This window comes from Hydractinia symbiolongicarpus, chromosome 4 (genome assembly GCF_029227915.1).
Source record: "Hydractinia symbiolongicarpus strain clone_291-10 chromosome 4, HSymV2.1, whole genome shotgun sequence".
In the NCBI taxonomy this organism is placed as follows: domain Eukaryota; kingdom Metazoa; phylum Cnidaria; class Hydrozoa; order Anthoathecata; family Hydractiniidae; genus Hydractinia; species Hydractinia symbiolongicarpus.
This window is the reverse complement of record NC_079878.1, coordinates 2,602,324-2,674,412: the sequence shown is the minus strand read 5'-3', so window position 1 is coordinate 2,674,412 and position 72,089 is coordinate 2,602,324.

The window sequence follows — 72,089 nt, the reverse complement described above, 5'->3', positions numbered from 1 at the left end:
AATGAAAACATTTCTGAAAACTACAGGTCTCATGCGTTTTAGTGGTGAAAAAATAATTTAAAAAATCGTTCGGGAAATGAGTTTACTCCCTGGGTACCTTCTTTGTATACTTTTGACTATACGGGCCGAGTCCGGGATTTACGGGAAATTGCGGGTTTTCGTTTGCCGGCGATTAAACTTCTTTTATTCAGCGTCTCATCAAAAATGAAAACACTTTTGAAAACTACAAGTCTCATGCGTTTTAGTGGTGAAAAAATAATTTAAAAAATTGTTCGGGAAATGAGTTTACTCCCTGGGTACTTTCTTTGTATACTTTTGACTATACGGGCCCAGTCCGGGATTTACGGGAAATCGCGGGTTTTCGTGTGCCGGCGATTAAATTTCTTTTATTCAGCGTCCCATCAAAAATGAAAACATTTTTAAAAACTACAAGTCTCATGCGTTTTAGTGGTGAAAAGATACTTTAAAAAATCGTTTTGGAAATGAGTTTACTCACAGGGTACTTTCTTTGCATACTTTTGACTATACGGGCCGAGTCCGGGGTTTACGGGAAATGGCGGGTTTTCGTTTGCCGGCGATTAAACTTCTTTTAATAAGCGTCTCATCAAAAATGAAAACATTTTTGAAAACTACAAGTCTCATGCGTTTTAGTGGTGGAAAGATAATTTAAAAAATCGTTTTGGAAATGAGTTTACTCACAGGGTACTTTCTTTGTATACATTTGACTATACGGGCCAAGCCCGGGATTTACGGGAAATCGCGGGTTTTAGTTTGCCGGCGATTAAACCACTTTCATTAAGCGTCTCATCAAAAATGAAAACATTTCTAAAAACTACAGGTCTCATGCGTTTTAGTGGTGAAAAAATAATTTAAAAAATCGTTCGGGAAATGAGTTTACTCCCTGGGTACTTTCTTTGTATACTTTTGACTATACGGCCCGAATCCGGGATTTACGGGAAGTCGCAGGTTTTCGTTTGCCGGCGATTAAACTTCTTTTATTCAGCGTCTCATCAAAAATGAAAACATTTTAAAAACTACAAGTCTCATGGGCTTTAGTGGTGAAATAATAATTTAAAAAATCGTTTGCGAAATGAATTTACTCCCTGGGTACTTTATTTGTATACTTTTGACTATACGGGCCGAGTCCGGGATTTACAGGAAATCGCAAGTTTTCGTTTGCCGGCGATTAAACTTCTTTTATTCAGAGTCTCATCAAAAATGAAAATATTTTTGTAAACTACAAGTCCCACGCGTTTTAGTGGTGAAAAAATAATTTAAAAAATCGTTCGGGAAATGAGTTTACTCCCTGGGTACTTTCTTTGTATACTTTTGACTATACGGGCCGAGTCCGGGGTTTACGGGAAATGGCGGGTTTTCGTTTGCCGGCGATTAAACTTCTTTTATTCAGCGTCTCATCAAAAATGAAAACATTTTTGAAAACTAAAAGTCTCATGCGTTTTAGTGGTGAAAAGATAATTTAAAAAATCGTTTTGGAAATGAGTTTACTCACAGGGTACTTTCTTTGTATACATTTGACTATACGGGCCAAGCGCGGGATTTACGGGAAATCGCGGGTTTTCGTTTGCCGGCGATTAAACCACTTTCATTAAGCGTCTCATCAAAAATGAAAACATTTCTAAAAAATACAAGTCTCATGCGTTTTAGTGGTGTAAAAAAAATTTAAAAAATCGTTCGGGAAATGAGTTTACTCCCTGGGTACCTTCTTTGTATACTTTTGACTGTACGGCCGAGTCCGGGATTTACGGGAAATGGCGGGTTTTCGTTTGCCGGCGATTTAACTACTTTCATTAAGCGTCTCATCAAAAATGAAAACATTTCTGCAAACTACAAGTCTCATGCGTTTTAGTGGTGAAAAAATAATTTAAAAAATCGTTCGGGAAATGAGTTTACTCCCTGGGTACTTTCTTTGTATACTTTTGACTATACGGCCCGAATCCGGGATTTACGGGAAGTCGCGGGTTTTCGTTTGCCGGCGATTAAACTTCTTTTATTCAGCGTCTCATCAAAAATGAAAACATTTTAAAAACTACAAGTCTCATGGGCTTTAGTGGTGAAATAATAATTTAAAAAATCGTTTGCGAAATGAGTTTACTACCTGGGTACTTTCTTTGTATACTTTTGACTATACGGGCCGAGTCCGGGATTTACAGGAAATCGCAAGTTTTCGTTTGCCGGCGATTAAACTTCTTTTATTCAGAGTCTCATCAAAAATGAAAATATTTTTGTAAACTACAAGTCCCACGCGTTTTAGTGGTGAAAAAATAATTTAAAAAATCGTTCGGGAAATGAGTTTACTCCCTGGGTACCTTCTTTGTATGCTTTTGACTATACGGCCGAGTCCGGGATTTACGGGAAATCGCGGGTTTTCGTTTGCCGGCGATTTAACTACTTTCATTAAGCGTCTCATCAAAAATGAAAACATTTCTGCAAACTACAAGTCTCATGCGTTTTAGTGGTGAAAAAATAATTTAAAAAATCGTTCGGGAAATGAGTTTACTCCCTGGGTACCTTCTTTGTATACTTTGGACTATACGGGCCGAGTCCGGGATTTACGGGAATTCGCGGGTTTTCGTTTGCCGGCGATTAAACTTCTTTTATTCAGCGCCTCATCAAAAATGAAAACACTTTTGAAAACTACAAGTCTCATGCGTTTTAGTGGTGAAAAAATAATTTAAAAAATCGTTCGGGAAATGAGTTTACTCCCTGGGTACTTTCTTTGTATACTTTTGACTATACGGGCCCAGTCCGGGATTTACGGGAAATCGCGGGTTTTCGTGTGCCGGCGATTAAATTTCTTTTATTCAGCGTCCCATCAAAAATGAAAACATTTTTAAAAACTACAAGTCTCATGCGTTTTAGTGGTGAAAAGATACTTTAAAAAATCGTTTTGGAAATGAGTTTACTCACAGGGTACTTTCTTTGCATACTTTTGACTATACGGGCCGAGTCCGGGGTTTACGGGAAATGGCGGGTTTTCATTTGCCGGCGATTAAACTTCTTTTAATAAGCGTCTCATCAAAAATGAAAACATTTTTGAAAACTACAAGTCTCATGCGTTTTAGTGGTGAAAAGATAATTTAAAAAATCGTTTTGGAAATGAGTTTACTCACAGGGTACTTTCTTTGTATACATTTGACTATACGGGCCAAGCCCGGGATTTACGGGAAATTGCGGGTTTTCGGTTGCCGGCGATTAAACCACTTTCATTAAGCGTCTCATCAAAAATGAAAACATTTCTAAAAAATACAAGTCTCATGCGTTTTAGTTGTGTAAAAAAAATTTAAAAAATCGTTCGAAAAATGAGTTTACTCCCTGGGTACCTTCTTTGTATACTTTTGACTATACGGCCGAGTCCGGGATTTACGGGGAATCGCGGGTTTTCGTTTGCCGGCGATTAAACCACTTTCATTAAGCGTCTCATCAAAAATGAAAACATTTCTGCAAACTACAAGTCTCATGCGTTTTAGTGGTGAAAAAATAATTTAAAAAATCGTTCGGAAAATGAGTTTACTCCCTGGGTACCTTCTTTGTATACTTTTGACTATACGGGCCGAGTCCAGGATTTACGGGAAATCGCGGGTTTTCGTTTGCCGGCGATTAAACTTCTTTTATTCAGCGTCTCATCAAAAATGAAAACACTTTTGAAAACTACAAGTCTCATGCGTTTTAGTGGTGAAAAAATAATTTAAAAAATCGTTCGGGAAATGAGTTTACTCCCTGGGTACTTTCTTTGTATACTTTTGACTATACGGGCCCAGTCCGGGATTTACGGAAAATCGCGGGTTTTCGTGTGCCGGCGATTAAACTTCTTTTAATCAGCGTCCCATCAAAAATGAAAACATTTTTAAAAAATACAAGTCTCATGCGTTTTAGTGGTGAAAAGATACTTTAAAAAATCGTTTTGGAAATGAGTTTACTCACAGGGTACTTTCTTTGTATACATTCGACTATACGGGCCAAGCCCGTGATTTACGGGAAATCGTGGGTTTTCGTTTGCCGCCGATTAAACCACTTTCATTAAGCGTCTCATCAAAAATGAAAACATTTCTGAAAACCACAGGTCTCATGCGTTTTAGTGGTGAAAAAATAATTTAAAAAATCGTTCGGGATATGCGTTTACTCCCTGGGTACTTTCTTTGTATACTTTTGACTATACGGGCCGAGTCGGGGATTTACGGGAAGTCGCGGGTTTTCGTTTGCCGGCGATTAAACCACTTTCATTAAGCGTCTCATCAAAAATGAAAACATTTCTGCAAACTACAAGTCTCATGCGTTTTAGTGGTGAAAAAATAATTTAAAAAATCGTTCGGGAAATGAGTTTACTCCCTGATTACCTTCTTTGTATACTTTTGACTACACGGGCTGAGTCCAGGATTTACGGGAAATCGCGGGTTTTCTTTTGCCGGCGATTAAACTTCTTTTATTCAGCGTCTCATCAAAAATAAAAACACTTTAGAAAACTACAAGTCTCATGCGTTTTAGTGGTGAAAAAATAATTTAAAAAATCGTTCAGGAAATGAGTTTACTCCCTGGGTACTTTCTTTGTATACTTTTGACTATATAGGCCCAGTCCGGGATTTACGGGAAATCGCGGGTTTTCGTGTGCCGGCGATTAAACTTCTTTTATTCAGCGTCCCATCAAAAATGAAAACATTTTTAAAAACTACAAGTCTCATGCGTTTTAGTGGTGAAAAGATACTTTAAAAAATCGTTTTGGAAATGAGTTTACTCACAGGGTACTTTCTTTGTATACATTCGACTATACGGGCCAAGCCCGGGATTTACGGGAAATCGTGGGTTTTCGTTTGCCGGCGATTATACCACTTTCATTAAGCGTCTCATCAAAAATGAAAACATTTCTGAAAACTACAGGTCTCATGCGTTTTAGTGGTGAAAAAATAATTTAAAAAATCGTTCGGGAAATGAGTTTACTCCCTGGGTACTTTCTTTGTATACTTTTGACTATACGGGCCGAGTCGGGGATTTACGGGAAGTCGCGGGTTTTCGTTCGTCGGCGATTAAACTTCTTTTATTCAGCGTCTCATCAAAAATGAAAACATATTTAAAAACTACAAGTCTCATGGGCTTTAGTGGTTAAATAATAATTTAAAAAATCGTTCGGGAAGTAAGTTTACTCCCTGGGTACTTTCTTTGTATGCATTCGACTATACGGGCCAAGCCCAGGATTTACGGGAAATCGCGGGTTTTCGTTTGCCGGCGATTAAACCACTTTCATTAAGCGTCTCATCAAAAATGAAAACATTTCTAAAAACTACAAGTCTCATGCGTTTTAGTGGTGAAAAGATAATTTAAAAAATCGTTCGGGAAATGAGTTTACTCTCTGGGTACTTTCTTTGTATACTTTTGACTATACGGCCCGAATCCGGGATTTACGGGAAGTCCCGGGTTTCGTTTGCCGGCGATTAAACTTCTTTTATTCTGCGTCTCATCAAAAATGAAAACATTTTTAAAAACTACAAGTCTCATGGGCTTTAGTGGTGAAATAATAATTTAAAAAATCGTTCGTGAAATGAGTTTACTCTCTGGGTACTTTCTTTGTATACTTTTGACTATACGGGCCGAGTCGGGGATTGACGGGAAATCGCGGGTTTTCGTTTGCCGGCGATTAAACCACTTTCATTAAGCGTCTCATCAAAAATGAAAACATTTCTGCAAACTACAAGTTTCATGCGTTTTAGTGGTGAAAAGATAATTGAAAAAATCGTTCGGGAAATGAGTTTACTCTCTGGGTACCTTCTTTGTATACTTTTGACTATACGGGCCAAGTCCGGGATTTACGGGAAATCGCGGGTTTTCGTTTGCCGGCAATTAAACTTCTTTTATTCAGCGTCTCATCAAAAATGAAAACACTTTTGAAAACTACATGTCTCATGCGTTTTAGTGGTGAAAAAATAATATAAAAAATCGTTCGGGAAATGAGTTTACTCCCTGGGTACTTTCTTTGTATACTTTTGACTATACGGGCCGAGTCCGGGGTTTACGAAAATGGCGGGTTTTCGTTTGCCGGCGATTAAACTTCTTTTAATAAGCGTCTCATCAAAAATAAAAACATTTTTGAAAACTACAAGTCTCATGCGTTTTAGTGGTGAAAAAATAATTTAAAAAATCGTTTTGGTAATGAGTTTAATCACAAGGTACTTTCTTTGTATACATGGGAAATGAGTTTACTCCCCGGGTACTTTCTTTGTATACTTTTGACTATATGGGCCGAGTCCGGGGTTTACGGGAAATGGCGGGTTTTCGTTTGCCGGCAATTAAACTTCTTTTTTTCAGCGTCTTATCAAAAATGAAAACATTTTTGAAAACTACAAGTCTCATGCGTTTTAGTGGCGAAAAGATACTTTAAAAAATCGTTTTGGAAATGAGTTTACTCACAGGGTACTGTCTTTGTATACATTCGACTATACGGGCCAAGCCCGGGATTTACGGGAAATCGCGGGTTTTCGTTTGCCGGCGATTAAACCACTTTCATCAAGCGTCTCATCAAAAATGAAAACATTTCTGAAAACTACAGGTCTCATGCGTTTTAGTGGTGAAAAAATAATTTAAAAAATCGTTCGGGAAATGAGTTTACTCCCTGGGTACTTTCTTTGTATACTTTTGACTTTACGGGCCGTGTCGGGGATTTACGGAAAGTCGCGGGTTTTCGTTTGCCGGCGATTAAACTTCTTTTATTCAGCGTCTCATCAAAAATGAAAACATTTTTAAAAACTACAAGTCTCATGGGCTTTAGTGGTTAAATAATAATTTAAAAAATCATTCGGGAAATGAGTTTACTCCCTGGGTACTTTCTTTGTATACTTTTGACTATACGGGCCAAGCCCGGGATTTACGGGAAATCGCGGGTTTTCGTTTGCCGGCGATTAAACCACTGTCATTAAGCGTTTCATCAAAAATGAAAACATTTCTGAAAACTACAAGTCTCATGCGTTTTAGTGGTGAAAAAATAATTTAAAAAATCGTTCGAGAAATGAGTTTACTCCCTGGGTACTTTCTTTGTATACTTTTGACTATACGGCCCGAGTCTGGGATTTACGGGAAATCGCGGGTTTTCGTTTGCCGGCGATTAAACTTCTTTTATTCAGAGTCTCATCAAAAATGAAAACATTTTTGTAAACTACAAGTCCCATGCGTTTTAGTGGTGAAAATATAATTTAAAAATCGTTCGGGAAATGAGTTTACTCCCTGGGTACTTTCTTTGTATACTTTTGACTATACGGGCCGAGTCCGGGGTTTACGGGAAATGGCGGGTTTTCGTTTGCCGGCGATTAAACCACTTTCATTAAGCGTCTCATCAAAAATGAAAACATTTTTGAAAACTACAAGTCTCATGCGTTTTAGTGGTGAAAAAATAATATAAAAAATCGTTCGGGAAATGAGTTTACTCCCTGGGTACTTTCTTTGTATACTTTTGACTATACGGGCCGAGTCCGGGGTTTACAGGAAATGGCGGGTTTTCGTTTGCCGGCGATTAAACTTCTTTTAATAAGCGTCTCATCAAAAATGAAAACATTTTTGAAAACTACAAGTCTCATGCGTTTTAGTGGTGAAAAAATAATTTAAAAAATCGTTTTGGAAATGAGTTTAATCACAAGGTACTTTCTTTGTATACATGGGAAATGAGTTTACTCCCCGGGTACTTTCTTTGTATACTTTTGACTATATGGGCCGAGTCCGGGGTTTACGGGAAATGGCGGGTTTTCGTTTGCCGGCAATTAAACTTCTTTTTTTCAGCGTCTTATCAAAAATGAAAACATTTTTGAAAACTACAAGTCTCATGCGTTTTAGTGGCGAAAAGATACTTTAAAAAATCGTTTTGGAAATGAGTTTACTCACAGGGTACTTTCTTTGTATACATTCGACTATACGGGCCAAGCTCGGGATTTACGGGAAATCGCGGGTTTTCGTTTGCCGGCGATTAAACCACTTTCATTAAGCGTCTCATCAAAAATGAAAACATTTCTGAAAACTACAGGTCTCATGCGTTTTAGTGGTGAAAAAATAATTTAAAAAATCGTTCGGGAAATGAGTTTACTCCCTGGGTACTTTCTTTGTATACTTTTGACTATACGGGCCAAGTCCGGGATTTACGGGAAATCGCGGGTTTTCGTTTGCCGGCAATTAAACTTCTTTTATTCAGCGTCTCATCAAAAATGAAAACACTTTTGAAAACTACATGTCTCATGCGTTTTAGTGGTGAAAAAATAATATAAAAAATCGTTCGGGAAATGTGTTTACTTCCTGGGTACTTTCTTTGTATTATTTTGACTATACGGGCCGAGTCCGGGGCTTACGGGAAATGGCGTGTTTTCGTTTGCCGGCGATTAAACTTCTTTTAATAAGCGTCTCATCAAAAATAAAAACATTTTTGAAAACTACAAGTCTCATGCGTTTTAGTGGTGAAAAAATAATTTAAAAAATCGTTTTGGAAATGAGTTTAATCACAAGGTACTTTCTTTGTATACATGGGAAATGAGTTTACTCCCCGGGTACTTTCTTTGTATACTTTTGACTATATGGGCCGAGTCATGGGTTTACGGGAAATGGCGGGTTTTCGTTTGCCGGCAATTAAACTTCTTTTTTTCAGCGTCTTATCAAAAATGTAAACATTTTTGAAAACTACAAGTCTCATGCGTTTTAGTGGCGAAAAGATACTTTAAAAAATCGTTTTGGAAATGAGTTTACTCACAGGGTACTTTCTTTGTATACATTCGACTATACGGGCCAAGCCCGGGATTTACGGGAAATCGCGGGTTTTCGTTTGCCGGCGATTAAACCACTTTCATTAAGCGTCTCATCAAAAATGAAAACATTTCTGAAAACTACAGGTCTTATGCGTTTTAGTGGTGAAAAAATAATTTAAAAAATCGTTCGGCAAATGAGTTTACTCCCTGGGTACTTTCTTTGTATACTTTTGACTTTACGGGCCGTGTCGGGGATTTACGGAAAGTCGCGGGTTTTCGTTTGCCGGCGATTAAACTTCTTTTATTCAGCGTCTCATCAAAAACGAAAACATTTTTAAAAACTACAAGTGTCATGGGCTTTAGTGGTTAAATAATAATTTAAAAAATCGTTCGGGAAATGAGTTTACTCCCTGGGTACTTTCTTTGTATACTTTTGACTATACGGGCCAAGCCTGGGATTTACGGGAAATCGCGGGTTTTCGTTTGCCGGCGATTAAACCACTTTAATTAAGCGTCTCATCAAAAATGAAAACATTTCTGCAAACTACAAGTCTCATGCGTTTTAGTGGTGAAAAAATAATTGAAAAAATCGTTCTGGAAATGAGTTTACTCTCTGGGTACCTTCTTTGTATACTTTTGACTATACGGGCCAAGTCCGGGATTTACGGGAAATCGCGGGTTTTCGTTTGTCGGCAATTAAACTTCTTTTATTCAGCGTCTCATCAAGAATGAAAACACTTTTGAAAACTACAAGTCTCATGCGTTTTAGTGGTGAAAAAATAATATAAAAAATCGTTCGAGAAATGAGTTTACTCCCTGGGTACTTTCTTTGTATACTTTTGACTATACGGGCCGAGTCCGGGGTTTACGGGAAATGGCGGGTTTTCGTTTGCCGGCGATTAAACTTCTTTTAATAAGCGTCTCATCAAAAATGAAAACATTATTGTAAACTACAAGTCCCATGCGTTTTAGTGGTGAAAATATAATTTAAAAAATCGTTCGGGAAATGAGTTTACTCCCTGGGTACTTTCTTTGTATACTTTTAACTATACGGGCCGAGTCCGGGGTTTACGGGAAATAGCGGGTTTTCGTTTGCCGGCGATTAAACTTCTTTTATTCAGCGTCTCATCAAAAATGAAAACATTTTTGAAAACTACAAGTCTCATGCGTTTTAGTGGTGAAAAGATAATTTAAAAAATCGTTCGGGAAATGAGTTTACTCCCTGGGTACCTTCTTTGTATACTTTTGACTATGCGGGCCGAGTCGGGGATTGACGGGAAATCGCGGGTTTTCGTTTGCCGGCGATTAAACCACTTTCATTAAGCGTCTCATCAAAAATGAAAACATTTCTGCAAACTACAAGTCTCATGCGTTTTAGTGGTGAAAAAATAATTGAAAAAATCGTTCTGGAAATGAGTTTACTCTCTGGGTACCTTCTTTGTATACTTTTGACTATACGGGCCGAGTCCGGGGTTTACGGGAAATGGCGGGTTTTCGTTTGCCGGCGATTAAACTTCTTTTATTAAGCGTCTCATCAAAAATGAAAACATTTTTGAAAACTACAAGTCTCATGCGTTTTAGTGGTGAAAAAATAATTTAAAAAATCGTTTTGGAAATGAGTTTAATCACAAGGTACTTTCTTTGTATACATGGGAAATGAGTTTACTCCCCGGGTACTTTCTTTGTATACTTTTGACTATATGGGCCGAGTCCGGGGTTTACGGGAAATGGCGGGTTTTCGTTTGCCGGCAATTAAACTTCTTTTTTTCAGCGTCTTATCAAAAATGAAAACATTTTTGAAAACTACAAGTCTCATGCGTTTTAGTGGCGAAAAGATACTTTAAAAAATCGTTTTGGAAATGAGTTTACTCACAGGGTACTTTCTTTGTATACATTCGACTATACGGGCCAAGCCCGGGATTTACGGGAAATCGCGGGTTTTCGTTTGCCGGCGATTAAACCACTTTCATTAAGCGTCTCATCAAAAATGAAAACATTTCTGAAAACTACAGGTCTCATGCGTTTTAGTGGTGAAAAAATAATTTAAAAAATCGTTCGGGAAATGAGTTTACTCCCTGGGTACTTTCTTTGTATACTTTTGACTTTACGGGCCGTGTCGGGGATTTACGGAAAGTCGCGGGTTTTAGTTTGCCGGCGATTAAACTTCTTTTATGCAGCGTCTCATCAAAAATGAAAACATTTTTAAAAACTACAAGTCTCATGGGCTTTAGTGGTTAAATAATAATTTAAAAAATCGTTCGGGAAATGAGTTTACTCCCTGGGTACTTTCTTTGTATACTTTTGACTATACGGGCCAAGCCCGGGATTTACGATAATTGGCGGATTTTCGTTTCCCGGCGATTAAACCACTTTCATTAAGAGTCTCATCAAAAATGAAAACATTTCTGAAAACTACAAGTCCCATGCGTTTTAGTGGTGAAAAAATAATTTAAAAAATCGTTCGGGAAATGAGTTTACTCCCTGGGTACTTTCTTTGTATACTTTTGACTATACGGCCCGAGTCTGGGATTTACGGGAAATGGCGGGTTTTCGTTTGCCGGCGAATAAACTTCTTTTATTCAGAGTCTCATCAAAAATGAAAACATTTTTGTAAACTACAAGTCCCATGCGTTTTAGTGGTGAAAATATAATTTAAAAAATCGTTCGGGAAATGAGTTTACTCCCTGGGTACTTTCTTTGTATACTTTTGACTATACGGGCCGAGTCCGGGGTTTACGGGAAATGGCGGATTTTCGTTTGCCGGCGATTAAACTTCTTTTATTCAGCGTCTCATCAAAAATGAAAACATTTTTGAAAACTACAAGTCTCATGCGTTTTAGTGGTGAAAAGATAATTTAAAAAATCGTTCAGGAAATGAGTTTACTCCCTGGGTACTTTCTTTGTATACTTTTGACTATACGGGCCGAGTCGGGGATTGACGGGAAATCGCGGGTTTTCGTTTGCCGGCGATTAAACCACTTTCATTAAGCGTCTCATCAAAAATGAAAACATTTCTAAAAATTACAAGTCTCATGCGTTTTAGTGGTGAAAAAAATTTTTAAAAAATCGTTCGGGAAATGAGTTTACTCCCTGGGTACCTTCTTTGTATACTTTTGACTATACGGCCGAGTCCGGGATTTACGGGAAATCGCGGGTTTTCGTTTGCCGGCGATTAAACAACTTTCATTAAGCGTCTCATCAAAAATGAAAACATTTCTGCAAACTACAAGTCTCATGCGTTTTAGTGGTGAAACAATAATTGAAAAAATCGTTCGGGAAATGAGTTTACTCTCTGGGTACCTTCTTTGTATACTTTTGACTATACGGGCCAAGTCCGGGATTTACGGGAAATCGCGGGTTTTCGTTTGCCGGCAATTAAACTTCTTTTATTCAGCGTCTCATCAAAAATGAAAACACTTTTGAAAACTACAAGTCTCATGCGTTTTAGTGGTGAAAAAATAATATAAAAAATCGTTCGGGAAATGAGTTTAATACCTGGGTACTTTCTTTGTATACTTTTGACTATACGGGCCGAGTCCGGGGTTTACGGGAAATGGCGGGTTTTCGTTTGCCGGCAATTAAACTTCTTTTTTTCAGCGTCTCATCAAAAATGAAAACATTTTTGAAAACTACAAGTCTCATGCGTTTTAGTGGTGAAAAAATAATTTAAAAAATCGTTTTAGAAATGAGTTTAATCACAAGGTACTTTCTTTGTATACATGGGAAATGAGTTTACTCCCCGGGTACTTTCTTTGTATACTTTTGACTATATGGGCCGAGTCCGGGGTTTACGGGAAATGGCGGGTTTTCGTTTGCCGGCAATTAAACTTCTTTTTTTCAGCGTCTCATCAAAAATGAAAACATTTTTGAAAACTACAAGTCTCATGCGTTTTAGTGGCGAAAAGATACTTTAAAAAATCGTTTTGGAAATGAGTTTACTCACAGGGTACTTTCTTTGTATACATTCGACTATACGGGCCAAGCCCGGGATTTACGGGAAATCGCGGGTTTTCGTTTGCCGGCGATTAAACCACTTTCATTAAGCGTCTCATCAAAAATGAAAACATTTCTGAAAACTACAGGTCTCATGCGTTTTAGTGGTGAAAAAATAATTTAAAAAATCGTTCGGGAAATGAGTTTACTCCCTGGGTACTTTCTTTGTATACTTTTGACTTTACGGGCCGAGTCGGGGATTTACGGAAAGTGGCGGGTTTTCGTTTGCCGGCGATTAAACTTATTTTATTCAGCGTCTCATCAAAAATGAAAACATTTTTAAAAACTACAAGTCTCATGGGCTTTAGTGGTTAAATAATAATTTAAAAAATCGTTCGGAAAATGAGTTTACTCCCTGGGTACTTTCTTTGTATACATGGGAAATGAGTTTACTCCCCGGGTACTTTCTTTGTATACTTTTGACTATATGGGCCGAGTCCGGGGTTTACGGGAAATGGCGGGTTTTCGTTTGCCGGCAATTAAACTTCTTTTTTTCAGCGTCTCATCAAAAATGAAAACATTTTTGAAAACTACAAGTCTCATGCGTTTTAGTGGCGAAAAGATACTTTAAAAAATCGTTTTGGAAATGAGTTTACTCACAGGGTACTTTCTTTGTATACATTCGACTATACGGGCCAAGCCCGGGATTTACGGGAAATCGCGGGTTTTCGTTTGCCGGCGATTAAACCACTTTCATTAAGCGTCTCATCAAAGATGAAAACATTTCTGAAAACTACAGGTCTCATGCGTTTTAGTGGTGAAAAAATAATTTAAAAAATCGTTCGGGAAATGAGTTTACTCCCTGGGTACTTTCTTTGTATACTTTTGACTTTACGGGCCGAGTCGGGGATTTACGGAAAGTGGCGGGTTTTCGTTTGCCGGCGATTAAACTTATTTTATTCAGCGTCTCATCAAAAATGAAAACATTTTTAAAAACTACAAGTCTCATGGGCTTTAGAGGTTAAATAATAATTTAAAAAATCGTTCGGAAAATGAGTTTACTCCCTGGGTACTTTCTTTGTATGCATTCGACTATACGGGCCAAGCCCGGGATTTACGGGAAATCGCTGGTTTTCGTTTGCCGGCGATTAAACCACTTTCATTAAGCGTCTCATCAAAAATGAAAACATTTCTGAAAACTACAGGTCTCATGCGTTTTAGTGGTGAAAAAAGAATTTTAATAATCGTTCGGGAAATGAGTTTACTCCCTGGGTACTTTCTTGGTATACTTTTGACTATACGGCCCGAGTCTGGGATTTACGGGAAGTCGCGGGTTTTCGTTTGCCGGCGATTAAACTTCTTTTATTCAGCGTCTCATCAAAAATGAAAACAATTTTAAAAACTACAAGTCTCATGCGTTTTAGTGGCGAAAAGATACTTTAAAAAATCGTTTTGGAAATGAGTTTACTCACAGGGTACTTTCTTTGTATACATTCGACTATACGGGCCAAGCCCGGGATTTACGGGAAATCGCGGGTTTTCGTTTGCCGGCGATTAAACCACTTTCATTAAGCGTCTCATCAAAAATGAAAACATTTCTGAAAACTACAGGTCTCATGCGTTTTAGTGGTGAAAAAATAATTTAAAAAATCGTTCGGGAAATGAGTTTACTCCCTGGGTACTTTCTTTGTATACTTTTGACTTTACGGGCCGAGTCGGGGATTTACGGAAAGTGGCGGGTTTTCGTTTGGCGGCGATTAAACTTATTTTATTCAGCGTCTCATCAAAAATGAAAACATTTTTAAAAACTACAAGTCTCATGGGCTTTAGTGGTTAAATAATAATTTAAAAAATCGTTCGGAAAATGAGTTTACTCCCTGGGTACTTTCTTTGTATACATGGGAAATGAGTTTACTCCCCGGGTACTTTCTTTGTATACTTTTGACTATATGGGCCGAGTCCGGGGTTTACGGGAAATGGCGGGTTTTCGTTTGCCGGCAATTAAACTTCTTTTTTTCAGCGTCTCATCAAAAATGAAAACATTTTTGAAAACTACAAGTCTCATGCGTTTTAGTGGCGAAAAGATACTTTAAAAAATCGTTTTGGAAATGAGTTTACTCACAGGGTACTTTCTTTGTATACATTCGACTATACGGGCCAAGCCCGGGATTTACGGGAAATCGCGGGTTTTCGTTTGCCGGCGATTAAACCACTTTCATTAAGCGTCTCATCAAAGATGAAAACATTTCTGAAAACTACAGGTCTCATGCGTTTTAGTGGTGAAAAAATAATTTAAAAAATCGTTCGGGAAATGAGTTTACTCCCTGGGTACTTTCTTTGTATACTTTTGACTTTACGGGCCGAGTCGGGGATTTACGGAAAGTGGCGGGTTTTCGTTTGCCGGCGATTAAACTTATTTTATTCAGCGTCTCATCAAAAATGAAAACATTTTTAAAAACTACAAGTCTCATGGGCTTTAGAGGTTAAATAATAATTTAAAAAATCGTTCGAAAAATGAGTTTACTCCCTGGGTACTTTCTTTGTATGCATTCGACTATACGGGCCAAGCCCGGGATTTACGGGAAATCGCGGGTTTTCGTTTGCCGGCGATTAAACCACTTTCATTAAGCGTCTCATCAAAAATGAAAACATTTCTGAAAACTACAAGTCTCATGCGTTTTAGTGGTGAAAAAAGAATTTTAATAATCGTTCGGGAAATGAGTTTACTCCCTGGGTACTTTCTTGGTATACTTTTGACTATACGGCCCGAGTCTGGGATTTACGGGAAGTCGCGGGTTTTCGTTTGCCAGCGATTAAACTTCTTTTATTCAGCGTCTCATCAAAAATGAAAACAATTTTAAAAACTACAAGTCTCATGGGCTTTAGTGGTGAAATAATAATTTAAAAAATCGTTCGGGAAATGAGTTTACTCCCTGGGTACTTTCTTTGTATACTTTTGACTATACCGGCCGAGTCCGGGATTTACGGGAAATCGCAGGTTTTCGTTTGCCGGCGATTAAACTTCTTTTATTCAGCGTCTCATCAAAAATGAAAACATTTTTAAAAACTACAAGTCTCATGCGTTTTAGTGGTGAAAAGATAATTTAAAAAATCGTTTTGGAAATGAGTTTACTCACAGGGTACTTTCTTTGTATGCATTCGACTATACGGGCCAAGCCCGGGATTTACGGGAAATCGCGGGTTTTCGTGTGCCGGCGATTAAACTTCTTTTATTCAGCGTCCCATCAAAAATGAAAACATTTTTAAAAACTACAAGTCTCATGCGTTTTAGTGGTGAAAAGATACTTTAAAAAATCGTTTTGGAAATGAGTTTACTCACAGGGTACTTTCTTTGTATACATTCGACTATACGGGCCAAGCCCGGGATTTACGGGAAATCGTGGGTTTTCGTTTGCCGGCGATTAAACCACTTTCATTAAGCGTCTCATCAAAAATGAAAACATTTCTAAAAACTACAGGTCTCATGCGTTTTAGTGGTGAAAAAATAATTTAAAAAATCGTTCGGGAAATGCGTTTACTCCCTGGGTACTTTCTTTGTATACTTTTGACTATACGGGCCGAGTCGGGGATTTACGGGAAGTCGCGGGTTTTCGTTTGCCGGCGATTAAACCACTCTCATTAAGCGTCTCATCAAAAATGAAAACATTTCTGAAAACTACAAGTCTCATGGGCTTTAGTGGTTAAATAATAATTTAAAAAATCGTTCGGGAAATGAGTTTACTCCCTGGGTACTTTCTTTGTATACTTTTGACTATACGGCCCGAGTCCGGGATTTACGGGAAGTCGCGGGTTTTCGTTTGCCGGCGATTAAATTTCTTTTATTCAGCGTCTCATCAAAAATGAAAACATTTTTAAAAACTACAAGTCTCATGCGTTTTAGTGGTGAAAAGATAATTTAAAAAATCGTTTTGGAAATGAGTTTACTCACAGGGTACTTTCTTTGTATGCATTCGACTATACGGGCCAAGCCCGGGATTTACGGGAAATCGCGGGTTTTCGTGTGCCGGCGATTAAACTTCTTTTATTCAGCGTCTCATCAAAAATGAAAACATTTTTGAAAACTACAAGTCTCATGCGTTTTAGTGGCGAAAAGATACTTTAAAAAATCGTTTTGGAAATGAGTTTACTCACAGGGTACTTTCTTTGTATACATTCGACTATACGGGCCAAGCCCGGGATTTACGGGAAATCGCGGGTTTTCGTTTGCCGGCGATTAAACCACTTTCATTAAGCGTCTCATCAAAAATGAAAACATTTCTGAAAACTACAGGTCTCATGCGTTTTAGTGGTGAAAAAATAATTTAAAAAATCGTTCGGGAAATGAGTTTACTCCCTGGGTACTTTCTTTGTATACTTTTGACTTTACGGGCCGAGTCGGGGATTTACGGAAAGTGGCGGGTTTTCGTTTGCCGGCGATTAAACTTATTTTATTCAGCGTCTCATCAAAAATGAAAACATTTTTAAAAACTACAAGTCTCATGGGCTTTAGTGGTTAAATAATAATTTAAAAAATCGTTCGGAAAATGAGTTTACTCCCTGGGTACTTTCTTTGTATGCATTCGACTATACGGGCCAAGCCCGGGATTTACGGGAAATCGCGGGTTTTCGTTTGCCGGCGATTAAACCACTTTCATTAAGCGTCTCATCAAAAATGAAAACATTTCTGAAAACTACAAGTCTCATGCGTTTTAGTGGTGAAAAAATAATTTTAAAAATCGTTCGGGAAATGAGTTTACTCCCTGGGTACTTTCTTTGTATACTTTTGACTATACGGCCCGAGTCTGGGATTTACGGGAAGTCGCGGGTTTTCGTTTGCCGGCGATTAAACTTCTTTTATTCAGCGTCTCATCAAAAATGAAAACATTTTTAAAAACTACAAGTCTCATGGGCTTTAGTGGTGAAATAATAATTTAAAAAATCGTTCGGGAAATGAGTTTACTCCCTGGGTACTTTCTTTGTATACTTTTGACTATACCGGCCGAGTCCGGGATTTACGGGAAATCGCAGGTTTTCATTTGCCGGCGATTAAACTTCTTTTATTCAGCGTCTCATCAAAAATGAAAACATTTTTGTAAACTACAAGTCCCATGCGTTTTAGTGGTGAAAAAATAATTTAAAAAATCGTTCAGGAAATGAGTTTACTCCCTGGGTACTTTCTTTGTATACTTTTGACTATACGGGCCGAGTCCGGGATTTACGGCAAGTCGCGGGTTTTCGTTTGCCGGCGATTAAACTTCTTTTATTCAGCGTCTCATCAAAAATGAAAACATTTTTAAAAACTACAAGTCTCATGCGTTTTAGTGGTGAAAAGATAATTTAAAAAATCGTTTTGGAAATGAGTTTACTCCCTGGGTACTTTCTTTGTATGCATTCGACTATACAGGCCAAGCCCGGGATTTACGGGAAATCGCGGGTTTTCGTTTGCCGGCGATTAAACCACTTTCATTAAGCGTCTCATCAAAAATGAAAACATTTCTGAAAACTACAAGTCTCATGCGTTTTAGTGGTGAAAAAATAATTTTAAAAATCGTTCGGGAAATGAGTTTACTCCCTGGGTACTTTCTTTGTATACTTTTGACTATACGGCCCGAGTCTGGGATTTACGGGAAGTCGCGGGTTTTCGTTTGCCGGCGATTAAACTTCTTTTATTCAGCGTCTCATCAAAAATGAAAACATTTTTAAAAACTACAAGTCTCATGGGCTTTAGTGGTGAAATAATAATTTAAAAAATCGTTCGGGAAATGAGTTTACTCCCTGGGTACTTTCTTTGTATACTTTTGACTATACCGGCCGAGTCCGGGATTTACGGGAAATCGCAGGTTTTCGTTTGCCGGCGATTAAACTTCTTTTATTCAGCGTCTCATCAAAAATGAAAACATTTTTGTAAACTACAAGTCCCATGCGTTTTAGTGGTGAAAAAATAATTTAAAAAATCGTTCGGGAAATGAGTTTACTCCCTGGGTACTTTCTTTGTATACTTTTGACTATACGGGCCGAGTCCGGGATTTACGGGAAGTCGCGGGTTTTCTTTTGCCGGCGATTAAACTTCTTTTATTCAGCGTCTCATCAAAAATGAAAACATTTTTAAAAACTACAAGTCTCATGCGTTTTAGTGGTGAAAAGATAATTTAAAAAATCGTTTTGGAAATGAGTTTACTCACAGGGTACTTTCTTTGTATGCATTCGACTATACTGGGCCAAGCCCGGGATTTACGGGAAATCGCGGGTTTTCGTGTGCCGGCGATTAAACTTCTTTTAGTCAGCGTCCCATCAAAAATAAAAACATTTTTAAAAACTACAAGTCTCATGCGTTTTAGTGGTGAAAAGGTACTTTAAAAAATCGTTTTGGAAATGAGTTTACTCACAGGGTACTTTCTTTGTATACATTCGACTATACGGGCCAAGCCCGGGATTTACGGGAAATCGTGGGTTTTCGTTTGCCGGCGATTAAACCACTTTCATTAAGCGTCTCATCAAAAATGAAAACATTTCTAGAAACTACAGGTCTCATGCGTTTTAGTGGTGAAAAAATAATTTAAAAAATCGTTCGGGAAATGCGTTTACTCCCTGGGTACTTTCTTTGTATACTTTTGACTATACGGGCCGAGTCGGGGATTTACGGGAAGTCGCGGGTTTTCGTTTGCCGGCGATTAAACCACACTCATTAAGCGTCTCATCAAAAATGAAAACATTTCTGAAACCTACAAGTCTCATGGGCTTTAGTGGTTAAATAATAATTTAAAAAATCGTTCGGGAAATGAGTTTACTCCCTGGGTACTTTCTTTGTATACATTCGACTATACGGGCCAAGCCCGGGATTTACGGGAAATCGTGGGTTTTCGTTTGCCGGCGATTAAACCACTTTCATTAAGCGTCTCATCAAAAATGAAAACATTTCTAAAAACTACAGGTCTCATGCGTTTTAGTGGTGAAAAAATAATTTAAAAAATCGTTCGGGAAATGAGTTTACTCCCTGGGTACTTTCTTTGTATACTTTTGACTATACGGCCCGAGTCCGGGATTTACGGGAAGTCGCGGGTTTTCGTTTGCCGGCGATTAAATTTCTTTTATTCAGCGTCTCATCAAAAATGAAAACATTTTTAAAAACTACAAGTCTCATGCGTTTTAGTGGTGAAAAGATAATTTAAAAAATCGTTTTGGAAATGAGTTTACTCACAGGGTACTTTCTTTGTATGCATTCGACTATACGGGCCAAGCCCGGGATTTACGGGAAATCGCGGGTTTTCGTGTGCCGGCGATTAAACTTCTTTTATTCAGCGTCTCATCAAAAATGAAAACATTTTTGAAAACTACAAGTCTCATGCGTTTTAATGGCGAAAAGATACTTTAAAATATCGTTTTGGAAATGAGTTTACTCACAGGGTACTTTCTTTGTATACATTCGACTATACGGACCAAGCCCGGGATTTACGGGAAATCGTGGGTTTTCGTTTGCCGGCGATTAAACCACTTTCATTAAGCGTCTCATCAAAAATGAAAACATTTCTAAAAACTACAGGTCTCATGCGTTTTAGTGGTGAAAAAATAATTTAAAAAATCGTTCAAGAAATGCGTTTACTCCCTGGGTACTTTCTTTGTATACTTTTGACTATACGGGCCGAGTCGGGGATTTACGGGAAGTCGCGGGTTTTCGTTTGCCGGCGATTAAACCACTCTCATTAACCGTCTCATCAAAAATGAAAACATTTCTGAAAACTACAAGTCTCATGGGCTTTAGTGGTTAAATAATAATTTAAAAAATCGTTCGGGAAATGAGTTTACTCCCTGGGTACTTTCTTTGTATACATTCGACTAATCGGGCCAAGCCCGGGATTTACGGGAAATCGTGGGTTTTCGTTTGCCGGCGATTAAACCACTTTCATTAAGCGTCTCATCAAAAATGAAAACATTTCTAAAAACTACAGGTCTCACGCGTTTTAGTGGTGAAAAAATAATTTAAAAAATCGTTCGGGAAATGCGTTTACTCCCTGGGTACTTTCTTTGTATACTTTTGACTATACGGGCCGAGTCGGGGATTTACGGGAAGTCGCGGGTTTTCGTTTGCCGGCGATTAAACCACTCTCATTAAGCGTCTCATCAAAAATGAAAACATTTCTGAAAACTACAAGTCTCATGGGCTTTAGTGGTTAAATAATAATTTAAAAAATCGTTCGGGAAATGAGTTTACTCCCTGGGTACTTTCTTTGTATACTTTTGACTATACGGCCCGAGTCCGGGATTTACGGGAAGTCGCGGGTTTTCGTTTGCCGGCGATTAAATTTCTTTTATTCAGCGTCTCATCAAAAATGAAAACATTTTTAAAAACTACAAGTCTCATGCGTTTTAGTGGTGAAAAGATAATTGAAAAAATCGTTTTGGAAATGAGTTTACTCGCAGGGTACTTTCTTTGTATGCATTCGACTATACGGGCCAAGCCCGGGATTTACGGGAAATCGCGGGTTTTCGTGTGCCGGCGATTAAACTTCTTTTATTCAGCGTCTCATCAAAAATGAAAACATTTTTGAAAACTACAAGTCTCATGCGTTTTAGTGGCGAAAAGATACTTTAAAAAATCGTTTTGGAAATGAGTTTACTCACAGGGTACTTTCTTTGTATACATTCGACTATACGGGCCAAGCCCGTGATTTACGGGAAATCGCGGGTTTTCGTTTGCCGGCGATTAAACCACTTTCATTAAGCGTCTCATCAAAAATGAAAACATTTCTGAAAACTACAGGTCTCATGCGTTTTAGTGGTGAAAAAATAATTTAAAAAATCGTTCGGGAAATGAGTTTACTCCCTGGGTACTTTCTTTGTATACTTTTGACTTTACGGGCCGAGTCGGGGATTTACGGAAAGTGGCGGGTTTTCGTTTGCCGGCGATTAAACTTATTTTATTCAGCGTCTCATCAAAAATGAAAACATTTTTAAAAACTACAAGTCTCATGGGCTTTAGTGGTTAAATAATAATTTAAAAAATCGTTGGGAAAATGAGTTTACTCCCTGGGTACTTTCTTTGTATGCATTCGACTATACGGGCCAAGCCCGTGATTTACGAGAAATCGCGGGTTTTCGTTTGCCGGCGATTAAACCACTTTCATTAAGAGTCTCATCAAAAATGAAAACATTTCTGAAAACTACAAGTCTCATGCGTTTTAGTGGTGAAAAAATAATTTTAAAAATCGTTCGGGAAATGAGTTTACTCCCTGGGTACTTTCTTTGTATACTTTTGACTATACGGCCCGAGTCTGGGATTTACGGGAAGTCGCGGGTTTTCGTTTGCCGGCGATTAAACTTCTTTTATTCAGCGTCTCATCAAAAATGAAAACATTTTTAAAAACTACAAGTCTCATGGGCTTTAGTGGTGAAATAATAATTTAAAAAATCGTTCGGGAAATGAGTTTACTCCCTGGGTACTTTCTTTGTATACTTTTGACTATACCGGCCGAGTCCGGGATTTACGGGAAATCGCAGGTTTTTGTTTGCCGGCGATTAAACTTCTTTTATTCAGCGTCTCATCAAAAATGAAAACATTTTTGTAAACTACAAGTCCCATGCGTTTTAGTGGTGAAAAAATAATTTAAAAAATCGTTCGGGAAATGAGTTTACTCCCTGGGTACTTTCTTTGTATACTTTTGACTATACGGGCCGAGTCCGGGATTTACGGGAAGTCGCGGGTTTTTGTTTGCCGGCGATTAAACTTCTTTTATTCAGCGTCTCATCAAAAATGAAAACATTTTTAAAAACTACAAGTTTCATGCGTTTTAGTGGTGAAAAGATAATTTAAAAAATCGTTTTGGAAATGAGTTTACTCACAGGGTACTTTCTTTGTATGCATTCGACTATACTGGGCCAAGCCCGGGATTTACGGGAAATCGCGGGTTTTCGTGTGCCGGCGATTAAACTTCTTTTATTCAGCGTCCCATCAAAAATGAAAACATTTTTAAAAACTACAAGTCTCATGCGTTTTAGTGGTGAAAAGATACTTTAAAAAATCGTTTTGGAAATGAGTTTACTCACAGGGTACTTTCTTTGTATACATTCGACTATACGGGCCAAGCCCGGGATTTACGGGAAATCGTGGGTTTTCGTTTGCCGGCGATTAAACCACTTTCATTAAGCGTCACATCAAAAATGAAAACATTTCTAAAAACTACAGGTCTCATGCGTTTTAGTGGTGAAAAAATAATTTAAAAAATCGTTCGGGAAATGCGTTTACTCCCTGGGTACTTTCTTTGTATACTTTTGACTATACGGGCCGAGTCGGGGATTTACGGGAAGTCGCGGGTTTTCGTTTGCCGGCGATTAAACCACTCTCATTAAGCGTCTCATCAAAAATGAAAACATTTCTGAAAACTACAAGTCTCATGGGCTTTAGTGGTTAAATAATAATTTAAAAAATCGTTCGGGAAATGAGTTTACTCCCTGGGTACTTTCTTTGTATACTTTTGACTATACGGCCCGAGTCCGGGATTTACGGGAAGTCGCGGGTTTTCGTTTGCCGGCGATTAAATTTCTTTTATTCAGCGTCTCATCAAAATTGAAAACATTTTTAAAAACTACAAGTCTCATGCGTTTTAGTGGTGAAAAGATAATTTAAAAAATCGTTTTGGAAATGAGTTTACTCACAGGGTACTTTCTTTGTATGCATTCGACTATGCGGGCCAAGCCCGGGATTTACGGGAAATCGCGGGTTTTCGTGTGCCGGCGATTAAACTTCTTTTATTCAGCGTCCCATCAAAAATGAAAACATTTTTAAAAACTACAAGTCTCATGCGTTTTAGTGGTGAAAAGATACTTTAAAAAATCGTTTTGGAAATGAGTTTACTCACAGGGTACTTTCTTTGTATACATTCGACTATACGGGCCAAGCCCGGGATTTACGGGAAATCGTGGGTTTTCGTTTGCCGGCGATTAAACCAATTTCATTAAGCGTCTCATCAAAAATGAAAACATTTCTAAAAACTACAGGTCTCATGCGTTTTAGTGGTGAAAAAATAATTTAAAAAATCGTTCGGGAAATGCATTTACTCCCTGGGTACTTTCTTTGTATACTTTTGACTATACGGGCCGAGTCGGGAAGTCGCGGGAAGTCGCGGGTTTTCGTTTGTCGGCGATTAAACTTCTTTTATTAAGCGTCTCATCAAAAATGAAAACATTTCTGCAAACTACAAGTCTCATGCGTTTTAGTGGTGAAAAAATAATTTAAAAAATCGTTCGGGAAATGAGTTTACTCTCTGGGTACCTTCTTTGTATACTTTTGACTATACGGGCCAAGTCCGGGATTTACGGAAAATCGCGGGTTTTCGTTTGCCGGCAATTAAACTTCTTTTATTCAGCGTCTCATCAAGGGTACTTTCTTTGTATACTTTTGACTATACGGGCCCAGTCCGGGATTTACGGGAAATCGCGGGTTTTCGTTTGCCGGCCATTAAACCACTTTCATTAAGCGTCTCATCAAAAAATGAAAACATTTTTAAAAACTACAAGTCTCATGCGTTTTAGTGGTGAAAAGATACTTTAAAAAATCGTTTTGGAAATGAGTTTACTCACAGGGTATTTTCTTTGTATACATTCGACTATACGGGCCAAAACCGGGATTTACGGGAAGTCGTGGGTTTTCGTTTGCCGGCGATTAAACCACTTTCATTAAGCGTCTCATCAAAAATGAAAACATTTTTGAAAACTACAAGTCTCATGCGTTTTAGTGGTGAAAAAATAATTTAAAAAATCGTTTTGGAAATGAGTTTAATCACAGGGTACTTTCTTTGTATACATGGAAAACGAGTTTTCTCCCCGGGTACTTTCTTTGTATACTTTTGACTATATGGGCCGAGTCCGGGGTTTACGGGAAATCGCAGGTTTTTGTTTGCCGGCGATTAAACTTCTTTTATTCAGCGTCTCATCAAAAATGAAAACATTTTTGTAAACTACAAGTCCCATGCGTTTTAGTGGTGAAAAAATAATTTAAAAAATCGTTCGGGAAATGAGTTTACTCCCTGGGTACTTTCTTTGTATACTTTTGACTATACGGGCCGAGTCCGGGATTTACGGGAAGTCGCGGGTTTTTGTTTGCCGGCGATTAAACTTCTTTTATTCAGCGTCTCATCAAAAATGAAAACATTTTTAAAAACTACAAGTTTCATGCGTTTTAGTGGTGAAAAGATAATTTAAAAAATCGTTTTGGAAATGAGTTTACTCACAGGGTACTTTCTTTGTATGCATTCGACTATACTGGGCCAAGCCCGGGATTTACGGGAAATCGCGGGTTTTCGTGTGCCGGCGATTAAACTTCTTTTATTCAGCGTCCCATCAAAAATGAAAACATTTTTAAAAACTACAAGTCTCATGCGTTTTAGTGGTGAAAAGATACTTTAAAAAATCGTTTTGGAAATGAGTTTACTCACAGGGTACTTTCTTTGTATGCATTCGACTATACGGGCCAAGCCCGGGATTTACGGGAAATCGTGGGTTTTCGTTTACCGGCGATTAAACCACTTTCATTAAGCGTCACATCAAAAATGAAAACATTTCTAAAAACTACAGGTCTCATGCGTTTTAGTGGTGAAAAAATAATTTAAAAAATCGTTCGGGAAATGCGTTTACTCCCTGGGTACTTTCTTTGTATACTTTTGACTATACGGGCCGAGTCGGGGATTTACGGGAAGTCGCGGGTTTTCGTTTGCCGGCGATTAAACCACTCTCATTAAGCGTCTCATCAAAAATGAAAACATTTCTGAAAACTACAAGTCTCATGGGCTTTAGTGGTGAAAAAATAATTTAAAAAATCGTTCGGGAAATGCATTTACTCCCTGGGTACTTTCTTTGTATACTTTTGACTATACGGGCCGAGTCGGGAAGTCGCGGGAAGTCGCGGGTTTTCGTTTGTCGGCGATTAAACTTCTTTTATTAAGCGTCTCATCAAAAATGAAAACATTTCTGCAAACTACAAGTCTCATGCGTTTTAGTGGTGAAAAAATAATTTAAAAAATCGTTCGGGAAATGAGTTTACTCTCTGGGTACCTTCTTTGTATACTTTTGACTATACGGGCCAAGTCCGGGATTTACGGAAAATCGCGGGTTTTCGTTTGCCGGCAATTAAACTTCTTTTATTCAGCGTCTCATCAAGGGTACTTTCTTTGTATACTTTTGACTATACGGGCCCAGTCCGGGATTTACGGGAAATCGCGGGTTTTCGTTTGCCGGCCATTAAACCACTTTCATTAAGCGTCTCATCAAAAAATGAAAACATTTTTAAAAACTACAAGTCTCATGCGTTTTAGTGGTGAAAAGATACTTTAAAAAATCGTTTTGGAAATGAGTTTACTCACAGGGTATTTTCTTTGTATACATTCGACTATACGGGCCAAACCCGGGATTTACGGGAAGTCGTGGGTTTTCGTTTGCCGGCGATTAAACCACTTTCATTAAGCGTCTCATCAAAAATGAAAACATTTTTGAAAACTACAAGTCTCATGCGTTTTAGTGGTGAAAAAATAATTTAAAAAATCGTTTTGGAAATGAGTTTAATCACAGGGTACTTTCTTTGTATACATGGAAAACGAGTTTTCTCCCCGGGTACTTTCTTTGTATACTTTTGACTATATGGGCCGAGTCCGGGGTTTACGGGAAATCGCAGGTTTTTGTTTGCCGGCGATTAAACTTCTTTTATTCAGCGTCTCATCAAAAATGAAAACATTTTTGTAAACTACAAGTCCCATGCGTTTTAGTGGTGAAAAAATAATTTAAAAAATCGTTCGGGAAATGAGTTTACTCCCTGGGTACTTTCTTTGTATACTTTTGACTATACGGGCCGAGTCCGGGATTTACGGGAAGTCGCGGGTTTTTGTTTGCCGGCGATTAAACTTCTTTTATTCAGCGTCTCATCAAAAATGAAAACATTTTTAAAAACTACAAGTTTCATGCGTTTTAGTGGTGAAAAGATAATTTAAAAAATCGTTTTGGAAATGAGTTTACTCACAGGGTACTTTCTTTGTATGCATTCGACTATACTGGGCCAAGCCCGGGATTTACGGGAAATCGCGGGTTTTCGTGTGCCGGCGATTAAACTTCTTTTATTCAGCGTCCCATCAAAAATGAAAACATTTTTAAAAACTACAAGTCTCATGCGTTTTAGTGGTGAAAAGATACTTTAAAAAATCGTTTTGGAAATGAGTTTACTCACAGGGTACTTTCTTTGTATGCATTCGACTATACGGGCCAAGCCCGGGATTTACGGGAAATCGTGGGTTTTCGTTTACCGGCGATTAAACCACTTTCATTAAGCGTCACATCAAAAATGAAAACATTTCTAAAAACTACAGGTCTCATGCGTTTTAGTGGTGAAAAAATAATTTAAAAAATCGTTCGGGAAATGCGTTTACTCCCTGGGTACTTTCTTTGTATACTTTTGACTATACGGGCCGAGTCGGGGATTTACGGGAAGTCGCGGGTTTTCGTTTGCCGGCGATTAAACCACTCTCATTAAGCGTCTCATCAAAAATGAAAACATTTCTGAAAACTACAAGTCTCATGGGCTTTAGTGGTTAAATAATAATTTAAAAAATCGTTCGGGAAATGAGTTTACTCCTTGGGTACTTTCTTTGTATACTTTTGACTATACGGCCCGAGTCCGGGATTTACGGGAAGTCGCGGGTTTTCGTTTGCCGGCGATTAAATTTCTTTTATTCAGCGTCTCATCAAAATTGAAAACATTTTTAAAAACTACAAGTCTCATGCGTTTTAGTGGTGAAAAGATAATTTAAAAAATCGTTTTGGAAATGAGTTTACTCACAGGGTACTTTCTTTGTATGCATTCGACTATGCGGGCCAAGCCCGGGATTTACGGGAAATCGCGGGTTTTCGTGTGCCGGCGATTAAACTTCTTTTATTCAGCGTCCCATCAAAAATGAAAACATTTTTAAAAACTACAAGTCTCATGCGTTTTAGTGGTGAAAAGATACTTTAAAAAATCGTTTTGGAAATGAGTTTACTCACAGGGTACTTTCTTTGTATACATTCGACTATACGGGCCAAGCCCGGGATTTACGGGAAATCGTGGGTTTTCGTTTGCCGGCGATTAAACCACTTTCATTAAGCGTCTCATCAAAAATGAAAACATTTCTAAAAACTACAGGTCTCATGCGTTTTAGTGGTGAAAAAATAATTTAAAAAATCGTTCGGGAAATGCATTTACTCCCTGGGTACTTTCTTTGTATACTTTTGACTATACGGGCCGAGTCGGGAAGTCGCGGGAAGTCGCGGGTTTTCGTTTGTCGGCGATTAAACTTCTTTTATTAAGCGTCTCATCAAAAATGAAAACATTTCTGCAAACTACAAGTCTCATGCGTTTTAGTGGTGAAAAAATAATTTAAAAAATCGTTCGGGAAATGAGTTTACTCTCTGGGTACCTTCTTTGTATACTTTTGACTATACGGGCCAAGTCCGGGATTTACGGAAAATCGCGGGTTTTCGTTTGCCGGCAATTAAACTTCTTTTATTCAGCGTCTCATCAAGGGTACTTTCTTTGTATACTTTTGACTATACGGGCCCAGTCCGGGATTTACGGGAAATCACGGGTTTTCGTTTGCCGGCCATTAAACCACTTTCATTAAGCGTCTCATCAAAAAATGAAAACATTTTTAAAAACTACAAGTCTCATGCGTTTTAGTGGTGAAAAGATACTTTAAAAAATCGTTTTGGAAATGAGTTTACTCACAGGGTATTTTCTTTGTATACATTCGACTATACGGGCCAAACCCGGGATTTACGGGAAATCGTGGGTTTTCGTTTGCCGGCGATTAAACCACTTTCATTAAGCGTCTCATCAAAAATGAAAACATTTTTGAAAACTACAAGTCTCATGCGTTTTAGTGGTGAAAAAATAATTTAAAAAATCGTTTTGGAAATGAGTTTAATCACAGGGTACTTTCTTTGTATACATGGAAAACGAGTTTTCTCCCCGGGTACTTTCTTTGTATACTTTTGACTATATGGGCCGAGTCCGGGGTTTACGGGAAATGGCGGGTTTTCGTTTGCCGGCAATTACACTTCTTTTTTTCAGCTTCTCATCAAAAATGAAAACATTTTTGAAAACTACAAGTCTCATGCGTTTTAGTGGCGAAAAGATACTTTAAAAAATCGTTTTGGAAATGAGTTTACTCACAGAGTACTTTCTTTGTATACATTCGACTATACGGGCCAAGCCCGGGATTTACGGGAAATCGCGGGTTTTCGTTTGCCGGTGATTAAACCACTTTCATTAAGCGTCTCATCAAAAATGAAAACATTTCTAAAAACTACAGGTCTCATGCGTTTTAGTGCTGAAAAAATAATTTAAAAAATCGTTCGGGAAATGAGTTTACTCCCTGGGTACTTTCTTTGTATACTTTTGACTTTACGGGCCGAGTCGGGGAATTACGGGAAGTCGCGGGTTTTCGTTTGCCGGCGATTAAACTTATTTTATTCAGCGTCTCATCAAAAATGAAAACATTTTTAAAAACTACAAGTCTCATGGGCTTTAGTGGTTAAATGATAATTTAAAAAATCGTTCGAGAAATGAGTTTACTCCCTGGGTACTTTCTTTGTATGCATTCGACTATACGGGCCAAGCCCGGGATTTACGGGAAATCGCGGGTTTTCGTTTGCCGGCGATTAAACCACTTTAATTAAGCGTCTCATCAAAAATGAAAACATTTCTGAAAACTACAAGTCTCATGCGTTTTAGTGGAGAAAAAATAATTTAAAAAATCGTTCGGGAAATGAGTTTACTCCCTGGGTACTTTCTTTGTATACTTTTGACTATACGGCCCGAGTCTGGGATTTACGGGAAGTCGCGGGTTTGCGTTTGCCGGCGATTAAACTTCTTTTATTCAGCGTCTCATCAAAAATGAAAACATTTTTAAAAACTACAAGTCTCATGGGCTTTAGTGGTGAAATAACAATTTAAAAAATCGTTCGTGAAATGAGTTTACTCCCTGGGTACTTTCTTTGTATACTTTTGACTATACGGGCCGAGTCCGGGATTTACGGGAAATCGCAGGTTTTCGTTTGCCGGCGATTAAACTTCTTTTATTCAGCGTCTCATCAAAAACGAAAACATTTTTGTAAACTACAAGTCTCATGAGTTTTAGTGGTGAAAAGATAATTTAAAAAATCGTTTTGGAAATGAGTTTACTCACAGGGTACTTTCTTTGTATGCATTCGACTTTACGGGCCAAGCCAGGGATTTACGGGAAATCGCGGGTTTTCGTTTGCCGGCGATTAAACCACTTTCATTAAGCGTCTCATCAAAAATAAAAACATTTCTGGAAACTACAAGTCTCATGCGTTTTAGTGGTGAAAAAATAATTTAAAAAATCGTTCGGGAAATGAGTTTACTCCCTGGGTACTTTCTTTGTATACTTTTGACTATACGGCCCGAGTCCGGGATTTACGGGAAGTCACGGGTTTTCGTTTGCCGGCGATTAAACTTCTTTTATTCAGCGTCTCATCAAAAATGAAAACATTTTTAAAAACTACAAGTCTCATGGGCTTTAGTGGTGAAATAATAATTTAAAAAATCGTTCTAGAAATGAGTTTACTCCCTGGGTACTTTCTTTGTATACTTTTGACTATACGGGCCGAGTCCGGGATTTACGGGAAATCGCAGGTTTTCGTTTGCCGGCGATTAAACTTCTTTTATTCAGCGTCTCATCAAAAATGAAAACATTTTTGTAAACTACAAGTCCCATGCGTTTTAGTGGTGAAAAAATAATTTAAAAAATCGTTTGGGAAATGAGTTTACTCCCTGGGTACTTTCTTTGTATACTTTTGACTATACGGGCCGAGTCCGGGGTTTACGGGAAATGGCGGGTTTTCGTTTGCCGGCGATTAAACTTCTTTTATTCAGCGTCTCATCAAAAATGAAAACATTTTTGAAAACTACAAGTCTCATACGTTTTAGTGGTGAAAAGATAATTTAAAAAATCGTTTGGGAAATGAGTTTACTCACAGGGTACTTTCTTTGTATACATTTGACTATACGGGCCAAGCCCGGGATTTCCGGAAATCGCGGGTTTTCGTTTGCCGGCGATTAAACCACTTTCATTAAACGTCTCATCAAAAATGAAAACATTTCTAAAAATTACAAGTCTCATGCGTTTTAGTGGTGAAAAAATAATTTAAAAAATCGTTCGGGAAATGAGTTTACTCCCTGGGTACCTTCTTTGTATACTTTTGACTATACGGCCGAGTCAAGATTTACGGGAAATCGCGGGTTTTCGTTTGCCGGCGATTAAACCACTTTCATTAAGCGTCTCATCAAAAATGAAAACATTTCTGCAAACTACAAGTCTCATGCGTTTTAGTGGTGAAAAAATAATTTAAAAAATCGTTCGGGAAATGAGTTTACTCCCTGGGTACCTTCTTTGTATACTTTTGACTATACGGGCCGAGTCCGGGATTTACGGGAAATCGCGGGTTTTCGTTTGCCGGCGATTAAACTTCTTTTATTCAGCGTCTCATCAAAAATGAAAACATTTCTGAAAACTACAAGTCTCATGCGTTTTAGTGGTGAAAAAATAATTTAAAAAATCGTTCGGGAAATGAGTTTACTCCCTGGGTATCTCCTTTGTATACTTTTGACTATACGGGCCGAGTCCGGGATTTACGGGAAATCGCGGGTTTTCGTTTGTCGGCGATTAAACTTCTTTTATTCAGCGTCTCATCAAAAATGAAAACATTTTTATAAACTACAAGTCTCATGGGCTTTAGTGGTGAAATAATAATTTAAAAAATCGTTCGGGAAATGAGTTTACTCCCTAGGTACTTCTTTTGTATACATTTGACTATACGGGCCGAGTCCGGGATTTACGGGAAATCGCGGGTTTTCGTTTGCCGGCGATTAAACTTCTTTTATTCAGCGTCTCATCAAAAATGAAAACACTTTTGAAAACTACAAGTCTCATGCGTTTTAGTGGTGAAAAAATAATTTAAAAAATTGTTCGGGAAATGAGTTTACTCCCTGGGTACTTTCTTTGTATACTTTTGACTATACGGGCCCAGTCCGGGATTTACGGGAAATAGCGGGTTTTCGTGTGCCGGCGATTAAACTTCTTTTATTCAGCGTCCCATCAAAAATGAAAACGTTTTTAAAAACTACAAGTCTCATGCGTTTTAGTGGTGAAAAAATACTTTAAAAAATCGTTTTGGAAATGAGTTTACTCACAGGGTACTTTCTTTGTATACATTCGACTATACGGGCCAAGCCCAGGATTTAGGGAAAACGCGGGTTTTCGTTTGCCGGCGATTAAACCACTTTCATTAAGCGTCTCATCAAAAATGAAAACATTTCTGAAAACTACAGGTCTCATGCGTTTTAGTGGTGAAAAAATAATTTAAAAAATCGTTCAGGAAATGAGTTTACTCCCTGGGTACTTTCTTTGTATACTTTTGACTATACGGGCCGAGTCGGGGATTTACGGGAAGTCGCGGGTTTTCGTTTGCCGGCGATTAAACCTCTTTTATTCAGCGTCTCATCAAAAATGAAAACATTTTTGAAAACTACAAGTCTCATGTGTTTTAGTGGTGAAAAAAAAATTTAAAAAATCGTTCGGGAAATGAGTTTACTCCCTGGGTACCTTCTTTGTATACTTTTGACTATACGGCCGATTCCGGGATTTACGGGAAATCGCGGGTTTTCGTTTGCCGGCGATTAAACCACTTTCATTAAGCGTCTCATCAAAAATGAAAACATTTCTGCAAACTACAAGTCTCATGCGTTTTAGTGGTGAAAAAATAATTTAAAAAATCCTTCGGGAAATGAGTTTACTCCCTGGGTACCTTCTTTGTATACTTTTGACTATACGGGCCGAGTCGGGGATTTACGGGAAGTCGCGGGTTGTCGTTTGCCGGCGATTAAACCACTTTCATTAAGCGTCTCATCAAAAATGAAAACATTTCTGCAAACTACAAGTCTCATGCGTTTTAGTGGTGAAAAAATAATTTAAAAAATCGTTCGGGAAATGAGTTTACTCCCTGGGTAGCTTCTTTGTATACTTTTGACTATACGGGCCGAGTCCGGGATTTACGGGAAATCGCGGGTTTTCGTTTGCCGGCGAGTAAACTTCTTTTATTCAGCGTCTTATCAAAAATGAAAACACTTTTGAAAACTACAAGTCTCATGCGTTTTAGTGGTGAAAAAATAATTTAAAAAATCGTTCGGGAAATGAGTTTACTCCCTGGGTACTTTCTTTGTATACTTTTGACTATACGGGCCCAGTCCGATTAAACTTCTTTTATTCAGCGTCCCATCAAAAATGAAAACATTTTTAAAAACTACAAGTCTCATGCGTTTTAGTGGTGAAAAGATACTTTAAAAAATTGTTTTGTAAATGAGTTTACTCACAGGGTACTTTCTTTGTATACATTCGACTATACGGGCCAAGCCCGGATTTACGGGAAATCGCGGGTTTTCGTTTGCCGGCGATTAAACCACTTTCATTAAGCGTCTCATCAAAAATGAAAACATTTCTGAAAACTACAGGTCTCATGGGCTTTAGTGGTTAAATAATAATTTAAAAAATCGTTCGGGAAATGAGTTTACTCCCTGGGTACTTTCTTTGTATGCATTCGACTATACGGGCCAAGCCCGGGATTTACGGGAAATCGCGGGTTTTCGTTTGCCGGCGATTAAACCACTTTTATTCAGCGTCTCATCAAAAATGAAAACATTTCTGAAAACTACAGGTCTCATGGGCTTTAGTGGTTAATTAATAATTTAAAAAATCGTTCGGGAAATGAGTTTACTCCCTGGGTACTTTCTTTGTATGCATTCGACTATACGGGCCAAACCCGGGATTTACGGGAAATCGCGGGTTTTCGTTTGCCGGCGATTAAACCACTTTCATTAAGCGTCTCATCAAAAATGAAAACATTTTTAAAAACTACCAGTCTCATGGGCTTTAGTAGTGAAATAATAATTTAAAAAATCTTTCGGGAAATGAGTTTACTCCCTGGGTACTTTCTTTGTATACTTTTGACTATACGGGCCGAGTCCGGGATTTACGGGAAATCGCAGGTTTTCGTTTGCCGGCGATTAAACTTCTTTTATTCAGAGTCTCATCAAAAATGAAAACATTTTTGAAAACTACAAGTCTCATGCGTTTTAGTGGTGAAAAGATAATTTAAAAAATCGTTCGGGAAATGAGTTTACTCCCTGGGTACTTTCTTTGTTTACTTTTGACTATACGGGCCGAGTCCAGGGTTTACGGGAAATGGCGGGTTTTCGTTTTCCGGCGATTAAACTTCTTTTATTCAGCGTCTCATCAAAAATGAAAACATTTTTGAAAACTACAAGTCTCATGCGTTTTAGTGGTGAAAAGATAATTTAAAAAATCGTTCGGGAAATGAGTTTACTCCCTGGGTACTTTCTTTGTATACTTTTGACTATACGGGCCGAATCGGGGATTTACGGGAAATCGCGGGTTTTCGTTTGCCGGCGATTAAACCACTTTCATTAAGCGTCTCATCAAAAATGAAAACATTTCTAAAAATTACAAGTCTCATGCGTTTTAGTGGTGAAAAAAAATTTAAAAAATCGTTCGGGAAATGAGTTTTTTCCCTGTGTACCTTCTTTGTATACTTTTGACTATGCGGCCGAGTCCGGGATTTACGGGAAATCGCGGGTTTTCGTTTGCCGGCAATTAAACCACTTTCATTAAGCGTCTCATCAAAAGTGAAAACATTTCTGCAAACTACAAGTCTCATGCGTTTTAGTGGTGAAAAAATAATTTAAAAAATCGTTCGGGAAATGAGTTTACCCCCTGGGTACTTTCTTTGTATACTTTTGACTATACGGGCCGAGTCCGGGGTTTACGGGAAATGGCGGGTTTTCGTTTGCCGGCGATTAAACTTCTTTTAATAAGAGTCTCATCAAAAATGAAAACATTTTTGAAAACTACAAGTCTCATGCGTTTTAGTGGTGAAAAAATAATTTAAAAAAATCGTTTTGGAAATAAGTTTAATCACAGGGTACTTTCTTTGTATACATGGGAAATGAGTTTACTCCCCGGGTACTTTCTTTGTATACTTTTGACTATATGGGCCGAGTCCGGGGTTTACGGGAAATGGCGGGTTTTTGTTTGCCGGCAATTAAACTTCTTTTTTTCAGCGTCTCATCAAAAATGAAAACATTTTTGAAAACTATAAGTCTCATGCGTTTTAGTGGCGAAAAGATACTTTAAAAAATCGTTTTGGAAATGAGTTTACTCACAGGGTACTTTCTTTGTATACATTTGACTATACGGGCCAAGCCCGGGATTTACGGGAAATCGCGGGTTTTCGTTTGCCGGCGATTAAACCACTTTCATTAAGCGTCTCATCAAAAATGAAAACATTTCTGCAAACTACAAGTCTCATGCGTTTTAGTGGTGAAAAAATAATTTAAAAAATCGTTCGGGAAATGAGTTTACTCCCTGGGTACCTTCTTTGTATACTTTTGACTATACGGGCCGAGTCCGGGATTTACGGGAAATCGCGGGTTTTCGTTTGCCGGCGAGTAAACTTCTTTTATTCAGCGTCTCATCAAAAATGAAAACACTTTTGAAAACTACAAGTCTCATGCGTTTTAGTGGTGAAAAAATAATTTAAAAAATCGTTCGGGAAATGAGTTTACTCCCTGGGTACTTTCTTTGTATACTTTTGACTATACGGGCCCAGTCCGGGATTTACGGGAAATCGCGGGTTTTCGTGTGCCGGCGATTAAACTTCTTTTATTCAGCGTCCCATCAAAAATGAAAACATTTTTAAAAACTACAAGTCTCATGCGTTTTAGTGGTGAAAAGATACTTTAAAAAATCGTTTTGGAAATGAGTTTACTCACAGGGTACTTTCTTTGTATACATTCGACTATACGGGCCAAGCCCGGGATTTACGGGAAATCGCGGGTTTTCGTTTGCCGGCGATTAAACCACTTTCGTTAAGCGTCTCATCAAAAATGAAAACATTTCTGAAAACGACAGGTCTCATGGGCTTTAGTGGTTAAATAATAATTTAAAAAATCGTTCGGGAAATGAGTTTACTCATTGGGTACTTTCTTTGTATGCATTCGACTATACGGGCCAAGCCCGGGATTTACGGTAAATCGCGGGTTTTCGTTTGCCGGCGATTAAACCACTTTTATTCAGCGTCTCATCAAAAATGAAAACATTTCTGAAAACTACAGGTCTCATGGGCTTTAGTGGTTAAATAATAACTTAAAAAATTGTTCGGGAAATGAGTTTACTCCCTGGGTACTTTCTTTGTATGCATTCGACTATACGGGCCAAGCCCGGGATTTACGGGAAATCGCGGGTTTTCGTTTGCCGGCGATTAAACCACTTTCATTAAGCGTCTCATCAAAAATGAAAACATTTCTGAAAACTACAAGTCTAAGGCGTTTTAGTGGTGAAAAATAATTTAAAAAATCGTTCCGGAAATGAGTTTACTCCCTGGGTACTTTCTTTGTATACTTTTGACTATACGGCCCGAATCCGGGATTTACGGGAAGTCGCAGGTTTCGTTTGCCGGCGATTAAACTTCTTTTATTCAGCGTCTCATCAAAAATGAAAACATTTTTAAAAACTACAAGTCTCATGGGCTTTAGTAGTGAAATAATAACTTAAAAAATCTTTCGGGAAATGAGTTTACCCTGGGTACTTTCTTTGTATACTTTTGACTATACGGGCCGAGTCCGGGATTTACGGGAAATCGCAGGTTTTCGTTTGCCGGCGATTAAACTTCTTTTATTCAGAGTCTCATCAAAAATGAAAACATTTTTAAAAACTACAAGTCTCATGGGCTTTAGTAGTGAAATAATAACTTAAAAAATCTTTCGGGAAATGAGTTTACCCTGGGTACTTTCTTTGTATACTTTTGACTATACGGGCCGAGTCCGGGATTTACGGGAAATCGCAGGTTTTCGTTTGCCGGCGATTAAACTTCTTTTATTCAGCGTCTCATCAAAAATGAAAACATTTTTAAAAACTACAAGTCTCATGCGTTTTAGTGGTGAAAAAATAATTTAAAAAATCGTTCGGGAAATGAGTTTACTCCCTGGGTACCTTCTTTGTATACTTTTGACTATACGGGCCGAGTCCGGGATTTACGGGAAATCGCGGGTTTTCGTTTGCCGGCGAGTAAACTTCTTTTATTCAGCGTCTCATCAAAAATGAAAACACTTTTGAAAACTACAAGTCTCATGCGTTTTAGTGGTGAAAAAATAATTTAAAAAATCGTTCGGGAAATGAGTTTACTCCCTGGGTACTTTCTATGTATACTTTTGACTATACGGGCCCAGTCCGGGATTTACGGGAAATCGCGGGTTTTCGTGTGCCGGCGATTAAACTTCTTTTATTCAGCGTCCCATCAAAAATGAAAACATTTTTAAAAACTACAAGTCTCATGCGTTTTAGTGGTGAAAAGATACTTTAAAAAATCGTTTTGGAAATGAGTTTACTCACAGGGTACTTTCTTTGTATACATTCGACTATACGGGCCAAGCCCGGGATTTACGGGAAATCGCGGGTTTTCGTTTGCGGGCGATTAAACCACTTTCGTTAAGCGTCTCATCAAAAATGAAAATATTTCTGAAAACGACAGGTCTCATGGGCTTTAGTGGTTAAATAATAATTTAAAAAATCGTTCGGGAAATGAGTTTACTCATTGGGTACTTTCTTTGTATGCATTCGACTATACGGGCCAAGCCCGGGATTTACGGTAAATCGCGGGTTTTCGTTTGCCGGCGATTAAACCACTTTTATTCAGCGTCTCATCAAAAATGAAAACATTTCTGAAAACTACAGGTCTCATGGGCTTTAGTGGTTAAATAATAACTTAAAAAATTGTTCGGGAAATGAGTTTACTCCCTGGGTACTTTCTTTGTATGCATTCGACTATACGGGCCAAGCCCGGGATTTACGGGAAATCGCGGGTTTTCGTTTGCCGGCGATTAAACCACTTTCATTAAGCGTCTCATCAAAAATGAAAACATTTCTGAAAACTACAAGTCTAAGGCGTTTTAGTGGTGAAAAATAATTTAAAAAATCGTTCCGGAAATGAGTTTACTCCCTGGGTACTTTCTTTGTATACTTTTGACTATACGGCCCGAATCCGGGATTTACGGGAAGTCGCAGGTTTCGTTTGCCGGCGATTAAACTTCTTTTATTCAGCGTCTCATCAAAAATGAAAACATTTTTAAAAACTACAAGTCTCATGGGCTTTAGTAGTGAAATAATAACTTAAAAAATCTTTCGGGAAATGAGTTTACCCTGGGTACTTTCTTTGTATACTTTTGACTATACGGCCGAGTCCGGGATTTACGGGAAATCGCAGGTTTTCGTTTGCCGGCGATTAAACTTCTTTTATTCAGAGTCTCATCAAAAATGAAAACATTTTTGTAAACTACAAGTCCCATGCGTTTTAGTGGTAAAAAAATAATTTAAAAAATCGTTCGGGAAATGAGTTTACTCCCTGGGTACTTTCTTTGTATACTTTTGACTATACGGGCCGAGTCCGAGGTTTACGGGAAATGGCGGGTTTTCGTTTTCCGGCGATTAAACTTCTTTTATTCAGCGTCTCATCAAAAATGAAAACATTTTTGAAAACTACAAGTCTCATGCGCTTTAGTGGTGAAAAGATAATTTAAAAAATCGTTCGGGAAATGAGTTTACTCCCTGGGTACTTTCTTTGTATACTTTTGACTATACGGGCCGAGTCCGGGTTTACGGGAAATGGCGGGTTTTCGTTTTCCGGCGATTAAACTTCTTTTATTCAGCGTCTCATCAAAAATGAAAACATTTTTAAAAACTACAAGTCTCATGGGCTTTAGTAGTGAAATAATAATTTAAAAATCGTTCGGGAAATGAGTTTACTCCCTGGGTACTTTCTTTGTATACTTTTGACTATACGGGCCGAGTCCGGGATTTACGGGAAATCGCAGGTTTTCGTTTGCCGGCGATTAAACTTCTTTTATTCAGAGTCTCATCAAAAATGAAAACATTTTTGAAAACTACAAGTCTCATGCGTTTTAGTGGTGAAAAGATAATTTAAAAAATCGTTCGGGAAATGAGTTTACTCCCTGGGTACTTTCTTTGTATACTTTTGACTATACGGGCCAAGCCCGGGATTTCCCGAAATCGCGGGTTTTCGTTTGCCGGCGATTAAACCACTTTCATTAAACGTCTCATCAAAAATGAAAACATTTCTAAAAATTACAAGTCTCATGCGTTTTAGTGGTGAAAAAATAATTTAAAAAATCGATCGGGAAATGAGTTTACTCCCTGGGTACCTTCTTTGTATACTTTTGACTATACGGCCGAGTCCGGGATTTACGGGAAATCGCGGGTTTTCGTTTGCCGGCGATTAAACCACTTTCATTAAGCGTCTCATCAAAAATGAAAACATTTCTGAAAACTACAGGTCTCATGGGCTTCAGTGGTTAAATAATAATTTAAAAAATCGTTCGGGAAATGAGTTTACTCCCTGGGTACTTTCTTTGTATGCATTCGACTATACGGGCCAAGCCCGGGATTTACGGGAAATCGCGGGTTTTCGTTTGCCGGCGATTAAACCACTTTCATTAAGCGTCTCATCAAAAATGAAAACATTTTTAAGAACTACAAGTCTCATGGGCTTTAGTAGTGAAATAATAATTTAAAAAATCTTTCGGGAAATGAGTTTACTCCCTGGGTACTTTCTTTGTATACTTTTGACTATACGGGCCGAGTCCGGGATTTACGGGAAATCGCAGGTTTTCGTTTGCCGGCGATTAAACTTCTTTTATTCAGAGTCTCATCAAAAATGAAAACATTTTTGAAAACTACAAGTCTCATGCGTTTTAGTGGTGAAAAGATAATTTAAAAAATCGTTCGGGAAATGAGTTTACTCCCTGGGTACTTTCTTTGTATACTTTTGACTATACGGGCCAAGCCCGGGATTTCCCGAAATCGCGGGTTTTCGTTTGCCGGCGATTAAACCACTTTCATTAAACGTCTCATCAAAAATGAAAACATTTCTAAAAATTACAAGTCTCATGCGTTTTAGTGGTGAAAAAATAATTTAAAAAATCGATCGGGAAATGAGTTTACTCCCTGGGTACCTTCTTTGTATACTTTTGACTATACGGCCGAGTCCGGGATTTACGGGAAATCGCGGGTTTTCGTTTGCCGGCGATTAAACCACTTTCATTAAGCGTCTCATCAAAAATGAAAACATTTCTGAAAACTACAGGTCTCATGGGCTTCAGTGGTTAAATAATAATTTAAAAAATCGTTCGGGAAATGAGTTTACTCCCTGGGTACTTTCTTTGTATGCATTCGACTATACGGGCCAAGCCCGGGATTTACGGGAAATCGCGGGTTTTCGTTTGCCGGCGATTAAACCACTTTCATTAAGCGTCTCATCAAAAATGAAAACATTTTTAAGAACTACAAGTCTCATGGGCTTTAGTAGTGAAATAATAATTTAAAAAATCTTTCGGGAAATGAGTTTACTCCCTGGGTACTTTCTTTGTATACTTTTGACTATACGGGCCGAGTCCGGGATTTACGGGAAATCGCAGGTTTTCGTTTGCCGGCGATTAAACTTCTTTTATTCAGAGTCTCATCAAAAATGAAAACATTTTTGTAAACTACAAGTCCCATGCGTTTTAGTGGTGAAAAAATAATTTAAAAAATCGTTCGGGAAATGAGTTTACTCCCTGGGTACTTTCTTTGTATACTTTTGACTATACGGGCCGAGTCCGGGGTTTACGGGAAATGGCGGGTTTTCGTTTTCCGGCGATTAAACTTCTTTTTTTCAGCGTCTCATCAAAAATGAAAACATTTTTGAAAACTACAAGTCTCATGCGTTTTAGTGGCGAAAAGATACTTTAAAAAATCGTTTTGGAAATGAGTTTACTCACAGGGTACTTTCTTTGTATACATTTGACTATACGGGCCAAGGCCGGGATTTACGGGAATACGCGGGTTTTCGTTTGCCGGCGATTAAACCACTTTCATTAAGCGTCTCATCAAAAATGAAAACATTTCTGAAAACTACAGTTCTCATGCGTTTTAGTGGTGAAAAAATAATTTAAAAAATCGTTCGGGAAATGAGTTTACTCCCTGGGTACTTTCTTTGTATACTTTTGACTTTACGGGCCGAGTCGGGGATTTACGGGAAGTCCGGGTTTTCGTTTGCCGGCGATTAAACTTCTTTTATTCAGCGTCTCATCAAAAATGAAAACATTTTTGAAAACTACAAGTCTCATGCGTTTTAGTGGTGAAAAGATAATTTAAAAAATCGTTTTGGAAATGAGTTTACTCACAGGGTACTTTCTTTGTATACATTTGACTATACGGGCCAAGCCCGGGATTTCCCGAAATCGCGGGTTTTCGTTTGCCGGCGATTAAACCACTTTCATTAAACGTCTCATCAAAAATGAAAACATTTCTAAAAATTACAAGTCTCATGCGTTTTAGTGGTGAAAAAATAATTTAAAAAATCGATCGGGAAATGAGTTTACTCCCTGGGTACCTTCTTTGTATACTTTTGACTATACGGCCGAGTCCGGGATTTACGGGAAATCGCGGGTTTTCGTTTGCCGGCGATTAAACCACTTTCATTAAGCGTCTCATCAAAAATGAAAACATTTCTGAAAACTACAGGTCTCATGGGCTTCAGTGGTTAAATAATAATTTAAAAAATCGTTCGGGAAATGAGTTTACTCCCTGGGTACTTTCTTTGTATGCATTCGACTATACGGGCCAAACCCGGGATTTACGGGAAATCGTGGGTTTTCGTTTGCCGGCGATTAAACCACTTTCATTAAGCGTCTCATCAAAAATGAAAACATTTTTAAAAACTACAAGTCTCATGGGCTTTAGTGGTTAAATGATAATTTAAAAAATCGTTCGAGAAATGAGTTTACTCCCTGTGTACTTTCTTTGTATACTTTTGACTATACGGGCCGAGTCCGGGATTTACGGGAAATCGCAGGTTTTCGTTTGCCGGCGATTAAATTTCTTTTATTCAGAGTCTCATCAAAAATGAAAACATTTTTGTAAACTACAAGTCCCATGCGTTTTAGTGGTGAAAAAATAATTTAAAAAATCGTTCGGGAAATGAGTTTACTCCCTGGGTACTTTCTTTGTATACTTTTGACTATACGGGCCGAGTCCGGGGTTTACGGGAAATGGCGGGTTTTCGTTTTCCGGCGATTAAACTTCTTTTATTCAGCGTCTCATCAAAAATGAAAACATTTTTGAAAACTACAAGTCTCGTGCGTTTTAGTGGTGAAAAGATAATTTAAAAAATCGTTCGGGAAATGAGTTTACTCCCTGGGTACTTTCTTTGTATACTTTTGACTATACGGGCCGAGTCGGGGATTTACGGGAAATCGCGGGTTTTCGTTTGCCGGCGATTAAACCACTTTCATTAAGCGTCTCATCAAAAATGAAAACAGTTCTGCAAACTACAAGTCTCATGCGTTTTAGTGGTGAAAAAATAATTTAAAAAATCGTTCGGGAAATGAGTTTACTCCCTGGGTACTTTCTTTGTATACTTTTGACTATACGGGCCGAGTCCGGGGTTTACGGGAAATGGCGGGTTTTCGTTTGCCGGCGATTAAACTTCTTTTAATAAGCGTCTCATCAAAAATGAAAACATTTTTGAAAACTACAAGTCTCATGCGTTTTAGTGGTGAAAAAATAATTTAAAAAATCGTTTTGGAAATGAGTTTAATCACAGGGTACTTTCTTTGTATACATGGGAAATGAGTTTACTCCCCGGGTACTTTCTTTGTATACTTTTGACTATATGGGCCGAGTCCGGGGTTTACGGGAAATGGCGGGTTTTTGTTTGCCAGCAATTAAACTTCTTTTTTTCAGCGTCTCATCAAAAATGAAAAGATTTTTGAAAACTACAAGTCTCATGCGTTTTAGTGGCGAAAAAATAATTTAAGAAATCGTTCGGGAAATGAGTTTACTCCCTGGGTACTTTCTTTGTATACTTTTGACTTTACGGGCCGAGTCGGGGATTTCGGGAAGTCCGGGTTTTCGTTTGCCGGCGATTAAACTTCTTTTATTCAGCGTCTCATCAAAAATTAAAAGATTTTTGAAAACTACAAGTCTCATGCGTTTTAGTGGCGAAAAGATACTTTAAAAAATCGTTTTGGAAATGAGTTTACTCACAGGGTACTTTCTTTGTATACATTTGACTATACGGGCCAAGCCTGGGATTTACGGGAAATCGCGGGTTTTCGTTTGCCGGCGATTAAACCACTTTCATTAAGCGTCTCATCAAAAATGAAAACATTTCTGAAAACTACAGTTCTCATGCGTTTTAGTGGTGAAAAAATAATTTAAAAAATCGTTCGGGAAATGAGTTTACTCCCTGGGCACTTTCTTTGTATACTTTTGACTTTACGGGCCGAGTCGGGGATTTCGGGAAGTCCGGGTTTTCGTTTGCCGGCGATTAAACTTCTTTTATTCAGCGTCTCATCAAAAATGAAAACATTTTTGAAAACTACAAGTCTCATGCGTTTTAGTGGTGAAAAGATAATTTAAAAAATCGTTTTGGAAATGAGTTTACTCACAGGGTACTTTCTTTGTATACATTTGACTATACGGGCCAAGCCCAGGATTTCCCGAAATCGCGGGTTTTCGTTTGCCGGCGATTAAACCACTTTCATTAAACGTCTCATCAAAAATGAAAACATTTCTAAAAATTACAAGTCTCATGCGTTTTAGTGGTGAAAAAATAATTTAAAAAATCGATCGGGAAATGAGTTTACTCCCTGGGTACCTTCTTTGTATACTTTTGACTATACGGCCGAGTCCGGAATTTACGGGAAATCGCGGGTTTTCGTTTGCCGGCGATTAAACCACTTTCATTAAGCGTCTCATCAAAAATGAAAACATTTCTGAAAACTACAGGTCTCATGGGCGTTAGTGGTTAAATAATAATTTAAAAAATCGTTCGGGAAATGAGTTTACTCCCTGGGTACTTTCTTTGTATGCATTCGACTATACGGGCCAAGCCCGGGATTTACGGGAAATCGCGGGTTTTCGTTTGCCGGCGATTAAACCACTTTCATTAAGCGTCTCATCAAAAATGAAAACATTTCTGAAAACTACAAGTCTCATGCGTTTTAGTGGTGAAAAAATAATTTAAAAAATCGTTCGGGAAATGAGTTTACTCCCTGGGTACTTTCTTTGTATACTTTTGACTATGCGGCTCGAGTCCGGGATTTACGGGAAGTCGCGGGTTTTCGTTTGCCGGCGATTAAACTTCTTTTATTCAGCGTCTCATCAAAAATGAAAACATTTCTGAAAACTACAAGTCTCATGCGTTTTAGTGGTGAAAAAATAATTTAAAAAATCGTTCGGGAAATGAGTTTACTCCCTGGGTACTTTCTTTGTATACTTTTGACTATACGGCTCGAGTCCGGGATTTACGGGAAGTCGCGGGTTTTCGTTTGCCGGCGATTAAACCACTTTCATTAAGCGTCTCATCAAAAATGAAAACATTTCTGAAAACTACAAGTCTCATGCGTTTTAGTGGTGAAAAAATAATTTAAAAAATCGTGCGGGAAATGAGTTTACTCCCTGGGTACTTTCTTTGTATACTTTTGACTATACGGCACGAATCCGGGATTTACGGGAAGTCGCGGGTTTCGTTTGCCGGCGATTAAACTTCTTTTATTCAGCGTCTCATCAAAAATGAAAACATTTCTGAAAACTACAGGTCTCATGGGCGTTAGTGGTTAAATAATAATTTAAAAAATCGTTCGGGAAATGAGTTTACTCCCTGGGTACTTTCTTTGTATGCATTCGACTATACGGGCCAAGCCTGGGATTTACGGGAAATCGCGGGTTTTCGTTTGCCGGCGATTAAACCACTTTTATTAAGCGTCTCATCAAAAATGAAAACATTTCTGAAAACTACAAGTCTCATGCGTTTTAGTGGTGAAAAAATAATTTAAAAAATCGTTCGGGAAATGAGTTTACTCCCTGGGTACTTTCTTTGTATACTTTTGACTATACGGGCCAAGCCCGGGATTTACGGGAAATCGCGGGTTTTCGTTTGCCGGCGATTAAACCACTTTTATTAAGCGTCTCATCAAAAATGAAAACATTTCTGAAAACTACAAGTCTCATGGGTTTTAGTGGTGAAAAAATAATTTAAAAAATCGTTCGGGAAATGAGTTTACTCCCTGGGTACTTTCTTTGTATACTTTTGACTTTACGGGCCGAGTCGGGGATTTCGGGAAGTCCGGGTTTTCGTTTGCCGGCGATTAAACTTCTTTTATTCAGCGTCTCATCAAAAATGAAAACATTTTTGAAAACTACAAGTCTCATGCGTTTTAGTGGTGAAAAAATAATTTAAAAAATCGTTCGGGAAATGAGTTTACTCCCTGGGTACTTTCTTTGTATACTTTTGACTATACGGGCCCAGTCCGGGATTTACGGAAAATCGCGGGTTTTCGTGTGCCGGCGATTAAACTTCTTTTATTCAGCGTCCCATCAAAAATGAAAACATTTTTAAAAAATACAAGTCTCATGCGTTTTAGTGGTGAAAAGATACTTTGAAAAATCGTTTTGGAAATGAGTTTACTCACAGGGTACTTTCTTTGTATACATTCGACTATACGGGCCAAGCCCGTGATTTACGGGAAATCGTGGGTTTTCGTTTGCCGCCGATTAAACCACTTTCATTAAGCGTCTCATCAAAAATGAAAACATTTCTGAAAACTACAAGTCTCATGCGTTTTAGTGGTGAAAAAATAATTTAAAAAATCGTGCGGGAAATGAGTTTACTCCCTGGGTACTTTCTTTGTATACTTTTGACTATACGGCACGAATCCGGGATTTACGGGAAGTCGCGGGTTTCGTTTGCCGGCGATTAAACTTCTTTTATTCAGCGTCTCATCAAAAATGAAAACATTTCTGAAAACTACAGGTCTCATGGGCGTTAGTGGTTAAATAATAATTTAAAAAATCGTTCGGGAAATGAGTTTACTCCCTGGGTACTTTCTTTGTATGCATTCGACTATACGGGCCAAGCCTGGGATTTACGGGAAATCGCGGGTTTTCGTTTGCCGGCGATTAAACCACTTTTATTAAGCGTCTCATCAAAAATGAAAACATTTCTGAAAACTACAAGTCTCATGCGTTTTAGTGGTGAAAAAATAATTTAAAAAATCGTTCGGGAAATGAGTTTACTCCCTGGGTACTTTCTTTGTATACTTTTGACTATACGGGCCAAGCCCGGGATTTACGGGAAATCGCGGGTTTTCGTTTGCCGGCGATTAAACCACTTTTATTAAGCGTCTCATCAAAAATGAAAACATTTCTGAAAACTACAAGTCTCATGGGTTTTAGTGGTGAAAAAATAATTTAAAAAATCGTTCGGGAAATGAGTTTACTCCCTGGGTACTTTCTTTGTATACTTTTGACTTTACGGGCCGAGTCGGGGATTTCGGGAAGTCCGGGTTTTCGTTTGCCGGCGATTAAACTTCTTTTATTCAGCGTCTCATCAAAAATGAAAACATTTTTGAAAACTACAAGTCTCATGCGTTTTAGTGGTGAAAAAATAATTTAAAAAATCGTTCGGGAAATGAGTTTACTCCCTGGGTACTTTCTTTGTATACTTTTGACTATACGGGCCCAGTCCGGGATTTACGGAAAATCGCGGGTTTTCGTGTGCCGGCGATTAAACTTCTTTTATTCAGCGTCCCATCAAAAATGAAAACATTTTTAAAAAATACAAGTCTCATGCGTTTTAGTGGTGAAAAGATACTTTGAAAAATCGTTTTGGAAATGAGTTTACTCACAGGGTACTTTCTTTGTATACATTCGACTATACGGGCCAAGCCCGTGATTTACGGGAAATCGTGGGTTTTCGTTTGCCGCCGATTAAACCACTTTCATTAAGCGTCTCATCAAAAATGAAAACATTTCTGAAAACCACAGGTCTCATGCGTTTTAGTGGTGAAAAAATAATTTAAAAAATCGTTCGGGAAATGAGTTTACTCCCTGGGTACTTTCTTTGTATACTTTTGACTATACGGGCCGAGTCGGGGATTTACGGGAAGTCGCGGGTTTTCGTTTGCCGGCAATTAAACTTCTTTTATTCAGCGTCTCATCAAAAATGAAAACACTTTTGAAAACTACATGTCTCATGCGTTTTAGTGGTGAAAAAATAATTTAAAAAATCGTTCGGGAAATGAGTTTACTCCCTGGGTACCTTCTTTGTATACTTTTGACTACACGGGCTGAGTCCGGGATTTACGGGAAATCGCGGGTTTTCGTTTGCCGGCGATTAAACTTCTTTTATTCAGCGTCTCATCAAAAATGAAAACATTTCTGAAAACTACAAGTCTCATGCGTTTTAGTGGAGAAAAAATAATTTAAAAAATCGTTCGTGAAATGAGTTTACTCTCTGGGTACTTTCTTTGTATACTTTTGACTATACGGGCCGAGTCGGGGATTGACGGGAAATCGCGGGTTTTCGTTTGCCGGCGATTAAACCACTTTCATTAAGCGTCTCATCAAAAATGAAAACATTTCTGCAAACTACAAGTTTCATGCGTTTTAGTGGTGAAAAAATAATTGAAAAAATCGTTCGGGAAATGAGTTTACCCTCTGGGTACCTTCTTTGTATACTTTTGACTATACGGGCCAAGTCCGGGATTTACGGGAAATCGCGGGTTTTCGTTTGCCGGCAATTAAACTTCTTTTATTCAGCGTCTCATCAAAAATGAAAACACTTTTGAAAACTACATGTCTCATGCGTTTTAGTGGTGAAAAAATAATATAAAAAATCGTTCGGGAAATGAGTTTACTCCCTGGGTACTTTCTTTGTATACTTTTGACTATACGGGCCGAGTCCGGGGTTTACGGAAAATGGCGGGTTTTCGTTTGCCGGCGATTAAACTTCTTTTAATAAGCGTCTCATCAAAAATAAAAACATTTTTGAAAACTACAAGTCTCATGCGTTTTAGTGGTGAAAAAATAATTTAAAAAATCGTTTTGGTAATGAGTTTAATCACAAGGTACTTTCTTTTTATACATGGGAAATGAGTTTACTCCCCGGGTACTTTCTTTGTATACTTTTGACTATATGGGCCGAGTCCGGGGTTTACGGGAAATGGCGGGTTTTCGTTTGCCGGCAATTAAACTTCTTTTTTTCAGCGTCTTATCAAAAATGAAAACATTTTTGAAAACTACAAGTCTCATGCGTTTTAGTGGCGAAAAGATACTTTAAAAAATCGTTTTGGAAATGAGTTTACTCACAGGGTACTTTCTTTGTATACATTCGACTATACGGGCCAAGCCCGGGATTTACGGGAAATCGCGGGTTTTCGTTTGCCGGCGATTAAACCACTTTCATTAAGCGTCTCATCAAAAATGAAAACATTTCTGAAAACTACAAGTCTCATGCGTTTTAGTGGTGAAAAAATAATTTAAAAAATCGTTCGGGAAATGAGTTTACTCCCTGGGTACTTTCTTTGTATACTTTTGACTATACGGCTCGAGTCCGGGATTTACGGGAAGTCGCGGGTTTTCGTTTGCCGGCGATTAAACCACTTTCATTAAGCGTCTCATCAAAAATGAAAACATTTCTGAAAACTACAAGTCTCATGCGTTTTAGTGGTGAAAAAATAATTTCAAAAATCGTGCGGGAAATGAGTTTACTCCCTGGGTACTTTCTTTGTATACTTTTGACTATACGGCCCGAATCCGGGATTTACGGGAAGTCGCGGGTTTCGTTTGCCGGCGATTAAACTTCTTATATTCAGCGTCTCATCAAAAATGAAAACATTTCTGAAAACTACAAGTCTCATGCGTTTTAGTGGTGAAAAAATAATTTAAAAAATCGTTCGGGAAATGAGTTTACTCCCTGGGTACTTTCTTTGTATACTTTTGACTATACGGGCCAAGCCCGGGATTTACGGGAAATCGCGGGTTTTCGTTTGCCGGCGATTATACCACTTTTATTAAGCGTCTCATCAAAAATGAAAACATTTCTGAAAACTACAAGTCTCATGCGTTTTAGTGGTGAAAAAATAATTTAAAAAATCGTTCGGGAAATGAGTTTACTCCCTGGGTACTTTCTTTGTATACTTTTGACTTTACGGGCCGAGTCGGGGATTTCGGGAAGTCCGGGTTTTCGTTTGCCGGCGATTAAACTTCTTTTATTCAGCGTCTCATCAAAAATGAAAACATTTTTGAAAACTACAAGTCTCATGCGTTTTAGTGGTGAAAAAATAATTTAAAAAATCGTTCGGGAAATGAGTTTACTCCCTGGGTACTTTCTTTGTATACTTTTGACTATACGGGCCCAGTCCGGGATTTACGGAAAATCGCGGGTTTTCGTGTGCCGGCGATTAAACTTCTTTTATTCAGCGTCCCATCAAAAATGAAAACATTTTTAAAAAATACAAGTCTCATGCGTTTTAGTGGTGAAAAGATACTTTAAAAAATCGTTTTGGAAATGAGTTTACTCACAGGGTACTTTCTTTGTATACATTCGACTATACGGGCCAAGCCCGTGATTTACGGGAAATCGTGGGTTTTCGTTTGCCGCCGATTAAACCACTTTCATTAAGCGTCTCATCAAAAATGAAAACATTTCTGAAAACCACAGGTCTCATGCGTTTTAGTGGTGAAAAAATAATTTAAAAAATCGTTCGGGAAATGAGTTTACTCCCTGGGTACTTTCTTTGTATACTTTTGACTATACGGGCCGAGTCGGGGATTTACGGGAAGTCGCGGGTTTTCGTTTGCCGGCAATTAAACTTCTTTTATTCAGCGTCTCATCAAAAATGAAAACACTTTTGAAAACTACATGTCTCATGCGTTTTAGTGGTGAAAAAATAATTTAAAAAATCGTTCGGGAAATGAGTTTACTCCCTGGGTACCTTCTTTGTATACTTTTGACTACACGGGCTGAGTCCGGGATTTACGGGAAATCGCGGGTTTTCGTTTGCCGGCGATTAAACTTCTTTTATTCAGCGTCTCATCAAAAATGAAAACATTTCTGAAAACTACAAGTCTCATGCGTTTTAGTGGAGAAAAAATAATTTAAAAAATCGTTCGTGAAATGAGTTTACTCTCTGGGTACTTTCTTTGTATACTTTTGACTATACGGGCCGAGTCGGGGATTGACGGGAAATCGCGGGTTTTCGTTTGCCGGCGATTAAACCACTTTCATTAAGCGTCTCATCAAAAATGAAAACATTTCTGCAAACTACAAGTTTCATGCGTTTTAGTGGTGAAAAAATAATTGAAAAAATCGTTCGGGAAATGAGTTTACCCTCTGGGTACCTTCTTTGTATACTTTTGACTATACGGGCCAAGTCCGGGATTTACGGGAAATCGCGGGTTTTCGTTTGCCGGCAATTAAACTTCTTTTATTCAGCGTCTCATCAAAAATGAAAACACTTTTGAAAACTACATGTCTCATGCGTTTTAGTGGTGAAAAAATAATATAAAAAATCGTTCGGGAAATGAGTTTACTCCCTGGGTACTTTCTTTGTATACTTTTGACTATACGGGCCGAGTCCGGGGTTTACGGAAAATGGCGGGTTTTCGTTTGCCGGCGATTAAACTTCTTTTAATAAGCGTCTCATCAAAATAAAAACATTTTTGAAAACTACAAGTCTCATGCGTTTTAGTGGTGAAAAAATAATTTAAAAAATCGTTTTGGTAATGAGTTTAATCACAAGGTACTTTCTTTTTATACATGGGAAATGAGTTTACTCCCCGGGTACTTTCTTTGTATACTTTTGACTATATGGGCCGAGTCCGGGGTTTACGGGAAATGGCGGGTTTTCGTTTGCCGGCAATTAAACTTCTTTTTTTCAGCGTCTTATCAAAAATGAAAACATTTTTGAAAACTACAAGTCTCATGCGTTTTAGTGGCGAAAAGATACTTTAAAAAATCGTTTTGGAAATGAGTTTACTCACAGGGTACTTTCTTTGTATACATTCGACTATACGGGCCAAGCCCGGGATTTACGGGAAATCGCGGGTTTTCGTTTGCCGGCGATTAAACCACTTTCATTAAGCGTCTCATCAAAAATGAAAACATTTCTGAAAACTACAGGTCTCATGCGTTTTAGTGGTGAAAAAATAATTTAAAAAATCGTTCGGGAAATGAGTTTACTCCCTGGGTACTTTCTTTGTATACTTTTGACTATACGGGCCCAGTCCGGGATTTACGGAAAATCGCGGGTTTTCGTGTGCCGGCGATTAAACTTCTTTTATTCAGCGTCCCATCAAAAATGAAAACATTTTTAAAAAATACAAGTCTCATGCGTTTTAGTGGTGAAAAGATACTTTAAAAAATCGTTTTGGAAATGAGTTTACTCACAGGGTACTTTCTTTGTATACATTCGACTATACGGGCCAAGCCCGTGATTTACGGGAAATCGTGGGTTTTCGTTTGCCGCCGATTAAACCACTTTCATTAAGCGTCTCATCAAAAATGAAAACATTTCTGAAAACCACAGGTCTCATGCGTTTTAGTGGTGAAAAAATAATTTAAAAAATCGTTCGGGAAATGAGTTTACTCCCTGGGTACTTTCTTTGTATACTTTTGACTATACGGGCCGAGTCGGGGATTTACGGGAAGTCGCGGGTTTTCGTTTGCCGGCAATTAAACTTCTTTTATTCAGCGTCTCATCAAAAATGAAAACACTTTTGAAAACTACATGTCTCATGCGTTTTAGTGGTGAAAAAATAATTTAAAAAATCGTTCGGGAAATGAGTTTACTCCCTGGGTACCTTCTTTGTATACTTTTGACTACACGGGCTGAGTCCGGGATTTACGGGAAATCGCGGGTTTTCGTTTGCCGGCGATTAAACTTCTTTTATTCAGCGTCTCATCAAAAATGAAAACATTTCTGAAAACTACAAGTCTCATGCGTTTTAGTGGAGAAAAAATAATTTAAAAAATCGTTCGTGAAATGAGTTTACTCTCTGGGTACTTTCTTTGTATACTTTTGACTATACGGGCCGAGTCGGGGATCGACGGGAAATCGCGGGTTTTCGTTTGCCGGCGATTAAACCACTTTCATTAAGCGTCTCATCAAAAATGAAAACATTTCTGCAAACTACAAGTTTCATGCGTTTTAGTGGTGAAAAAATAATTGAAAAAATCGTTCGGGAAATGAGTTTACCCTCTGGGTACCTTCTTTGTATACTTTTGACTATACGGGCCAAGTCCGGGATTTACGGGAAATCGCGGGTTTTCGTTTGCCGGCAATTAAACTTCTTTTATTCAGCGTCTCATCAAAAATGAAAACACTTTTGAAAACTACATGTCTCATGCGTTTTAGTGGTGAAAAAATAATATAAAAAATCGTTCGGGAAATGAGTTTACTCCCTGGGTACTTTCTTTGTATACTTTTGACTATACGGGCCGAGTCCGGGGTTTACGGAAAATGGCGGGTTTTCGTTTGCCGGCGATTAAACTTCTTTTAATAAGCGTCTCATCAAAATAAAAACATTTTTGAAAACTACAAGTCTCATGCGTTTTAGTGGTGAAAAAATAATTTAAAAAATCGTTTTGGTAATGAGTTTAATCACAAGGTACTTTCTTTTTATACATGGGAAATGAGTTTACTCCCGGGTACTTTCTTTGTATACTTTTGACTATATGGGCCGAGTCCGGGGTTTACGGGAAATGTCGGGTTTTCGTTTGCCGGCAATTAAACTTCTTTTTTTCAGCGTCTTATCAAAAATGAAAACATTTTTGAAAACTACAAGTCTCATGCGTTTTAGTGGCGAAAAGATACTTTAAAAAATCGTTTTGGAAATGAGTTTACTCACAGGGTACTTTCTTTGTATACATTCGACTATACGGGCCAAGCCCGGGATTTACGGGAAATCGCGGGTTTTCGTTTGCCGGCGATTAAACCACTTTCATTAAGCGTCTCATCAAAAATGAAAACATTTCTGAAAACTACAGGTCTCATGCGTTTTAGTGGTGAAAAAATAATTTAAAAAATCGTTCGGGAAATGAGTTTACTCCCTGGGTACTTTCTTTGTATACTTTTGACTTTACGGGCCGTGTCGGGGATTTACGGAAAGTCGCGGGTTTTCGTTTGCCGGCGATTAAACTTCTTTTATTCAGCGTCTCATCAAAAATGAAAACATTTTTAAAAACTACAAGTCTCATGGGCTTTAGTGGTTAAATAATAATTTAAAAAATCGTTCGGGAAATGAGTTTACTCCCTGGGTACTTTCTTTGTATACTTTTGACTATACGGGCCAAGCCCGGGATTTACGGGAAATCGCGGGTTTTCGTTTGCCGGCGATTAAACCACTTTCATTAAGCGTCTCATCAAAAATGAAAACATTTCTGAAAACTACAAGTCTCATGCGTTTTAGTGGTGAAAAAATAATTTAAAAAATCGTTCGAGAAATGAGTTTACTCCCTGGGTACTTTCTTTGTATACTTTTGACTATACGGCCCGAGTCTGGGATTTACGGGAAATCGCGGGTTTTCGTTTGCCGGCGATTAAACTTCTTTTATTCAGAGTCTCATCAAAAATGAAAACATTTTTGTAAACTACAAGTCCCATGCGTTTTAGTGGTGAAAATATAATTTAAAAAATCGTTCGGGAAATGAGTTTACTCCCTGGGTACTTTCTTTGTATACTTTTGACTATACGGGCCGAGTCCGGGGTTTACGGGAAATGGCGGGTTTTCGTTTGCCGGCGATTAAACTTCTTTTATTCAGCGTCTCATCAAAAATGAAAACATTTTTGAAAACTACAAGTCTCATGCGTTTTAGTGGTGAAAAGATAATTTAAAAAATCGTTCGGGAAATGAGTTTACTCCCTGGGTACTTTCTTTGTATACTTTTGACTATACGGGCCGAGTCGGGGATTGACGGGAAATCGCGGGTTTTCGTTTGTTGGCGATTAAACCACTTTCATTAAGCGTCTCATCAAAAATGAAAACATTTTTGAAAACTACAAGTCTCATGCGTTTTAGTGGTGAAAAAATAATTTACAAAATCGTTTTGGAAATGAGTTTAATCACAAGGTACTTTCTTTGTATACATGGGAAATGAGTTTACTCCCCGGGTACTTTCTTTGTATACTTTTGACTATATGGGCCGAGTCCGGGGTTTACGGGAAATGGCGGGTTTTCGTTTGCCGGCAATTAAACTTCTTTTTTTCAGCGTCTTATCAAAAATGAAAACATTTTTTAAAACTACATGTCTTATGCGTTTTAGTGGTGAAAAAATAATATAAAAAATCGTTCGGGAAATGAGTTTACTCCCTGGGTACTTTCTTTGTATACTTTTGACTATACGGGCCAAGTCCGGGATTTACGGGAAATCGCGGGTTTTCGTTTGCCGGCAATTAAACTTCTTTTATTCAGCGTCTCATCAAAAATGAAAACACTTTTGAAAACTACATGTCTTATGCGTTTTAGTGGTGAAAAAATAATATAAAAAATCGTTCGGGAAATGAGTTTACTCCCCGGGTACTTTCTTTGTATACTTTTGACTATATGGGCCGAGTCATGGGTTTACGGGAAATGGCGGGTTTTCGTTTGCCGGCAATTAAACTTCTATTTTTCAGCGTCTTATCAAAAATGTAAACATTTTTGAAAACTACAAGTCTCATGCGTTTTAGTGGCGAAAAGATACTTTAAAAAATCGTTTTGGAAATGAGTTTACTCACAGGGTACTTTCTTTGTATACATTCGACTATACGGGCCAAGCCCGGGATTTACGGGAAATCGCGGGTTTTCGTTTGCCGGCGATTAAACCACTTTCATTAAGCGTCTCATCAAAAATGAAAACATTTCTGAAAACTACAGGTCTCATGCGTTTTAGTGGTGAAAAAATAATTTAAAAAATCGTTCGGCAAATGAGTTTACTCCCTGGGTACTTTCTTTGTATACTTTTGACTTTACGGGCCGTGTCGGGGATTTACGGAAAGTCGCGGGTTTTCGTTTGCCGGCGATTAAACTTCTTTTATTCAGCGTCTCATCAAAAACGAAAACATTTTTAAAAACTACAAGTGTCATGGGCTTTAGTGGTTAAATAATAATTTAAAAAATCGTTCGGGAAATGAGTTTACTCCCTGGGTACTTTCTTTGTATACTTTTGACTATACGGGCCAAGCCCGGGATTTACGGGAAATCGCGAGTTTTCGTTTGCCGGCGATTAAACCACTTTCATTAAGCGTCTCATCAAAAATGAAAACATTTCTGAAAACTACAAGTCTCATGCGTTTTAGTGGTGAAAAAATAATTTAAAAAATCGTTCGGGAAATGAGTTTACTCCCTGGGTACTTTCTTTGTATACTTTTGACTATACGGCCCGAGTCTGGGATTTACGGGAAATGGCGGGTTTTCGTTTGCCGGCGATTAAACTTCTTTTATTCAGAGTCTCATCAAAAATGAAAACATTTTTGTAAACTACAAGTCCCATGCGTTTTAGTGGTGAAAATATAATTTAAAAAATCGTTCGGGAAATGAGTTTACTCCCTGGGTACTTTCTTTGTATACTTTTGACTATACGGGCCGAGTCCGGGGTTTACGGGAAATGGCGGGTTTTCGTTTGCCGGCGATTAAACTTCTTTTATTCAGCGTCTCATCAAAAATGAAAACATTTTTGAAAACTACAAGTCTCATGCGTTTTAGTGGTGAAAAGATAATTTAAAAAATCGTTCGGGAAATGAGTTTACTCCCTGGGTACTTTCTTTGTATACTTTTGACTATACGGGCCGAGTCGGGGATTGACGGGAAATCGCGGGTTTTCGTTTGCCGGCGATTAAACCACTTTCATTAAGCGTCTCATCAAAAATGAAAACATTTCTGCAAACTACAAGTCTCATGCGTTTTAGTGGTGAAAAAATAATTGAAAAAATCGTTCTGGAAATGAGTTTACTCTCTGGGTACCTTCTTTGTATACTTTTGATTATACGGGCCAAGTCCGGGATTTACGGGAAATCGCGGGTTTTCGTTTGTCGGCAATTAAACTTCTTTTATTCAGCGTCTCATCAAAACTGAAAACATTTTTGAAAACTACAAGTCTCATGCGTTTTAGTGGTGAAAATATAATATAAAAAATCGTTCGAGAAATGAGTTTACTCCCTGGGTACTTTCTTTGTATACTTTTGACTATACGGGCCGAGTCCGGGGTTTACTGGAAATGGCGGGTTTTCGTTTGCCGGCGATTAAACTTCTTTTAATAAGCGTCTCATCAAAAATGAAAACATTTTTGAAAACTACAAGTCTCATGCGTTTTAGTGGTGAAAAAATAATTTAAAAAATCGTTTTGGAAATCAGTTTAATCACAAGGTACTTTCTTTGTATACATGGGAAATGAGTTTACTCCCCGGGTACTTTCTTTGTATACTTTTGACTATATGGGCCGAGTCCGGGGTTTACGGGAAATGGCGGGTTTTCGTTTGCCGGCAATTAAATTTCTTTTTTTCAGCGCCTTATCAAAAATGAAAACATTTTTGAAAACTACAAGTCTCATGCGTTTTAGTGGCGAAAAGATACTTTAAAAAATCCTTTTGGAAATGAGTTTACTCACAGGGTACTTTCTTTGTATACATTCGACTATACGGGCCAAGCCCGGGATTTACGGGAAATCGCGGGTTTTCGTTTGCCGGCGATTAAACCACTTTCATTAAGCGTCTCATCAAAAATGAAAACATTTCTGAAAACTACAGGTCTCATGCGTTTTAGTGGTGAAAAAATAATTTAAAAAATCGTTCGGGAAATGAGTTTACTCCCTGGGTACTTTCTTTGTATACTTTTGACTTTACGGGCCGTGTCGGGGATTTACGGAAAGTCGCGGGTTTTCGTTTGCCGGCGATTAAACTTCTTTTATGCAGCGTCTCATCAAAAATGAAAACATTTTTAAAAACTACAAGTCTCATGGGCTTTAGTGGTTAAATAATAATTTAAAAAATCGTTCGGGAAATGAGTTTACTCCCTGGGTACTTTCTTTGTATACTTTTGACTATACGGGCCAAGCCCGGGATTTACGGGAAATCGCGGATTTTCGTTTCCCGGCGATTAAACCACTTTCATTAAGCGTCTCATCAAAAATGAAAACATTTCTGAAAACTACAAGTCTCATGCGTTTTAGTGGTGAAAAAATAATTTAAAAAATCGTTCGGGAAATGAGTTTACTCCCTGGGTACTTTCTTTGTATACTTTTGACTATACGGCCCGAGTCTGGGATTTACGGGAAATAGCGGGTTTTCGTTTGCCGGCGAATAAACTTCTTTTATTCAGAGTCTCATCAAAAATGAAAACATTTTTGTAAACTACAAGTCCCATGCGTTTTAGTGGTGAAAATATAATTTAAAAAATCGTTCGGGAAATGAGTTTACTCCCTGGGTACTTTCTTTGTATACTTTTGACTATACGGGCCGAGTCCGGGGTTTACGGGAAATGGCGGGTTTTCGTTTGCCGGCGATTAAACTTCTTTTATTCAGCGTCTCATCAAAAATGAAAACATTTTTGAAAACTACAAGTCTCATGCGTTTTAGTGGTGAAAAGATAATTTAAAAAATCGTTCAGGAAATGAGTTTACTCCCTGGGTACTTTCTTTGTATACTTTTGACTATACGGGCCGAGTCGGGGATTGACGGGAAATCGCGGGTTTTCGTTTGCCGGCGATTAAACCACTTTCATTAAGCGTCTCATCAAAAATGAAAACATTTCTAAAAATTACAAGTCTCATGCGTTTTAGTGGTGAAAAAAATTTTTAAAAAATCGTTCGGGAAATGAGTTTACTCCCTGGGTACCTTCTTTGTATACTTTTGACTATACGGCCGAGTCCGGGATTTACGGGAAATCGCGGGTTTTCGTTTGCCGGCAATTAAACTTCTTTTATTCAGCGTCTCATCAAAAATGAAAACACTTTTGAAAACTACAAGTCTCATGCGTTTTAGTGGTGAAAAAATAACATAAAAAATCGTTCGGGAAATGAGTTTAATCCCTGGGTACTTTCTTTGTATACTTTTGACTATACGGGCCGAGTCCGGGGTTTACGGGAAATGGCGGGTTTTCGTTTGCCGGCGATTAAACTTCTTTTAATAAGCGTCTCATCAAAAATGAAAACATTTTTGAAAACTACAAGTCTCATGCGTTTTAGTGGTGAAAAAATAATTTAAAAAATCGTTTTGGAAATGAGTTTAATCACAAGGTACTTTCTTTGTACACATGGGAAATGAGTTTACTCCCCGGGTACTTTCTTTGTATACTTTTGACTATATGGGCCGAGTCCGGGGTTTACGGGAAATGGCGGGTTTTCGTTTGCCGGCAATTAAACTTCTTTTTTTCAGCGTCTCATCAAAAATGAAAACATTTTTGAAAACTACAAGTCTCATGCGTTTTAGTGGCGAAAAGATACTTTAAAAAATCGTTTTGGAAATGAGTTTACTCACAGGGTACTTTCTTTGTATACATTCGACTATACGGGCCAAGCCCGGGATTTACGGGAAATCGCGGGTTTTCGTTTGCCGGCGATTAAACCACTTTCATTAAGCGTCTCATCAAAAATGAAAACATTTCTGAAAACTACAGGTCTCATGCGTTTTAGTGGTGAAAAAATAATTTAAAAAATCGTTCGGGAAATGAGTTTACTCCCTGGGTACTTTCTTTGTATACTTTTGACTTTACGGGCCGAGTCGGGGATTTACGGAAAGTGGCGGGTTTTCGTTTGCCGGCGATTAAACTTATTTTATTCAGCGTCTCATCAAAAATGAAAACATTTTTAAAAACTACAAGTCTCATGCGTTTTAGTGGTTAAATAATAATTTAAAAAATCGTTCGGAAAATGAGTTTACTCCCTGGGTAATTTCTTTGTATGCATTCGACTATACGGGCCAAGCCCGGGATTTACGGGAAATCGCGGGTTTTCGTTTGCCGGCGATTAAACCACTTTCATTAAGCGTCTCATCAAAAATGAAAACATTTCTGAAAACTACAAGTCTCATGCGTTTTAGTGGTGAAAAAATAATTTTAATAATCGTTCGGGAAATGAGTTTACTCCCTGGGTACTTTCTTTGTATACTTTTGACTATACGGCCCGAGTCTGGGATTTACGGGAAGTCGCGGGTTTTCGTTTGCCGGCGATTAAACTTCTTTTATTCAGCGTCTCATCAAAAATGAAAACAATTTTAAAAACTACAAGTCTCATGGGCTTTAGTGGTGAAAAGATACTTTAAAAAATCGTTTTAGAAATGAGTTTACTCACAGGGTACTTTCTTTGTATACATTCGACTATACGGGCCAAGCCCGGGATTTACGGGAAATCGTGGGTTTTCGTTTGCCGGCGATTAAACCACTTTCATTAAGCGTCTCATCAAAAATGAAAACATTTCTAAAAACTACAGGTCTCATGCGTTTTAGTGGTGAAAAAATAATTTAAAAAATCGTTCGGGAAATGTGTTTACTCCCTGGGTACTTTCTTTGTATACTTTTGACTATACGGGCCGAGTCGGGGATTTACGAGAAGTCGCTGGTTTTCGTTTGCCGGCGATTAAACTTCTTTTATGCAGCGTCTCATCAAAAATGAAAACATTTTTAAAAACTACAAGTCTCATGGGCTTTAGTGGTTAAATAATAATTTAAAAAATCGTTCGGGAAATGAGTTTACTCCCTGGGTACTTTCTTTGTATACTTTTGACTATACGGCCCGAGTCCGGGATTTACGGGAAGTCGCGGGATTTCGTTTGCCGGCGATTAAATTTCTTTTATTCAGCGTCTCATCAAAAATGAAAACATTTTTAAAAACTACAAGTCTCATGCGTTTTAGTGGTGAAAAGATAATTTAAAAAATCGTTTTGGAAATGAGTTTACTCACAGGGTACTTTCTTTGTATGCATTCGACTATACAGGCCAAGCCCGGGATTTACGGGAAATCGCGGGTTTTCGTGTGCCGGCGATTAAACTTCTTTTATTCAGCGTCTCATCAAAAATGAAAACATTTTTGAAAACTACAAGTCTCATGCGTTTTAGTGGCGAAAAGATACTTTAAAAAATCGTTTTGGAAATGAGTTTACTCACAGGGTACTTTCTTTGTATACATTCGACTATACGGGCCAAGCCCGGCATTTACGGGAAATCGTGGGTTTTCGTTTGCCGGCGATTAAACCACTTTCATTAAGCGTCTCATCAAAAATGAAAACATTTCTAAAAACTACAGGTCTCATGCGTTTTAGTGGTGAAAAAATAATTTTAAAAATCGTTCGGGAAATGAGTTTACTCCCTGGGTACTTTCTTTGTATACTTTTGACTATACGGCCCGAGTCTGGGATTTACGGGAAGTCGCGGGTTTTCGTTTGCCGGCGATTAAACTTCTTTTATTCAGCGTCTCATCAAAAATGAAAACATTTTTAAAAACTACAAGTCTCATGGGCTTTAGTGGTGAAATAATAATTTAAAAAATCGTTCGGGAAATGAGTTTAATCCCTGGGTACTTTCTTTGTATACTTTTGACTATACCGGCCGAGTCCGGGATTTACGGGAAATCGCAGGTTTTCGTTTGCCGGCGATTAAACTTCTTTTATTCAGTGTCTCATCAAAAATGAAAACATTTTTGTAAACTACAAGTCCCATGCGTTTTAGTGGTGAAAAAATAATTTAAAAAATCGTTCGGGAAATGAGTTTACTCCCTGGGTACTTTCTTTGTATACTTTTGACTATACGGGCCGACTCCGGGATTTACGGGAAGTCGCGGGTTTTCGTTTGCCGGCGATTAAACTTCTTTTATTCAGCGTCTCATCAAAAATGAAAACATTTTTAAAAACTACAAGTCTCATGCGTTTTAGTGGTGAAAAGATAATTTAAAAAATCGTTTTGGAAATGAGTTTACTCACAGGGTACTTTCTTTGTATGCATTCGACTATACTGGGCCAAGCCCGGGATTTACGGGAAATCGCGGGTTTTCGTGTGCCGGCGATTAAACTTCTTTTATTCAGCGTCCCATCAAAAATGAAAACATTTTTAAAAACTACAAGTCTCATGCGTTTTAGTGGTGAAAAGATACTTTAAAAAATCGTTTTGGAAATGAGTTTACTCACAGGGTACTTTCTTTGTATACATTCGACTATACGGGCCAAGCCCGGGATTTACGGGAAATCGTGGGTTTTCGTTTGCCGGCGATTAAACCACTTTCATTAAGCGTCTCATCAAAAATGAAAACATTTCTAAAAACTACAGGTCTCATGCGTTTTAGTGGTGAAAAAATAATTTAAAAAATCGTTCGGGAAATGCGTTTACTCCCTGGGTACTTTCTTTGTATACTTTTGACTATACGGGCCGAGTCGGTGATTTACGGGAAGTCGCGGGTTTTCGTTTGCCGGCGATTAAACCACTCTCATTAAGCGTCTCATCAAAAATGAAAACATTTCTGAAAACTACAAGTCTCATGGGCTTTAGTGGTTAAATAATAATTTAAAAAATCGTTCGGGAAATGAGTTTACTCCCTGGGTACTTTCTTTGTATACTTTTGACTATACGGCCCGAGTCCGGGATTTACGGGAAGTCGCGGGTTTTCGTTTGCCGGCGATTAAATTTCTTTTATTCAGCGTCTCATCAAAAATGAAAACATTTTTAAAAACTACAAGTCTCATGCGTTTTAGTGGTGAAAAGATAATTTAAAAAATCGTTTTGGAAATGAGTTTACTCACAGGGTACTTTCTTTGTATGCATTCGACTATACGGGCCAAGCCCGGGATTTACGGGAAATCGCGGGTTTTCGTGTGCCGGCGATTAAACTTCTTTTATTCAGCGTCCCATCAAAAATGAAAACATTTTTAAAAACTACAAGTCTCATGCGTTTTAGTGGTGAAAAGATACTTTAAAAAATCGTTTTGGAAATGAGTTTACTCACAGGGTACTTTCTTTGTATACATTCGACTATACGGGCCAAGCCCGGGATTTACGGGAAATCGTGGGTTTTCGTTTGCCGGCGATTAAACCACTTTCATTAAGCGTCTCATCAAAAATGAAAACATTTCTAAAAACTACAGGTCTCATGCGTTTTAGTGGTGAAAAAATAATTTTAAAAATCGTTCGGGAAATGAGTTTACTCCCTGGGTACTTTCTTTGTATACTTTTGACTATACGGCCCGAGTCTGGGATTTACGGGAAGTCGCGGGTTTTCGTTTGCCGGCGATTAAACTTCTTTTATTCAGCGTCTCATCAAAAATGAAAACATTTTTAAAAACTACAAGTCTCATGGGCTTTAGTGGTGAAATAATAATTTAAAAAATCGTTCGGGAAATGAGTTTAATCCCTGGGTACTTTCTTTGTATACTTTTGACTATACCGGCCGAGTCCGGGATTTACGGGAAATCGCAGGTTTTCGTTTGCCGGCGATTAAACTTCTTTTATTCAGTGTCTCATCAAAAATGAAAACATTTTTGTAAACTACAAGTCCCATGCGTTTTAGTGGTGAAAAAATAATTTAAAAAATCGTTCGGGAAATGAGTTTACTCCCTGGGTACTTTCTTTGTATACTTTTGACTATACGGGCCGACTCCGGGATTTACGGGAAGTCGCGGGTTTTCGTTTGCCGGCGATTAAACTTCTTTTATTCAGCGTCTCATCAAAAATGAAAACATTTTTAAAAACTACAAGTCTCATGCGTTTTAGTGGTGAAAAGATAATTTAAAAAATCGTTTTGGAAATGAGTTTACTCACAGGGTACTTTCTTTGTATGCATTCGACTATACTGGGCCAAGCCCGGGATTTACGGGAAATCGCGGGTTTTCGTGTGCCGGCGATTAAACTTCTTTTATTCAGCGTCCCATCAAAAATGAAAACATTTTTAAAAACTACAAGTCTCATGCGTTTTAGTGGTGAAAAGATACTTTAAAAAATCGTTTTGGAAATGAGTTTACTCACAGGGTACTTTCTTTGTATACATTCGACTATACGGGCCAAGCCCGGGATTTACGGGAAATCGTGGGTTTTCGTTTGCCGGCGATTAAACCACTTTCATTAAGCGTCTCATCAAAAATGAAAACATTTCTAAAAACTACAGGTCTCATGCGTTTTAGTGGTGAAAAAATAATTTAAAAAATCGTTCGGGAAATGCGTTTACTCCCTGGGTACTTTCTTTGTATACTTTTGACTATACGGGCCGAGTCGGTGATTTACGGGAAGTCGCGGGTTTTCGTTTGCCGGCGATTAAACCACTCTCATTAAGCGTCTCATCAAAAATGAAAACATTTCTGAAAACTACAAGTCTCATGGGCTTTAGTGGTTAAATAATAATTTAAAAAATCGTTCGGGAAATGAGTTTACTCCCTGGGTACTTTCTTTGTATACTTTTGACTATACGGCCCGAGTCCGGGATTTACGGGAAGTCGCGGGTTTTCGTTTGCCGGCGATTAAATTTCTTTTATTCAGCGTCTCATCAAAAATGAAAACATTTTTAAAAACTACAAGTCTCATGCGTTTTAGTGGTGAAAAGATAATTTAAAAAATCGTTTTGGAAATGAGTTTACTCACAGGGTACTTTCTTTGTATGCATTCGACTATACGGGCCAAGCCCGGGATTTACGGGAAATCGCGGGTTTTCGTGTGCCGGCGATTAAACTTCTTTTATTCAGCGTCCCATCAAAAATGAAAACATTTTTAAAAACTACAAGTCTCATGCGTTTTAGTGGTGAAAAGATACTTTAAAAAATCGTTTTGGAAATGAGTTTACTCACAGGGTACTTTCTTTGTATACATTCGACTATACGGGCCAAGCCCGGGATTTACGGGAAATCGTGGGTTTTCGTTTGCCGGCGATTAAACCACTTTCATTAAGCGTCTCATCAAAAATGAAAACATTTCTAAAAACTACAGGTCTCATGCGTTTTAGTGGTGAAAAAATAATTTAAAAAATCGTTCGGGAAATGCGTTTACTCCCTGGGTACTTTCTTTGTATACTTTTGACTATACGGGCCGAGTCGGGAAGTCGCGGGAAGTCGCGGGTTTTCGTTTGTCGGCGATTAAACTTCTTTTATTAAGCGTCTCATCAAAAATGAAAACATTTCTGCAAACTACAAGTCTCATGCGTTTTAGTGGTGAAAAAATAATTTAGAAAATCGTTCGGGAAATGAGTTTACTCTCTGGGTACCTTCTTTATATACTTTTGACTATACGGGCCAAGTCCGGGATTTACGGGAAATCGCGGGTTTTCGTTTGCCGGCAATTAAACTTCTTTTATTCAGCGTCTCATCAAGGGTACTTTCTTTGTATACTTTTGACTATACGGGCCCAGTCTGGGATTTACGGGAAATCGCGGGTTTTTGTTTGCCGGCGATTAAACCACTTTCATTAAGCGTCTCATCAAAAATGAAAACATTTTTAAAAACTACAAGTCTCATGCGTTTTAGTGGTGAAAAGATACTTTAAAAAATCGTTTTGGAAATGAGTTTACTCACAGGGTACTTTCTTTGTATACATTCGACTATACGGGCCAAACCCGGGATTTACGGGAAATCGTGGGTTTTCGTTTGCCGGCGATTAAACCACTTTCATTAAGCGTCTCATCAAAAATGAAAACATTTTTAAAAACTACAAGTCTCATGCGTTTTAGTGGTGAAAAGATACTTTAAAAAATCGTTTTGGAAATGAGTTTACTCACAGGGTACTTTCTTTTTATACATTCGACTATACGGGCCAAGCCCGGGATTTACGGGAAATCGTGGGTTTTCGTTTGCCGGCGATTAAACCACTTTCATTAAGCGTCTCATCAAAAATGAAAACATTTCTAAAAACTACAGGTCTCATGCGTTTTAGTGGTGAAAGAATAATTTAAAAAATCGTTCGGGAAATGCGTTTACTCCCTGGGTACTTTCTTTGTATACTTTTGACTATACGGGCCGATTCGGTGATTTACGGGAAGTCGCGGGTTTTCGTTTGTCGGCGATTAAACCACTCTCATTAAGCGTCTCATGAAAAATGAAAACATTTCTGAAAACTACAAGTCTCATGGGCTTTAGTGGGTAAATAATAATTTAAAAAATCGTTCGGGAAATGAGTTTACTCCCTGGGTACTTTCTTTGTATACTTTTGACTATACGGCCCGAGTCCGGGATTTACGGGAAGTCGCGGGTTTTCGTTTGCCGGCGATTAAATTTCTTTTATTCAGCGTCTCATCAAAAATGAAAACATTTTTAAAAACTACAAGTCTCATGCGTTTTAGTGGTGAAAAGATAATTTAAAAAATCGTTTTGGAAATGAGTTTACTCACAGGGTACTTTCTTTGTATGCATTCGACTATACGGGCCAAGCCCGGGATTTACGGGAAATCGCGGGTTTTCGTGTGCCGGCGATTAAACTTCTTTTATTCAGCGTCCCATCAAAAATGAAAACATTTTTAAAAACTACAAGTCTCATGCGTTTTAGTGGTGAAAAGATACTTTAAAAAATCGTTTTGGAAATGAGTTTACTCACAGGGTACTTTCTTTGTATACATTCGACTATACGGGCCAAGCCCGGGATTTACGGGAAATCGTGGGTTTTCGTTTGCCGGCGATTAAACCACTTTCATTAAGCGTCTCATCAAAAATGAAAACATTTCTAAAAACTACAGGTCTCATGCGTTTTAGTGGTGAAAAAATAATTTAAAAAATCGTTCGGGAAATGCGTTTACTCCCTGGGTACTTTCTTTGTATACTTTTGACTATACGGGCCGAGTCGGGAAGTCGCGGGAAGTCGCGGGTTTTCGTTTGTCGGCGATTAAACTTCTTTTATTAAGCGTCTCATCAAAAATGAAAACATTTCTGCAAACTACAAGTCTCATGCGTTTTAGTGGTGAAAAAATAATTTAAAAAATCGTTCGGGAAATGAGTTTACTCTCTGGGTACCTTCTTTGTATACTTTTGACTATACGGGCCAAGTCCGGGATTTACGGGAAATCGCGGGTTTTCGTTTGCCGGCAATTAAACTTCTTTTATTCAGCGTCTCATCAAGGGTACTTTCTTTGTATACTTTTGACTATACGGGCCCAGTCCGGGATTTACGGGAAATCGCGGGTTTTCGTTTGCCGGCGATTAAACCACTTTCATTAAGCGTCTCATCAAAAATGAAAACATTTCTAAAAACTACAGGTCTCATGCGTTTTAGTGGTGAAAAGATACTTTAAAAAATCGTTTTGGAAATGAGTTTACTCACAGGGTACTTTCTTTTTATACATTCGACTATACGGGCCAAGCCCGGGATTTACGGGAAATCGTGGGTTTTCGTTTGCCGGCAATTAAACCACTTTCATTAAGCGTCTCATCAAAAATGAAAACATTTCTAAAAACTACAGGTCTCATGCATTTTAGTGGTGAAAAAATAATTTAAAAAATCGTTCGGGAAATGCGTTTACTCCCTGGGTACTTTCTTTGTATACTTTTGACTATACGGGCCAAGTCGGTGATTTACGGGAAGTCGCGGGTTTTCGTTTGCCGGCGATTAAACCACTCTCATTAAGCGTCTCATCAAAAATGAAAACATTTCTGAAAACTACAAGTCTCATGGGCTTTAGTGGGTAAATAATAATTTAAAAAATCGTTCGGGAAATGAGTTTACTCCCTGGGTACTTTCTTTGTATACTTTTGACTATACGGCCCGAGTCCGGGATTTACGGGAAGTCGCGGGTTTTCGTTTGCCGGCGATTAAATTTCTTTTATTCAGCGTCTCATCAAAAATGAAAACATTTTTAAAAACTACAAGTCTCATGCGTTTTAGTGGTGAAAAGATAATTTAAAAAATCGTTTTGGAAATGAGTTTACTCACAGGGTACTTTCTTTGTATGCATTCGACTATACGGGCCAAGCCCGGGATTTACGGGAAATCGCGGGTTTTCGTGTGCCGGCGATTAAACTTCTTTTATTCAGCGTCCCATCAAAAATGAAAACATTTTTAAAAACTACAAGTCTCATGCGTTTTAGTGGTGAAAAGATACTTTAAAAAATCGTTTTGGAAATGAGTTTACTCACAGGGTACTTTCTTTGTATACATTCGACTATACGGGCCAAGCCCGGGATTTACGGGAAATCGTGGGTTTTCGTTTGCCAGCGATTGAACCACTTTCATTAAGCGTCTCATCAAAAATGAAAACATTTCTAAAAACTACAGGTCTCATGCGTTTTAGTGGTGAAAAAATAATTTAAAAAATCGTTCGGGAAATGCGTTTACTCCCTGGGTACTTTCTTTGTATACTTTTGACTATACGGGCCGAGTCGGGAAGTCGCGGGAAGTCGCGGGTTTTCGTTTGTCGGCGATTAAACTTCTTTTATTAAGCGTCTCATCAAAAATGAAAACATTTCTGCAAACTACAAGTCTCATGCGTTTTAGTGGTGAAAAAATAATTTAAAAAATCGTTCGGGAAATGAGTTTACTCTCTGGGTACCTTCTTTGTATACTTTTGACTATACGGGCCAAGTCCGGGATTTACGGGAAATCGCGGGTTTTCGTTTGCCGGCAATTAAACTTCTTTTATTCAGCGTCTCATCAAGGGTACTTTCTTTGTATACTTTTGACTATACGGGCCCAGTCCGGGATTTACGGGAAATCGCGGGTTTTCGTTTGCCGGCGATTAAACCACTTTCATTAAGCGTCTCATCAAAAATGAAAACATTTTTAAAAACTACAAGTCTCATGCGTTTTAGTGGTGAAAAGATACTTTAAAAAATCGTTTTGGAAATGAGTTTACTCACAGGGTACTTTCTTTGTATACATTCGACTATACGGGCCAAACCCGGGATTTACGGGAAATCGTGGGTTTTCGTTTGCCGGCGATTAAACCACTTTCATTAAGCGTCTCATCAAAAATGAAAACACTTTTAAAAACTACAAGTCTCATGCGTTTTAGTGGTGAAAAAATAATATAAAAAATCGTTCGGGAAATGAGTTTACTCCCTGGGTACTTTCTTTGTATACTTTTGACTATACGGGCCGAGTCCGGGGTTTACGGGAAATCGCGGGTTTTCGTTTGCCGTCGATTAAACTTCTTTTAATAAGCGTCTCATCAAAAATGAAAACATTTTTGAAAACTACAAGTCTCATGCGTTTTAGTGGTGAAAAAATAATTTAAAAAATCGTTTTGGAAATGAGTTTAATCACAGGGTACTTTCTTTGTATACATGGAAAATGAGTTTTCTCCCCGGGTACTTTCTTTGTATACTTTTGACTATATGGGCCGAGTCCGGGGTTTACGGGAAATGGCGGGTTTTCGTTTGCCGGCAATTAAACTTCTTCTTTTCAGCGTCTCATCAAAAATGAAAACATTTTTGAAAACTACAAGTCTCATGCGTTTTAGTGGCGAAAAGATACTTTAAAAAATCGTTTTGAAAATGAGTTTACTCACAGAGTACTTTCTTTGTATACATTCGACTATACGGGCCAAGCCCGGGATTTACGGGAAATCGCGGGTTTTCGTTTGCCGGTGATTAAACCACTTTCATTAAGCGTCTCATCAAAAATGAAAACATTTCTAAAAACTACAGGTCTCATGCGTTTTAGTGCTGAAAAAATAATTTAAAAAATCGTTCGGGAAATGAGTTTACTCCCTGGGTACTTTCTTTGTATACTTTTGACTTTACGGGCCGAGTCGGGGATTTACGGGAAGTCGCGGGTTTTCGTTTGCCGGCGATTAAACTTCTTTTATTCAGCGTCTCATCAAAAATGAAAACATTTTTAAAAACTACAAGTCTCATGGGCTTTAGTGGTTAAATGATAATTTAAAAAATCGTTCGAGAAATGAGTTTACTCCCTGGGTACTTTCTTTGTATGCATTCGACTATACGGGCCAAGCCCGGGATTTACGGGAAATCGCGGGTTTTCGTTTGCCGGCGATTAAACCACTTTAATTAAGCGTCTCATCAAAAATAAAAACATTTCTGAAAACTACAAGTCTCATGCGTTTTAGTGGAGAAAAAATAATTTAAAAAATCGTTCGGGAAATGAGTTTACTCCCTGGGTACTTTCTTTGTATACTTTTGACTATACGGCCCGAGTCTGGGATTTACGGGAAGTCGCGGGTTTTCGTTTGCCGGCGATTAAACTTCTTTTATTCAGCGTCTCATCAAAAATGAAAACATTTTTAAAAACTACAAGTCTCATGGGCTTTAGTGGTGAAATAATAATTTAAAAAATCGTTCGTGAAATGAGTTTACTCCCTGGGTACTTTCTTTGTATACTTTTGACTATACGGGCCGAGTCCGGGATTTACGGGAAATCGCAGGTTTTCGTTTGCCGGCGATTAAACTTCTTTTATTCAGCGTCTCATCAAAAATGAAAACATTTTTGTAAACTACAAGTCCCATGCGTTTTAGTGGTGAAAAAATAATTTAAAAAATCGTTCGGGAAATGAGTTTACTCCCTGGGTACTTTCTTTGTATACTTTTGACTATACGGGCCGAGTCCGGGGTTTACGGGAAATGGCGGGTTTTCGTTTGCCGGCGATTAAACTTCTTTTATTCAGCGTCTCATAAAAAATGAGAACATTTTTGAAAACTACAAGTCTCATGCGTTTTAGTGGTGAAAAGATAATTTAAAAAATCGTTTTGGAAATGAGTTTACTCACAGGGTACTTTCTTTGTATGCATTCAACTATACGGGCCAAGCCAGGGATTTACGGGAAATCGCGGGTTTTCGTTTGCCGGCGATTAAACCACTTTCATTAAGCGTCTCATCAAAAATGAAAACATTTCTGGAAACTACAAGTCTCATGCGTTTTAGTGGTGAAAAAATAATTTAAAAAATCGTTCGGGAAATGAGTTTACTCCATGGGTACTTTCTTTGTATACTTTTGACTATACGGCCCGAGTCCGGGATTTACGGGAAGTCGCGGGTTTTCGTTTGCCGGCGATTAAACTTCTTTTATTCAGCGTCTCATCAAAAATGAAAACATTTTTAAAAACTACAAGTCTCATGGGCTTTAGTGGTGAAATAATAATTTAAAAAATCGTTCGGGAAATGAGTTTACTCCCTGGGTACTTTCTTTGTATACTTTTGACTATACGGGCCGAGTCCGGGATTTACGGGAAATCGCAGGTTTTCGTTTGCCGGCGATTAAACTTCTTTTATTCAGCGTCTCATCAAAAATGAAAACATTTTTGTAAACTACAAGTCCCATGCGTTTTAGTGGTGAAAAAATAATTTAAAAAATCGTTTGGGAAATGAGTTTACTCCCTGGGTACTTTCTTTGTATACTTTTGACTATACGGGCCGAGTCCGGGGTTTACGGGAAATGGCGGGTTTTCGTTTGCCGGCGATTAAACTTCTTTTATTCAGCGTCTCATCAAAAATGAAAACATTTTTGAAAACTACAAGTCTCATACGTTTTAGTGGTGAAAAGATAATTTAAAAAATCGTTTTGGAAATGAGTTTACTCACAGGGTACTTTCTTTGTATACATTTGACTATACGGGCCAAGCCCGGGATTTCCGGAAATCGCGGGTTTTCGTTTGCCGGCGATTAAACCACTTTCATTAAACGTCTCATCAAAAATGAAAACATTTCTAAAAATTACAAGTCTCATGCGTTTTAGTGGTGAAAAAATAATTTAAAAAATCGTTCGGGAAATGAGTTTACTCCCTGGGTACCTTCTTTGTATACTTTTGACTATACGGCCGAGTCAAGATTTACGGGAAATCGCGGGTTTTCGTTTGCCGGCGATTAAACCACTTTCATTAAGCGTCTCATCAAAAATGAAAACATTTCTGCAAACTACAAGTCTCATGCGTTTTAGTGGTGAAAAAATAAATTAAAAAATCGTTCGGGAAATGAGTTTACTCCCTGGGTACCTTCTTTGTATACTTTTGACTATACGGGCCGAGTCCGGGATTTACGACAAATCGCGGGTTTTCGTTTGCCGGCGATTAAACTTCTTTTATTCAGCGTCTCATCAAAAATGAAAACATTTCTGAAAACTACAAGTCTCATGCGTTTTAGTGGTGAAAAAATAATTTAAAAAATCGTTCGGGAAATGAGTTTACTCCCTGGGTATCTCCTTTGTATACTTTTGACTATACGGGCCGAGTCCGGGATTTACGGGAAATCGCGGGTTTTCGTTTGTCGGCGATTAAACTTCTTTTATTCAGCGTCTCATCAAAAATGAAAACATTTTTATAAACTACAAGTCTCATGGGCTTTAGTGGTGAAATAATAATTTAAAAAATCGTTCGGGAAATGAGTTTACTCCCTGGGTACTTTCTTTGTATACTTTTGACTATACGGCCCGAGTCTGGGATTTACGGGAAGTCGCGGGTTTTCGTTTGCCGGCGATTAAACTTCTTTTATTCAGCGTCTCATCAAAAATGAAAACATTTTTAAAAACTACAAGTCTCATGGGCTTTAGTGGTGAAATAATAATTTAAAAAATCGTTCGTGAAATGAGTTTACTCCCTGGGTACTTTCTTTGTATACTTTTGACTATACGGGCCGAGTCCGGGATTTACGGGAAATCGCAGGTTTTCGTTTGCCGGCGATTAAACTTCTTTTATTCAGCGTCTCATCAAAAATGAAAACATTTTTGTAAACTACAAGTCCCATGCGTTTTAGTGGTGAAAAAATAATTTAAAAAATCGTTCGGGAAATGAGTTTACTCCCTGGGTACTTTCTTTGTATACTTTTGACTATACGGGCCGAGTCCGGGGTTTACGGGAAATGGCGGGTTTTCGTTTGCCGGCGATTAAACTTCTTTTATTCAGCGTCTCATAAAAAATGAGAACATTTTTGAAAACTACAAGTCTCATGCGTTTTAGTGGTGAAAAGATAATTTAAAAAATCGTTTTGGAAATGAGTTTACTCACAGGGTACTTTCTTTGTATGCATTCAACTATACGGGCCAAGCCAGGGATTTACGGGAAATCGCGGGTTTTCGTTTGCCGGCGATTAAACCACTTTCATTAAGCGTCTCATCAAAAATGAAAACATTTCTGGAAACTACAAGTCTCATGCGTTTTAGTGGTGAAAAAATAATTTAAAAAATCGTTCGGGAAATGAGTTTACTCCATGGGTACTTTCTTTGTATACTTTTGACTATACGGCCCGAGTCCGGGATTTACGGGAAGTCGCGGGTTTTCGTTTGCCGGCGATTAAACTTCTTTTATTCAGCGTCTCATCAAAAATGAAAACATTTTTAAAAACTACAAGTCTCATGGGCTTTAGTGGTGAAATAATAATTTAAAAAATCGTTCGGGAAATGAGTTTACTCCCTGGGTACTTTCTTTGTATACTTTTGACTATACGGGCCGAGTCCGGGATTTACGGGAAATCGCAGGTTTTCGTTTGCCGGCGATTAAACTTCTTTTATTCAGCGTCTCATCAAAAATGAAAACATTTTTGTAAACTACAAGTCCCATGCGTTTTAGTGGTGAAAAAATAATTTAAAAAATCGTTTGGGAAATGAGTTTAC